Source organism: Arachis hypogaea, chromosome 14, assembly GCF_003086295.3.
Source record: "Arachis hypogaea cultivar Tifrunner chromosome 14, arahy.Tifrunner.gnm2.J5K5, whole genome shotgun sequence".
NCBI classification, from domain to species: Eukaryota; Viridiplantae; Streptophyta; class Magnoliopsida; order Fabales; family Fabaceae; genus Arachis; species Arachis hypogaea.
The window spans coordinates 13,263,944-13,336,032 of NC_092049.1; the positions used below are offsets into that span (position 1 = coordinate 13,263,944).

General features: G+C 33.9%; 5 protein-coding genes across 5 annotated transcripts; 2 read left to right on the forward strand and 3 right to left on the reverse strand.

The window, feature by feature from the left end:
* Window positions 1–9,609: 9,609 nt before the first annotated feature.
* LOC112741586 (stilbene synthase 3-like) lies at window positions 9,610–11,420 on the reverse strand. The gene is made up of 2 exons (XM_025790600.2): window positions 11,145–11,420; window positions 9,610–10,820 (listed from the first exon to the last, which is right to left on the reverse strand). Exons 1-2 carry the CDS (start codon window positions 11,320–11,322, stop codon window positions 9,829–9,831), a joined length of 1,170 nt encoding a protein of 389 aa, XP_025646385.1. The 5' UTR covers window positions 11,323–11,420; the 3' UTR covers window positions 9,610–9,828.
* A 1,470-nt stretch (window positions 11,421–12,890) lies between these two features.
* On the forward strand, window positions 12,891–14,866 carry LOC112741590 (stilbene synthase 3-like). Its single transcript, XM_025790606.2, has 2 exons — window positions 12,891–13,168; window positions 13,656–14,866. The coding sequence occupies exons 1-2, from the start codon at window positions 12,988–12,990 to the stop codon at window positions 14,645–14,647; spliced, it is 1,173 nt and encodes a 390-aa protein (XP_025646391.1). The 5' UTR covers window positions 12,891–12,987; the 3' UTR covers window positions 14,648–14,866.
* A 14,069-nt stretch (window positions 14,867–28,935) lies between these two features.
* Window positions 28,936–30,749, reverse strand: LOC112741594 (stilbene synthase 3-like). Its single transcript, XM_025790609.3, has 2 exons — window positions 30,474–30,749; window positions 28,936–30,143 (listed from the first exon to the last, which is right to left on the reverse strand). Exons 1-2 carry the CDS (start codon window positions 30,649–30,651, stop codon window positions 29,152–29,154), a joined length of 1,170 nt encoding a protein of 389 aa, XP_025646394.1. The 5' UTR covers window positions 30,652–30,749; the 3' UTR covers window positions 28,936–29,151.
* A 4,782-nt stretch (window positions 30,750–35,531) lies between these two features.
* LOC140178483 (uncharacterized) lies at window positions 35,532–37,415 on the forward strand. Its single transcript, XM_072215577.1, has 2 exons — window positions 35,532–35,719; window positions 36,428–37,415. The coding sequence occupies exons 1-2, from the start codon at window positions 35,532–35,534 to the stop codon at window positions 37,413–37,415; spliced, it is 1,176 nt and encodes a 391-aa protein (XP_072071678.1).
* Window positions 37,416–60,935: 23,520 nt separating this feature from the next.
* LOC112741589 (stilbene synthase 3-like) lies at window positions 60,936–62,878 on the reverse strand. The gene is made up of 2 exons (XM_025790605.3): window positions 62,616–62,878; window positions 60,936–62,128 (listed from the first exon to the last, which is right to left on the reverse strand). The coding sequence occupies exons 1-2, from the start codon at window positions 62,794–62,796 to the stop codon at window positions 61,137–61,139; spliced, it is 1,173 nt and encodes a 390-aa protein (XP_025646390.1). The 5' UTR covers window positions 62,797–62,878; the 3' UTR covers window positions 60,936–61,136.
* Between the last annotated feature and the right edge of the window lie 9,211 nt (window positions 62,879–72,089).

Genomic DNA, 72,089 nt, shown 5'->3' on the forward strand with positions numbered 1-72,089 from the left:
AATGCTCCATATCCCAACTATCAAGAACCACCATCTCCATATTCATACCAAGAACCACCACCTCTCTATCCATATCAAGAACCATCATCTTTCTACCCATATCAAGAGCCACTATCTCCCTATCCATACCAAGAACCATCATCTCCTTCTTATTCATATCAAGAGCCACCATCTCCTTATTCATATCAAATACCATCAGATCTTGAGCTTCTCATGAAAGAATTCTTACATGATATAAAGACGAGTGTCAAAAATGTAGAGAAACATGTGCAGTCGATTATCAAGTCACAGGAAGAAGAGCAAGCAAACTCCTTCCCAAGAGATATAATACAAGATCCTATAGAAGTAAGTGAGGAAATCAATCAAAGGAGTTTACACTCCAATGAATTAGAGTACTTTCCACCCTCACACATGAAAGAAGAGGAAGATGCAAAAACAAAGGAGGAAGATGTGCCAACAAAGAAGGAAGATGCAGAAACAAAAGAGGTTGTAAGGGATGAAGACAGTTATGGGAATCTACACTCCAATAAAGTAGAAACTGGCATAGATAGTGAATTTATTGAACCACAAATTCAAGAAGTTTTTGATGAAGGGTACACTCTAACTATCACACAACACCCAGATTTTGAAATCAAAGAAGTGAAGGCAACCAAGAAAAGCAATGAAAAGTGGATTGTGACCAAGAAACAGAAGAAAATACCATGAAAAAGAAAAGGTCAGCAAAAAACAATCCAATCTCTACCCCCAACAAGAAAGGTGAATCAAGCTAATCACAATAAAAGAAAGATTGTTAGGAGGAATTTATATCAGGGGGAACTAATCTTCACCTCTCCCCCCTTGGAGACATTTCTTTTAACCAACTGGAAGAAGAGGAAGAAACTTCAATAATCAAGTGCCAAGCTAGTGACGTTAAAGAAACGCTTGTGGGGAGGCAGCCCGATGATTTCGTATCCTTAATCTATTTTTCGTAGTAGTAATTTTATTCTTTATTTGATTTTTTTTATTGAATTTTTACTGTTTTTCCTTTGTTTTACGTGTGTTTGATCATGCAGAATTTTTAAAACAGGAATCGGACACTTAAAAAAAAAAATTTTCGCCCACTCTAAAGAAGGGTGATTCTGCCAGCTCCACGCTGAATTTGGAATTTTCCAAGTTCAACGTGGAGTGTGCGTACAATTTTGATGAGAGGCTCTGCCAAGTCCACGCTGAACTTGGAAAATTTCAAGTTCAGCGTGACAAACGACGTAAACAGCGTGCACTATGGCCAGATCTCACGCTGAACTTGGTCCATCCCAAGTTCAGCGTGGATACATGCGTACGATGAGGGAGTTGCTTCAGAAAAATCCACGCTGAACTTGGCTCCTTTCAGGTTCAGCGTGGAGAATGAATAGCACAAACGAAACACACCCCCCACCCTTATATATATATACACACACACACGTTCCCCCCTATATTTATATATATACGTCCCCCCCCCCCCCTTTTATATACATAAATAAATCAATCAATCAATAAATAAATCATTCTATATATATAAATAAAATAAAAACAAAAAAAATAAACAAATTATATAAAATAAAATAAAATAAAATAAAATAAAATAAAATAAAAACTATATATATATATATATATATATATATTTTAATTATTTTAATCTCTCTTGTCTTTTTATCATTTGATTTTTTACACTAATATTTATTTTTACTCTTCCGTCTGTCTTTTTATGTCCCTTTCTATTTTCAGTTCTTCTTTGCTTGAGGACAAGCAAACTTTTAAGTTTGGTGTTGTCGCTTCGCTTGTGGATTTTCTGTTTATTTTAATGACATCAAAGGGAGGCAAATAATCTCCACGGAGGAGCACAGCTAGAAGAATGAGATGGCCACTAGGATAACTGAGGTGGTTAAGTTCCTTTCATTCTATATTTCCTCCCATTCTTATTATGTTATATTCCGATTTTCTGCTGTTTTGTTTTTGTTATTGCATGATCAATTGTTATTTCAATTTCTAAGTTCTAGTTTAATTTACTATTTATTTTGCTATTTGATTTTTATTCTGAAAGGGTGTCTCATGTATTACTCACTGAGCTTGAAATCAAGAAAAGAAAAGAAGTGATGTATTGCATGAGAAATTGAGTTTATATTAAAGAATAGTCTTATTTACTTAAATGTGGTGATATTATTTGTGATTATGAATGAATGACATGAATAGTGCATATTTGAATTTGAATCAAAGGATGTTTATGTATAAGGAATAAGAATTTAGAGAACTATTATGACTTCTCTGAAATTAGTGAAAGCTTAATCCTTAAAGCAAAAGAAACAGCAAAAGAAAAATAAAAGCAAGGTCCAAGGCTCTGAGCATCAATGACTAAGGAGGTCAGACATGATTAAAAGCTCAAAGAGTTTTTTCCTTAGTCATATGCTTGTGGTGTTCTTGTGTCAAGTAATCCTTGAGACAGAATATTTAGAGTTGAGACCAAATGCATTTGGCAGAGTATGCCCAAGGCTTTGAGCACCACTGTCTGGGAGTAACTGAAAGAAAAATCAAAACTTAAAGAGAGTTCCCCAGTTAAGTACTTGTGGTGTTTTTGTGTCAAGTGAAGCTTGAGACAAAACATTTAAAGTCACGGCTAGGCTCAAGGTGCAAAGCACCAAAGAAAAGAGAATTAAAATAAATTTGCTGTGTTCAAGGATTAAACTGAAGTAGAAAGATCAGAGAATTCATAATATAATCTGGATTCTAATTTCGAATGACAGTGATAGTCCTCTGATTCAAAGGAGAGTGAGATGCCAAAACTGTTCAGAATTGCAGGAGATAAACCCCACTTTAAGAATAGACTTGAGCATAATTGAACTCTCACTTCTCATGCAAATTCACATCTTAATCATGCACTTATTTTGGTTGCTTGAGGACAAGCAACAATTCAAGTTTGGTGTTGTGATGCGTGAGCATCTTATCTATCTTTTCCTTGTGAATTTGCACTTGAATTTCTAAGTTTAATCAAAATTTAAATATCTTTTAGCCACTATGGATTCTACTTTGAGTTGTGCACAGATTTCTTTATTTCAGGTAGCTTTTGGATGGATTTGACGGAGTTTTGTAGTAGAAAAGGGAGAAAGCGAATGATGCTGTCAATCCTGACCTCCTTGTACTCAAACATGAATAACTTGAGCTACAGAAATCCAATTGACACGATTCTAGTGGCATTGGAAAGCTAACTTCCAGGGCTTTCCAACGATATATAATAATGCATACTTCTTCTCCAGCAACCTCTGCCTCCTCCACGTTGAACTTGGCCCCTGCCAAGTTCAGCGTGGAACTTGAAAGCTCCCACGAACGCGTACTAACCATTCCACGCTGAACTTGAGAATTTCCAAGTTCAGCGTGGATCCAAAGCTCCAAAGGAAGAACTGCACCTCATCCACGCTGAACTTGAGGACTTCCAAGTTCAGCGTGGACCTGAACGAATCCAATGATCCCTCGTACAAGGCTTCGCAGAAAGTTTAATGAATTTTGATTTAATTTTATTTTATTTATAATTAGGAAAAGATATTATTTTAGTTTTAGAAAATATATTTTACATTAATTAGGATTAGATATAAAAGGGAAAAGAATCAGTCCTTCGGACTCCTCTCTTCTCTTCTACCTCATTCCAGATTTACAGTTTTTCAGAATCCTTATTTTCTCTTTGAACCATGAGCAACTAAACCTCCATTGTTAAGGTTAGGAGCTCTATCTATTGTATGGATTGATACTATTACTTTTCTATTTTAATTCATGTACTGATTTATTATTCAAGAATTGTTTTCGTTCTTTATTTTACGAATTTGGGTGGAACGGAAGTATGACCCTCTTTCTAATTGAGTTCTTGTATAACTTGGAAAAGCTCTTTACTTGAACAACAGCTTGAAAACATATTCTCCTAAATTTCTAATTATCTGGACTTAACGGGATATGTGACATATAATCCTCTTATATTTGGGTAATTAGGATTTCTGTGGCATATAAACTAGAATTGAACTTCACCCTCTAATTGGAATTAAGTGACCAAGAAATTGGCAGTTGATGAATTTTAGAGGAGACTAAAAAGGTCTAAGGAATTAGAGTTTAGTCACATATAGTTTTCCATGAATTAAATCTTACATGATTAAAATATTTAGTAAGAAAAGTCAATTCGAAAAATAGATATCTCTGAAACCTTAACTGTTTCTCTATATATTATTCATTACTTGTTTACTGCTTGCTTTTCTGATATTCTGAATTTACTGATTAATGCAATTGAACTCTCAAACATCATTTTCTGTTAGTCTAACTAAGTAAATCACATAACCATTGTTTCTTAGTCCATCAATCCTCGTGGGATCGACTCTCACTCACCTGAGGTATTACTTGGTACGACCCGGTGCACTTGCCGGTTAGTTTGTGGTTAGAAATTCCGCACTAATTACCTCAAGGAAATTACATTCAAAACCATTTCAAATCATAAACAGAAAAGTGATAAATTCCAGGCACACTTGACACTAACACTAGTTGCATGAAAAAATGCCAAAATGTTATATAATTCAATATATTGTACAGCTGAATCCTAATACCTGCGAATCCTTTGGTGTAATGACAAGATAATGACAATTTACAATCACAATGACAATCACTAAATTCTACAAAAATGAAAATCACAAGAGCAGTTCTTCTCATAATCACAAGAGAGGAAAGTTTGAGTGTACAACCTGCAACAAGATCTTCCATTCATACCAAGCTCTTGGGGGTCATAGAGCAAGTCACAAGAAGATCAAAGGTTGCTCTTTTGCTTCAAGGAATAATAATGATAAGAGCAGTGAAAACAGCATTAAGTTTGAAAATAACAAACAGCAGTTACAATGCCGATATATAATAGGGGAGATGTCTATACAACATTTTGGCTGAATAATATAGGCAAGATGCTGAAATTCTATGAGAGCAAAATAATGAATTAATGACCAATTTGATTGAGAATGAGGGAAGAGTAACCAATATTATTTTGTTGACTTTTAATTCCACTTTCTGCTTGGATCCTTGGCTCTCCACCACAACTCCTTGCACCCAAAGAGATGCACCAGTCGTAATCAAACCAAATTTAACCTAATAATAAGCTCCAGATCTTGAAAACAGACAGATAAAAAGCTACAAATTGCACTGATGAACTTAAAATACACCGGCTTTCATGATAGGCAAGAGTGATCACCGAATAGAGTTTCAGGAAAGAAGCATACTTGATCATAACCTTCTGCTCTCGAATCCATCACACATTGCATATTAGAAAGGCAGGAACCATCTTTAATCTGGATACAACAAACAATATTCTCAGTCAAATTAAAGGCATAGGGTTATTAACTTATTGGCCATAGACTGGGACAATAACCCTATAAAATAAAGGCGGAAAAATTCTACAATAGTTCCAATCAACCAAAATAGCAAAGACAAAAAGAGAAGCCGGTTTCACACATCTTACCAAACTTTATAGAAAACAACTAAAAGGCTTCACATTAAAGATAAAAGACCAGGATGAACTGCAACATGTCCACTCACACACCAACCCATTATAAAACCTTAAACACCAAGCAAAATCCAAGCCAAACACCACAAACAACATAAATCAAGCTCACCCAAAAAAATAGAATATTTTTTTCAAAATAATAATAATAATAATTTAAAGGGCCAGTTAATTACTTCAACTCAGTGTCATGGAATAATTGACAAACCCCAATTCCAAAATTAAAGCAAACAGCAGAAAATGCCACTCAGAAAACATAACAGCTCAGAGAATCACAAAGAAAGTTACAAACTTTGGTGAATTAACACACCTGAGATACTGAAAACAAAATAAAATAAAGAAGCAATGCTATGAATGCATCAGGAATTTCACTTGAAAAAGGGGAAATAAAAGAATAGGAAACATTACTGACATTTATGTAGAGATTGAGGATCAAAACTGAAAAGGGTCACAAGACATGGTTTGAGTGACTGTATGATGAAGAGCAAGCTTAGTGTTACAACGGTTTCATGGAGCAAAATTAAAGAGTGGTGACAGAAACAGTAGAGAGAAGAGTGTGTGTGAAAGTGAAGTGAGTGAGTGGAAACACAGAAACAGGGAAACAAAGATATTAACTACATAAGAAGATGAGTGAGAAGAAATTTCAGAAATATATTATTATTATTATTATTATTATTATTATTATTATTATTATTATTATTATTATTATTATTATTATTATTATTATTATTATTATTATTATTATTATTATGAAGTCATGAAATAAAAAATAAGTGAAACATAGACCGGGACAAGAACCTAGCCCTTAAAATTGGCCTAATCCCTGAAGCATATTTAGTACTATGATAGTCACTTTACTAGTATTTTAAGGCACAAAAAATAACATTAGTTCTATGCCATTGAAGAAATATTAAACCAAATATAAGATTGATAATGACAATCAACAAAGAATTAAATAGCAAGTATTTCCTTCTTTCATCGCTGTCTTAGTTCCTTAAAACTCTCTGGTTTGCTCATCAATTTTACAGTTATAAACTAAAAGTCATTAAGAGAGATGAAAATCTGTTTGGTCAAGAAGGTAAAAACAATACATATTTAAGCTATCAAAGTAAAAGGATCAAATTCTTTGTAACATTACATGCATATTTAAACCAAATGCCTATTTCTGCTATTGACTGCTAGGAAAGAGTTAAACAATAGTATTAATTTGGTTTCAACTTTCAATAGGCATGCAGGTTTTCAATTTTCTTCTGAGTTTTACAAAAATGATTTGTAGCATGCTCTATGGATTATAATTAGCCAAACTTCAAAGATTTAGAGTTGTATTACTAATTATGATATAAATGAAACACTCGTATATGAAGACAATAGCTCAATGCCACCAACACAGAAAAGTACAATCAGCACCCAAATGGAAGACAACACTAAATGCAGAAGACAACTCTCATTAAGGCTATCTTTCAGATTTTTATTAATGGCTATGAAAACGGGATAAGTAATGAAAAACTCATAGTAACAGTATAGCACCTCCTAATCATAATTTCATGTAAGAGATTCAAATTATTTTCTTACTAATAAATTGTAAGCATAAATACGCAAAAGACACTTACATAAGGACCTTGAAATTCCTACCACCACCTGCCCAGGGACCAACTCACAGTGAAGGAAGCATTGATGGCCGAAGCAGAGCTTGCGATAGAGCGCGACAGAGCAGCGACGGTGGCAGAGCGCGATGAACTTGAGTCTGAAACACCCGTAAGGAAAGCGATATACCGGAGAGATAGAGAGAGGTCGACGGCGAGACCAGCCGTGAGAGAGGTGAGACTCAGTGAGCTTGACGGTGAGAGTGGCAAGAAAAGAGCAAAGACTGACGACGGAGACATTGCGAGCGCCGGCAACTGACGAGGTTCTTCGCAGAGTGCTATTAGGGGCTCTTCGTCTCGGTTAGGGGTTCTTCGATTGGGGTTCTTCATCGTGGTTACGGGTTCTTCGTGAGGCAAATTGCAGCGACGGAAGGGAGCGGCGGCAATGAAGGACGATGAGTGTCGTCGTAGCGGTGAGGGCGAGGCGCAATGAAGGACGAGGAGTTAGGGCACAATGGAGAGTGGTCATTGCATTGGGGCTTTTGAAGGAGGAGTTAGGGCAGGGCACGAAGAAGAGAGGCTTTTTCTTATTTTCTCTAAGTCTTTAAACGAAGAAGGAACATTTTTAATTAATTTCAGCATCTTTTTTTTTTGGGAACCTTTTGGCCACGCTTTTGAAGCGTGCCAAAAGGCTTGTAGGAAATGGCTACGCTTGTGGAACGCCGCAATAATAAAACCCTATTGCTACGCTTTGAAAGCGTGCTGGTTTCTCTCTACGGCTACGCTTTTTAAACGTGGCAAATAAAAACGTGACCAAATCTCGCATCAATGGCCACTCTCATAAAAGTGTGGCCATTGACACTTTTCGCCACGCTTTTCAAGCGTAGCAAAAAAATGTGGCCAAATCTCTATTCTATCGCCACCCTCATAAAAGCGTGGCCATGGACCACTTTTGGCTACGCTTTTAAAGCGTAGCAAAAAAAAGCATGGCCGTAGGCCTTTTTTCTTGTAGTGACACATTGAATTTTAGAAAAAAAAATAGATTAACAAGTACATTAATGTAAATGCAACAACACATTATATAATTTTTTATGACTGAATGGTCAAAATAGCTTATCAAATTATACTTGTAAAAACCAACTTGGATTATTAGTCGAGTGTTTAGCTTATTCATCTGTCTAAATAAGTGTCAAAAGTTTGAATTTCGCCTTATACTTGTAATGATCTATTGACCAATAACAAACTTTTAAATGAAACTCCAATCTATAGTGAATTAGTCTTAATTAGTCAGTCGATTTAAAAAATATCGTAAAAAAAAAATTTACATGTAAATCAAATTGATCTCCCAAAATTTTATTGAGTCAAACTAGTACATCAAATTTGCTAACGTGACTTACACTAATTCCAACCCCAGATTTCGCCTGCATTTTGTTTGTAATACCTTGAAAAATGGAAGAAATTGGGGGGTGGTTGGCCGAAGAGAGAAAAATAAAATAATATTAATTGTAGAGTCTAAATAATAATAATAATAATAATAATAATAATAATAATAATAATGAAAGTTTGTTAATGGTGCAAAGAAGAAAGGTTGAATCTGTGAACTTCTTTTAGAATTTGTTTGCTTTTGCTTCTCACTGAATTAAAAATTTATTTGCTGTTGAGTCTGCCAAATTAAAAAATATTATGAGAGAAAAAAAATTCACATATAAATCAAATTAATCTCCCAAAATTTTATTGAATCAAATAAGTACATCAAATTTGCTAATGGAACTACATTAATTTCAACGCCAATTTTCGCCTGCAGTTTGTTTGCAATATACCTGGAAACATGGAAGACATTGGGGGTCGTTAAAAATAAATAGCTTTATTTTGCCTCTTGTTATTTTATAAAAAGAAGCTAGAGTAAATTAATTACTAATAGTCTTGTTAAGAGATACCTCCTATTAAGTACCACTTACGATCCAAATCGGATCATAATATCGTTAGTCTCTCTAAATTTGATTACTATTATATATACCAATTCATATTTCATAAAATCAAAAAAGTATACCATTTTTGTTTTTTATTTCTTTTCATACACTAGTTAGCAGTCTCATTGCTATCTTTGCCTCTATATCATTAGTAGTGTTGCTGCCGTGAATCCCACCATAGCCACTAGCAGCAACAACAACCAATAACAATAATGTCTTCCAAATTGAAGACAACATCATCCGATCTGCGAATTTGCAGCTTTGCAATAATTAGGGATGACAAAATGTAAAATGAGTTCGGTAGATGTAAGGGTAAGAAAAGATGGAGCAGAGGCAGGGGTTGGGGGTAATTATATGGGATATTACGGCACACAATAATATAAAAATTGCAAACATAATACTATCAAGCCTTATACTATCATAGCTAATATTTTTTTACTTTATTATAAATGGAACCTCATACGAAGGTGCTTATAATTGTTTTTAGATGAAAATGCAACCATAATATATATTGGTATGTGACATGTTGCTCAAAATAAAAGAATTTGATTTATACTTTACTAACCGTTACAAATTTTGATGTTGAATCTTCACATAAACAAATAACTATAGACAATTTTGCCTAAGTTTTCTCTCAATTAATAATATATGGGCCAATCTAGACCTTATTTTGGAGCAAAAAAAAAAAACTATTAAAAAATAACACAATCATATATTTGCAGAGATAGATATATAATTAAGTATATCAGATGGTCACACTGCGAAGAACAACAGTTTCAATGGTGAGACCAGGACCAAAGCCAAAAAGCACACCCCAATCAAGTCCTTCACCGGTGGTTTTAAGTCCTTCTTCAAGAGACTTCTTCCTCATCAAATCCATGATGAAGAACACACATGCACTTGACATATTACCATAATTGCTAAGCACATCTCTAGTAGCTTTCATTTTTTCTGGTTTCAAGTTCACCTTCTGTTCAACCTGGTCCAAAATTGCACGTCCACCAGGATGTGCAATCCAAAATATTGAGTTATAATCAGATATACCCAATGGATCAAAAGCTTTACTGAGTGCGTCATTAATATTTTGCGAAATAATATCAGGAACACTCTTGTTAAGATAGAATGTAAGTCCAACTTCACGAAGGAGACCACCGATAGCTCCATGGCTGCCAGGGACAAGTTTTTGATCGGTCGAAACAATCTCAAAGATAGGCTTCTCAACCTCTGGCACAGGATCAGAACCAATGATAATCGCAGCAGCTCCATCCGCAAACAATGCTTGTCCTACAAGACTATCCATGTCTGTCTCACTAGGACCACGGAATGTCACTGCCGTATTCTCAGAACAAACGATAAGAACACGAGCATCCTTGTTGTTTTCAGCCAAGTCCTTAGCCAAACGAAGAACAGTGCCGCCAGCGAAGCAGCCTTGGTGGTACATCATATACCTCTTGACGCATGGGTCGAGTCCTAAGAGTACGATGAGTTCATAATCAACGCCAGGCAACGCAACACCGCTGGTGGTGCAGAAGATCAAATGTGTGATTTTAGACATTGGCTGTCCCCATTCTTTGATGGCCTTGGTTGCAGCCTCTTTTCCAACTCTTGGTACCTCCCTGATCATCATATCTTCCCTTGCATCCAACGACGGTGCCTTGTATGCACACATGTTAGGATTCTCTTTCAGTATTTCTTCCGTTAAGTACATATGTCTGTTTTTTATCTGTGTTCTTTCACCTGAAATAATAAATTGTAATTTGCATCCATCATTACCTTTGATAAAGTCTAGAAAATGAAATATATAGCAATAATGTTATTCTTGAGTTATTTTCGTAGTGACTTAAATCTTTAAGTACCATTTGAATATATAGTTTATCCAAATTTGTAATTATAAAAATAATGTTATTATTAAGTAGTTATTACTATTAATATCAAACGGTGAATATGATATGTTGTATAATATTTTAATTTTTTATTTTAATTAATATAAAAGTAAAATAATAATTTTTTTAATAAATATTAAACAAAATAAAACTAAAAACACTTAATAAAAATACATACAAATACGCTGAAATTTCTTCTTGAGATCAGTCATGTGCTCGCTATTAGTTACTCTGAAATAGTAATCAGCATATGTACTCTGATCAACACAATTTGATGGATTTGCCGTGCCAATCGCCAATACAGTTGCAGGGCCTTCTGCCCTTTGAATGTTGCGGATCTCACTCACAGACACCATCTTTTCTTAGAAGTGTTTTTTGGATAGCAAAGCTTGGCTATGTTCTTTGGGATAGCAAAGCTTATTAGCTATGTGTTTGGTATTTTGGTGAAGAATTAGGCACGGAGAGGGGGGATATTTATATGCATCAGATTAGGGGCATAAGTGGAATTATAGTGGAGGAGTTATTGGAACATAATATATATAAAACGTGCTCAACAACTCAAAGTGTAGTAAACTCGTAATAATGTTCCTGGATTCAAACCGTCAGCAGATGTATTCTGACTTCTTCGTTGTTTTATTGTTTTATATGTGACGGCTACTTGAACAGATGCAGTAGGCAGTTGGGCATCACGTGCTTCGTTAGTACCATTTATCCATGTCATGCTGAAATCTTTTCGAAGCAAAATGTTTGTGTTTATTTATTAATTAACTAACTAGTACTTATTGTATATTCGTAAGTGATGTATGTTATCATTTTATATATAATTTTCATTATTCAAATATATATATATATAGTCTACAGTTTTACTGTTACAAGTTTATAAGTTGTGAATCGCAATAGTTATTTTATGAAAATATATTTTCCATTGATAAAATGATGAGAGAGTGACCAGTAATAAAAATTATATAGGTGATTTCTTCGATACCCAATTAGTTTGAGGGTATTATATACCCTTTTTACATATCCTAATTAACTGGTGACAAGTGTATTCATTAATTTTAATCAGCAAATGAATTTTTAATTTTTAAAAATAAAAAATAATGAATTTAATACATATATTAAATACTTTATATATAGTATGTAGTAGTATATAAAATAATATAATTAATTATATTATTGTTTAACTTATTCAAGCAAGACTAATTAATTAATACCAAACATATATATGGTGGTAAACTCCAGTGTCATCCACCATACTCTTCAGACACCCAGTCAAAGTATACATCGTTTTGAATGTTGAAATTCTTATTAAAATAATAACAGTACAATTAGATTTTCTTTAAAAATTGTTCTTTATTCAGTTTTTAAAAGAAAGAAAAAATAAAATCAAATAATTTTTTTAATTTTTTAAATAATTATTACTGTAAAAGTGGGTATAAAAAATTAAAATAATATATTATTAAATTCAAAGAAGGGACTAAAAACTAAAATTCAAAAAATAATTAGTATTTCTGAAATAATAAGATCACTTAACTATAAATATACAATAATTAATTAAGTACCACTAGTTAATAAGTAACACACAAACATTTTTAATTCGAGAGATTAAATTTCAACATGACATGCATATAATGGTAATGACAAGCACGAGTGCCCAGCTACCTACTGCATGCACCTAGCATATGCCCAAAACTACGATATTCCTAACAAACGGAATCAAAGTTGATTGCCATAAAAAAACAAATACGAGAAATAAAAATACTACTATATTCTACCAAACACAAAATAAAAATAAACCAAAGTCAAAGTAGAACAACTAAGAAGTCAGAGAACATCGTTTTCGAGCACTGCTGACCGTTTGAGCACGCTTTCTATTTAATTCCACATATGCCCCTACTCTCAAGCATATAAATATCCCCCCACCCCTGTCTAAGTGTTCATCAAATCAAAATACATTTGTTATTCCAAAGAACATATATATCTGAGCTTATTGCTATCCCAAAAAGCTTAGCTAAGAAAACATGGTGGCTGTGAATGACATCCGCAAGGTTCAACAAAGGGCAGAAGGCCCAGCAACCGTGTTGGCGATTGGCACAGCAAATCCAGCAAATTGTATTGATCAGAGTACATATGCAGATTATTATTTTAGAGTAACCAATAGCGAACACATGACCGACTTAAAGAAAAAATTTCAACGTATTTGTAAGTATTGATATCAAATATTTTAATGTTATTTAATTTAATATTTATCAACCTAAAATTTATTATTTTACTTTCATATTAATTATTGATACACAACAATTAACATATTATACCGTGTACCATAATATGATATATATCCAACTCATAGTAATAACAATAACTACTTAACAAGTTACTATTTTCCTATGTTTCTAAACATAAACAAATTTATTTTGGTCATATATACTTTCTTTATCTTTCACATACTCATTTATTTACTCATATATAATTAGATTTAATACATTATATCTATAATTAAATTTAGATAAACTATTAAAATCAAACCTGAAAGTTTAAATTAAATCACTACATGAATAACTTGAAAGGTTTGATATGCGAACTGAACGGAATTTAAAATGTCAAAACCCAATTTTTTCTTATATATAAGTGGATGATGTTTTAAATTTGAAAAAAAGTACTGATGGATGTGAATTACATATCATTTTAGGTGAGAGGACAATGATCAAGAACAGACATATGTACTTAACAGAAGAGATATTAAAAGAGAATCCCAACATGTGCGCATACAAGGCACCATCGTTGGATGCAAGGGAAGATATGATGATCAGGGAGGTACCAAGGGTTGGAAAAGAGGCTGCAACCAAGGCCATCAAGGAATGGGGCCAGCCAATGTCTAAGATCACGCATTTGATCTTTTGTACCACCAGCGGCGTTGCGTTACCTGGCGTTGATTACGAACTCATCGTACTCTTAGGACTCGACCCATGCGTCAAGAGGTACATGATGTACCACCAAGGTTGCTTCGCTGGCGGCACTGTCCTTCGCTTGGCTAAGGACTTGGCTGAAAACAACAAGGATGCTCGTGTGCTTATCGTTTGTTCTGAGAATACTGCAGTCACTTTCCGTGGTCCTAGTGAGACAGACATGGATAGTCTTGTAGGGCAAGCATTGTTTGCAGATGGAGCTGCTGCGATTATCATTGGTTCTGATCCTGTGCCAGAGGTTGAGAAGCCTATCTTTGAGCTTGTTTCGACTGATCAAAAACTTGTCCCTGGCAGCCATGGAGCCATCGGTGGTCTCCTTCGTGAAGTTGGGCTTACATTCTATCTTAACAAGAGTGTCCCTGATATTATTTCGCAAAATATCAACGAAGCACTCAGTAAAGCTTTTGATCCCTTGGGTATATCTGATTATAACTCAATATTTTGGATTGCACACCCTGGTGGACGTGCAATTTTGGACCAGGTTGAACAGAAGGTGAATTTGAAACCAGAGAAGATGAAAGCCACCAGAGATGTGCTTAGTAATTACGGTAACATGTCAAGTGCATGTGTGTTCTTCATTATGGATTTGATGAGGAAGAAGTCTCTTGAAAATGGACTTAAAACCACTGGAGAAGGACTTGATTGGGGTGTGCTTTTTGGATTTGGTCCTGGTCTTACTATTGAAACCGTTGTTCTCCGCAGCGTGGCCATATGATGCGCATAGTTATATGTCTTTGCATATATACAACTATGTTATTTTTTAATAATTTTCTTTTACTCCAAAATATGGTTCTGATTGGCCCATATAGAATATTATTAGATGAGTAAAAACTTAGACAAAGATGTCTAAAGTTAATTCTTGATGTGAAGATTCAATTTCAAAATTTGTAATTGTTGGTAAAAAATATATCAAATTCTTTTCAATTGAGGAACATGACACATACCAATATTTGGGTTGCATTTTAGTCTAAATACAGCTATAAGCACCTTCACGAGGTTCCATTTAAGAAAGAGCCAAAAAGTATATATTAGGTATGATAGTACAAGGCTTGGAGTATTATGTTTCTAGTTTTTTATATATGTTGTCGTGTGTTTGAAGTGTCTCATGTAATTAATGATATAATACTTAATGTTACTTTCTTGTATAATTTTTAATATGTTATTATACGCGGTACAATCTTGAATATAATAAAATTAACCTTATAGAAAAAACATGTCATCTTGCGTTGTAGCAAATACAGAATAAAATTCAATTTCATATATAATATTGTGTATTGTTCTACTCATAACTTATGTTACACATTAAAGTAGCATATATAGTAGTTCAAATATGTTCAGTACACTACAAGAAAAATACTCATTCAGCCACACTTTTTTTAAGAATAGGCTACATTTTTTTTTGTGTTGCCTTTTTATAAGAAAAAAAGGAAACACAATTGTGGTATCATTTAAAAAGTGTAACCTTAGGTATTATAGAAATCACTTATAAAGTGTAGCCGTATGTTGATATCTATGGGTACACATTTAAAAAAAAAAAAGATTATTAGAATATATATATATATATAGAAAATTTAAAAAAATGAGGGACCTAAGGCTACACTTATATAGAGTAGCTATGGTATACAATGTGGCTACGCTTTATAGGTGATGCAGTAGCGTTGAAAAGTGTAGCCTATTCTGGTAAAAATGGAAGCTGAAAAGCGTAGCCTCTGGTCCTGGACAGCATCACTTGAAAAGCGCACCCTATTCCCAAACGCCAAAAGCGCAGAAAAGCGTAGCCTTTGAGAATAGACAACGGCCGAATAGGCATCCCCACTAAAGCATCTCCGTAGCCCGAAAAGCGTAGACTTAGCCTAAGACATCATTTTTTTTTTCACTTTTGGCTACACTTTTCAAGTGTATGTACCTGAATGGGTGTTTTTCTTATAGTGGTATTAGGTTATTTGGTTATATATACCTCTACAAATAGAATATGTTTATAACGATTATGCTACATGTACACTAAAATTAACTTTTAAAATTAATCATCAGTACAATATACATATTAGAATATAAATACATATTAAAAATAAATTAAATCATATATGTATTTATATATAAATACATTAATAACTAATTTTAGTGATTGATTTTAGTGTACAAATAACATTTTTAATTTTAAAAAAAAAAACAACATTTCTTGAAACCGCCGGTATCTACTACTTTTGTAATGAAATTCAAATTTTTATTTTTTAATTCAATTAAACAACTTTAACTCTAAAAAAAGTACATTTTTAGTCTTTATATTGGGATAAATTAACAAAATCATATTTAAATTTTAATTTTATTGGCAAAAATAACCAAAAAATAACGCAAAACAAATAAGACTTCGAAAAAATAAAAAACGTGACAACAAAATATATGTGACGAAAACCAACGAACAAACATATCTTTTTTAATTTTAACAAGCAACAAAAACCGATTTTGTATTTAGCAAATAAAATACTTATATCCAAATTTTTGTCTAAATATTTAGATAAGTATTTAGAATTGCATGCAAATATCATAGCAAGCTTTGATCACAAGACTTCTTTTTCAGTTTTTCACAAAAAAAAAAAAGTTTATTTGGAATAAAATCACTAAATTTTAATAATGGAAATGTTTGATCATATATTTGTCATTTATAATTTTTAAAGTTTTTTGTTGAGCAATATAAACTTTTGTATACAATTTTTGTGGTTTATCATTAAAATTAATCCTAAATGGGGTGTTTTAGTCTTTCTAAAATGAAATTAATTAAAGAATATTAGTTTTAAAAGGCATTTAAGTCTCTTAAATTAATCTTGAATGGGGTATTTTAGTTTAATAAATTAACCAAACTTGTATTTTAAATTTTTTTATAATCAAACACAAATTTCTAATGTCTAGCTAGTACAATTAAACAACCTTCATTCTAAAAGAAAATTTTCATCTTTTCAAAATTAACTTACATGGTATATGTTAGTCTTTTTAATACTAAATTTAGATTTCTATTTTATAATACAAATTAATCAATCTTAATTATTCTAAAAGAATATTTTGTTCTTTATATAATTAATTTTAAAAAATATTTTCTCCTTTTATAATCAACACAAAAATAGTATTTTAATCTTTTATAATAAAATTTTATTTTTAAATACAGAACTTCGATCCTAAAAATAGCATTTTAGGCCTTTTAAACTTAATAAAAAGAATATATTTGTTTTTTTTTTCAATTATGTTTTTCTCAAAAAAAAAAAAACATAAATAAACCAAGTGAAGAATAAATTTACGTAGATCCCCAAATTAAAAAGCGTTACGTACATATTCTAATTTATATATCTATATAAATCGACACAGCTACCTTCGATTTAACATTTTAACTAGTAAATTGAATTAGTGTTAGTCGAATTACTATATAAATTGACACAGCTACGATTTAACATTTTAACTAGTAAATTGAATTAGTGTTAGTCGAATAACTAAGATTACATACAAATCGTATAGAACTGATTCAATTTATACTGCATGGTGACTTCCATAGTAAATCGGGGAATGAGATTAATTCAAATGAGATTATTCGATTTACATGCACGTGAATAAAATAGTAAATCGAAAAAGATTGTTTAAATTTATGTTTTTTCTCTCTTAGTAAATCTAATTGGTTAAATTTAATTTATAAGCAATGAACTAAAAGACATAAATCGAATCCAATAGGTTCGGTTTATCATGTATTGACCCAAGCCACTAGGACATTACAAATTTTTATAGTACTTCTAAGTCCTAACATCTTTTAAGTCAATTTATAATATTTATAATATTTATAATGAAAAGATTGTGTTCATTTTCTTTTCAGATAGGACAAGACCATTTTCTTTTATAATATTAATAAATTTTTCTAGGTGTTGAATATATTGGTTTATTCCTTTAGAATATACAAGAACATCATCTAGGTAGACCATGGTAAAATCTACATATGCATAAAAAAATATTATTCATAATTTCTTGAAATTCACTTGGTGCATTTTTTAATCCTTATGGCATTATATTCCATTCATAATGTCCAAAGGGTAATATATATAAAAGTTGTTTTATATCGGTCTTCTTCTTTCACTGAGATTTGGTAATATTCGGATTTTAAATCAAATTTAGAGAATATAGTAACCTTACTTAGTCTTTTAATTAAGTCATTTTTATTTGGTAAGGGATATCTTATCCATTTTAAGGCTTTATTTAAAGGCTTATAATTAATTACTAACCTTGGAGCTCCTCTTTCGATTTCTGAAGCTTTCATTATATAGAACCATGTGCAACTCCAAAGAGATTTTGATGGCCTGATTAGTCCTTTATCTAAGTATTCCTGGATTTCTTTTTTATGATATGTCAATAACTCTTTGTTCATTTGTATTGGTTTGGCTTTAGTGGGGATATCTTTTTCATTAAAGTCATCTTCATAGGATAAAGATATTTCATGTAACTTTCTATGATGAAAAGTTTTTGGGTTTAGGCTACACAAGTCCCTTTTTATCTTGTCTTCTATCCCTTTTATTAGAGTCTATGAATTTTTTGACTTTCTAATTGTTGTTCTATTTTTTTATATACAATTTCTTTGTTCAGGAACTAACTTGTTTCTTTTTTCTTTCTATTATATTGATTTGTGAAGTAGCCATTTGTTGTAGTAAATTTAGTTCTTTCCTTTTTGGTTTTTGTATAAATTCGAATAGAATAGGTTGGTTTGGTATACAATAGGTGGTTACACCATCTACATCTACCGTAAAAAGGGTATAATACTAGAGTAAAGGGGTTTCCTAATATAACTTGTTAAGATATTCTTTTTTGCTAAGAAAAAGGTAGTTGAAAAGCATACACTTCCTTTACAAATTTTTGCTTTAGAAGTCTTATAGTTTATAGTCATTTTGTCATTTTCTGCTTTGACAATAGTTTCAGTTATTTTTTCATAGTACTTAGTAGGTATTAATCCTTCTTGGATACAATTTATATCTGCTCCTGAGTCTATCATAGCTATAAACTCAAATTTCTCTGTTTCGATTATTATGACTATAGGGGTATACCATTTTTGGTTAATTAATAATGATAATTCATCATTAATATAATTACTGGGATTTATAATTTCTTCTTCTTCTTCTATTGATTCTAATTTTTCTTTTCCTTTTTGTAATCTTACTATGTTTTCGTCTAATTTTAGTATTCTATAATCAAGAGATATATTTTGTTGTTTCAATTTAGAAATTTTGGATTTTAACATTTTTATCTCTTTATGTAAATGTTTTAAAGAAGTTTCTTCTTTAGGTATTCTAAACCTATTATATATTTCCTTAATTTCTACTGGCCTTATTTCTTCTTTAGATTTTTCTTTTTTCCTAATCAGATCATTTAATTGAAATAAGAATTCATCTTTTTAAGGGAGAATCTCCTAATTTATCTATTATAGAAATTAGAGTGTTTGTTTGTTCCCTCGTTGTTCTCGTAATTACATTTAAGGATTTTACACAACTATCACAGTTACATATTCCTGGTCCTAGACACGAATCTTCCTCTATTTCAGAAGACTCAGAAGAAGATGGTATATCTAATTGCTGAATAAAATTTTCTGAATCATCAGAAGAATATTCTTTTTCCGTTTCGCTCTCTGATTCACTGTCAATTAATATAGCCGCTAAAGCTTTTCTTACTTCTTCATTACTGATTTTGTTTATTTTTTCTTCTGTTTTGCAGTTATTGGCATAATGACCTGGTTTTTTACACTTCCAACAAACTATTTATTTCTTATTACTTTTCTTTTGATTATTCCACTTTTGTTTTTTCCTGTAATTTTCTTTTGGCTTATTTCCTGTTGTATAAGATTCTTTCGATTGATACCTGTACCTATTCCCAAAAGTTTTTGTATTTCTTTTCTTAATGACTCTATTTTGATTGCTAGGTGTTTTTTCAGTTGTAATGCCATATTGTTGACAAAAGTTTCCTAATTCTCGTTTATTGCTCATATTCTCTCTTCGCATTTTCTCTTGTAATCTAGTGTCAGTGCATATTTCTACTCCGATTTGTACTCTATATTATGTATTTGGCCAAAAGTTAGGCCTTCATATGGTATTTGAGTACCAAATAAAGATTGTAGTTTTTGTAAAACCTTTTTTGAAAAGAGTTTGGGTAGGGTAGCTATGAATCTTTCTTTCCAAAAAGGGGCTGCTGCATCATCTCTCATCATAACTTTAGAAATAAAAATATCTTTATACCATCGATAGTCAGACATTGTAGGGCATCGTAAGTTCATTAGTTGGGTTCCTATTCTATCTTTAAAAATATTTGGGTCTCCTAGAAAGTTTTTTATAATTGTAAAAATTAAGGTTGATGTGGCATCTTGTGATTGGTCTTCTGGTTTTATACTACTTAGGATTAATTCTCTTTCTGGTATAGTTAAAAAGTTATCCCACCATCCTTTTAATTATCCCGTGAACCCTTGTGTGATCATGACTGCTGCTTCTCTATCAGTAGCTCATTTTGCCTTATAAGCAGTTGCTGCCATAGTCATACTACACATTAGATCTAAAATGGCTTGTTCACTTAACCCATCTAAATTTCATTCTACTAATTCGGATCCGGTAAAACTATTTTGTACTAGCTGTGTTCTTTCTTCAAGGCTTATGTCAGCCGGGGTTGGTCTTGGATAATAATTTCTTAGTTTTGGATAATACTGATTCTTGTGTGTCATTTTGTTGATTTCTACTGTATTAACAGCTGTTTTTTCTAAACTTATGGACTTAAGTTTTTCTTTTAACTCATCAATGTCTGCTTCCACATTTGTTCTAAATTTGATTATATCTGGACTTTGAAACTATATATATATATATATATATATATATATATATATATATATATATATATATATAGGTTTTTCAATGGGCTTAAGTTGTTCATGTTTATCACTACTACATTTTAAAGATTTAGTAACATTTTTCTTTTAACATTTGTTAAAATGTTAGTAATAGTCATAAAATTAAATATTAAGTAACATTTATTTATAAATGTTAGTAAATATATTTAATTTTTAAAAAACTTCCCAAAAGTGTTACCTATTGTCAATTAAAATTTAAAAGTCACTCCCAAATAAACAAATATGAAGGGTAAATAGAAAGAGTCTCGCTAGGGAGACAATAGACTATTTGTACAATGTGTACAATGGGCTATTGAGTTACAAAATGAACATCCCACATACTATCTAAAATAACCATCCGAGTACTAGGGATAATAAACATCTTCCCAAAAGCTTAAACTGATTTTTGGATTCACCAAGGATCGAACTTTTGACCTTTCGGATCTAGAGCTCTAATACCATGTCATGATACCACTCATCCCAAAAGTTTCAGCTGATGGGAAAAAGTAACACTAATGATTATATCTCTAATAGTCCCTAAACCTCCATTGTACACATTGTACAAATATTCCATTGGCTCCTCATACTTTCCCAAATAGAAATCACTTGCGATCGTTCTCACTCTTCCTCACGTTGTGAAACGCTGTAAACCCTATCTCGCTCCTCCTCAGACCTCAATCATTTCTTGCTCTGCCTTCAGATTCAAATTCTCGATTTCACTCTCCACTGCGGTAAGCATTTTCTCTCTCTTTAATTTTTTTCTATTCACGGAGTTCTTCAATTTCTCAACTGTTGCTGATTTCGATTCAGATCTGAATTATCGATGCTCGTTGTTGCTGCCTCTGCTTGCCGCGTTAGCTATCGTCATTGTCACCGTCGATGTGCAGGTAAGCCATCCGTTGTTCCTGGCTTTGTAGTCATCATAGAACCGCCTCCGATCTCGGTCACCGCCCTCATGCATCATCTCTGTCCCCCGCAAATGCGAACTTGCTGCTGATGACCCCGCGAGAAAAGCAGGTTTGCTGGACTCGTCGAAAGATGTTCTGATTTCTCTATTATTGTTGCAATTTGCTACTTTCTTCGTAATTGTTTCCGAGAGTAAATGATTTTCTGGATTTAGAGTTAAATTTGATTGCAGTTCTAAAATTGGATACGAAAATCCTGCTTGATCTGACATTGCTGTTGATTCGTGTTGTTGTTCTCGTTGGAATTCAAATTTGAAATCTGAAATCCCTTTCATAGATCATATCTGTGTTACCATGGCAGTAATGCAAGTCATTTTTAACTTTTTTGCATCAAATTAAGAATCAAGAAACCAACATCATAAACATATAAATGTATTAATTAACAGTTAATTAAGAGAGCACCAGTGCAGAGTTTTTTTTTATTTTCTAAAAATCTATTTTGATACTTATATCGTCATGCCTGTTCTTCTAAAAGCTTAATAGTGGATAGAGGCATTTTAATGATTTTATAACTAACATGCAGTTTCACAAAGAGTCTATTGGAGTTGAAGCTTAAGAATTGCATATGTTCAGTTTACCTTCTTTGAAGTTTAATTTATATTTAATCTTTTTCCAAGAATGGTAGGCAACAATAATTGAGTTCAAGATTAATTGGTCAAAGAGACTTTGATACTATGTTATGAGTTATCTCTCGAAAAGGTTTATTAGTTTAAGCTGTAAGCTAAAGTCTCAAGAATGAATTTAGTGTGTAATGAAGTTAGTATTGTTTGCATTCAGCCAGTAGACTATCTCTTATTGCATTTGGATTTTCTTTTTTTAGTTATCTCATGTCAGTTAAATTTTATATAAGTTATCTTCTTTTTCAAGTAGTCCACTTGATATAAGTGCTGCTGAAAGATCACTTGACTTTATGTATGGATGGTAAGTACTAATATTAATTTTAATACCCCTACTTTTAAATTTGAAAGCAGGTTTACGATGTTGTTTAGCCACGATGCTGATTCAATGCCTTATGTTTGGATGGGCAAAGAAGATATCCGTACCATCACGAAGACTGCTTGCTCTACTGTATGACATGACTATGAATACTATTTGTTGTTTGTTTGTGTTGCGTTTTGATTTCCGAACCAAATTTAACTTATTGCAGTCTTTGAAGTTACTATCTGTCATGGCTGTTATTCGTTTGGATGATGGTGATACTGATAATATTGAGAAAACATTAGCAGTTGCATAGATAGATTCATCAAGCAGTAATGTTACTGATAAAAGCATCACAACAGTTGATCTGCTAGCTTCTAGCACATGGGAAAAGGCAAGTTTTTATTGCCTACATACGTATATCTCAACATTGCTAAAGACTGACTTCATTAGTATGTATTTGAAATTCTAAATTGCTCTTTATATGTTTTTCTAGTAGTGCTGATTAGTTGCCTTGATTGAATTTTGCTGTTTAGGTACCATCCTCTAAGACATTGATTACACATGTCCAGTGCAAATCCTTGTGGAGGCAATTTAAGACAGAGACAGAATACAGTGTTTCTCAGGCCATTTCTGCACAGGCATGACATGTACCTTAACTTTTTGAGGGTTTCTTTATGCAAATGAAAATTAAGAAAAACTATTAGAACAAAATTAGACTTAATTTAAACCCTAATCTTTATTTTGAATGTTTTATATTTTAAGTTGTAGCTGGAACCAACTATTAAGTTGCACAAAAGAAATGAGGCAAGGCTATACTTATATCTTTCCAGTTTGTATGTTACCTGAAATATATAGTTCCTGAACTAGTCCAAAGAATTTTGCCTGTTTAGGTTCCATGTGTAAGCTACAGATAATGATTTGCAAACTAGCTTATATAATTAGTTTCATAAATATCATGGATGCATATTTAATCAAGGAATTTAAATTTTGTTCTTATTAGAAATCTATTTGTTAATTTCTTTTTGTAATATTATTTGGATTTTCAGGAGGCCAACAAGCGTAATAACAACTGGTTACCTCCTCCATGGGCAATACTTGCTTTGATTATTCTCGGATTTAATGAATTTATGACACTCTTAAGGTGCACATCAATTGAACTCATCTAATGTGTACTTTATTTCTTTCTTTTTCCATTTCGTTCAACAATAAATGCTATGTTTTTACTCACTCTTAACAACACACCTTTGCTTGCAACAGCTTCAGTGTAAAGTAGTAAAATTGTAGTTTTGAAATAAGAATGTATTTTATTGTACATAAATTATTGGATGGGAAGTTTAATAATAAAGAAACCACCTTGTTTCCATCCGACTGTTCTTTTTAATTGTTCTTACTCAATTTTGGTATTTCCCATGGCAGAAATCCATTGTATTTGCTTGTCATCTTTATTGGTTATCTTCTCAGTTCTCATCAAAGCCCTGTGGCTGCAACTGGACATTATGGGTGAATTTCGCCATGGAGCTGTGAGTATAATTCCTTGTTATCATATATTGTTCAATTCATTAATTATAATTATAATTATTTGGTCTATTCACCACCTTGGTTACTGAGTTTTGGATCACATACACACGTGACATGTCAGTAGCATCAAGCTGGGGATTCCATAAATAGTCCTTTGGTTGAGCTACTGCCTACCACCTCTTATTAAATGTTCATTAGGTATTTAACCATCTATATAAAAGCCTTATTTTTTACTTGTTTACTTTCAGCTGTCGGGACTCTTATCCTTGTCTACCAAATTCATTCCAACTGTCATGAACCTTATGAAAAAACTAGCAGACGAGGGTGCAGATAATAATACTCACAGAAATCCATGAAAAGGCGACTGAGTTAATATGTTCAATTGCATAAGAAGGCAGTGATGGGGTTTTTGCAGGTTCCTGGTCTCTGCGTGCTACAGGAAGTTGGGGAGACTGAGTTAGTGCTTCAGATTGTCAATTACTCATATTTTATGTACTGTGTATCACTTTTTCTTTTCTTTTTATATAGAATATTTATAGAGTTTAAGTACTATAAGTATTTTTTTCTCATTTTATTTGCATCACCAAGCAAACTTGTACAATGATTATTGATTAATGAAAGAGTCTATAAAAATTTCATTTTGTGAATTTGTGAATTTAATGAAATATTTATGTTGTAATAATTAATTTTAGTATATTTATATTGTGTATAATATAAAATAAAAAATAGTATAATATAACTAAAAAAATATTACTGAAGATCTTTTGTAACATTTTTTAAGTGTTACAAAAAATATCTACAGTAACATTTTTCTAAGTGTTACAAAAAATATCTATGGTAACATTTTTCTAAATGTTACATAAAATATCTATTGTAATATTTTGTAAGTGTTACACAAAATATCTATGGTAACATTTTTTTAAGTGTTACAAAAAATATCTATTGTAACATTTCTCAAAATATTACTATAGAATATCTTTTGTAACATTTTTACTAAATATTATTAAATCTTTAAAAAAATGTTAGTAAAACTCTTTAGTAACATAGGATATATTTAACATTTGTTAAAATATTACTAATATACATAGGTAACATTTTAATATGATTTGGTAACATTTTTTAAATGTTAGTAAAAGTCAATTATGTAATAGTGTATGTTCAATTCTTTCTAACTGATTTTTCATAATATCTAGGACTGTATTGGTGTAGTTAAGTTGTTGATGTACCTTTATAATGTCTCTTTTGTCTACACTTCCTTCTATTCCACTATCTTTATAGGGGATGGCTTCTAATTCTAAATTGTGTGCTACCTGTAGTTTTATGGTTTCTTTTGGTGGATATTGGGACTCTACGGTTTGCCCTGTACTTATTTTCCAAGTAGTGGTTGTCTTAGTTAAAGGAAAAAATTCTTTTTTGAAATCATGAAAATAGTTTTTTAACTAGTAGAAGAAGTATAAATTGATTTTATTTTTTATTAAATAATCATAAAATTTTTTTCTTATTTCTATAGTTTTTTTTCCAGAATATCTAGTAAAATACCAGTTTCTTAATCCTGTATTATATTCTGCATAAAAATCTTTACTAATCCAATTTTTATCAATCTCAAAAGGTTCTTCTTTCATTATAATTCCTAGGATTTGAAAGGTAGTTGACGAATAATTATTCTCTGTTCCATATAAAGGAGTTGCTATATGTGATCTATTGTTATTTATTCTTATAACTCCATCGTTTATGAAGGAGTTATCTATAGAATGTCTTGGTGAAATTTCTTCTTTATTCTGATAATTTGGTATTCTAACTGAATGAGACCTATTCATTCTTAGTCTAATATGTAGACTTTCTCTAATAACGTCCCTAATTTCTGTATTTTCTAATTTTTTTCTTCTTCTATTATATCTTCTAAAATCCATTCTTCAGGGATATTCCCCATTAGTTTTTCATGTTGAAGTTTTTTAGGTGTTTGAACAAAAGACCTTCGTAAATTAGCATGAATAATAATAGTTTCATCTTTTGATGATTCTCTTTTAGCCCTAAAATTATAATTTACCCTAGTAATTTTATAATATATCCTATAAATTACTTCAAAAGGGTCATATTTTTCATCAATGATGTCTTTAGGTGTTTTAATATATAATTTGAGAGCTTCAGAGGTGTATTCATTTTTAAGGCTCATGGAAAAATTTGGATAACAATTAAAAAATACCAGACCATCATGACAATTACTTTTTAATATAGCTATTAGTGAGTCTCTAAATTTTTTAAACCTTGTGTCTCGTAATACCATTAAGATAGGTATGTTAATTCCTAGTCTAAAGTTAGGTTTGGCTGCTACTTGGATAAGTCCTATATGAATAAAATTATAACCTTTTTATTGATGCTCTTTTAGTTTTTGTTCCTCTAGTATGTTTATAATGTGATTATTACTAGCTCCTGGATAACTGTATTCTAGTATGTGTATTTCATTATCTTTTTGTTCCCAGAATGTTTGTCTTATATATATATATATATATATATATATATATATATATATATATATATATATATATATATATATATTTCATAAAATTAGAAAAATATACCACTTTTGTTTTTTATTTCTTTTCATACACTAGCTAGCAGTCGTCTCATTGCCCATATTTTCCTCAATATCATTAGTAGTGTCGTTGTCACCAACCCCGCCATAGCCACTAGATAGCAGCAACAACAACAAACAATAACAGTAATGTCCTCCTAATTGATTACAACATATCATTCGATTTGCGACTTTGCAATAACTAGAGATGACAAAATGCAAGATGAGTTTGGTGTATCATGTATGTAAGGGTAAGAGAAGATGGAGTAGAGGCAGGGGCTTGGGGGTGAAAAATGAAAAGTGGTCGGGTTATGAGAAAGTGGAAGAAGTGGTAACGCCGGCATTGCAAATTAATATGACATGAACTTAAAATACTATTTATTATATATAATTTATAAACAAATATTTTTTTATTTCTAAAACTTGAATTTAAAACATTTTAATTAAATTATAGATAACTTGTCATACTAATTAATTTATTTTTATTTATTTTTATATATATTTAGTAATAAAAAATTGAATTAATTAGTACGTTAACACCTATTGATACATTAGTATTTATAATTTGAAACTAAAGGTATTTTTAGAAATAAGTATTATCAAAGTTTCAATCTCTATTTTTATGAATTTCAATTTCATCTGTTTTCACTTTCTAGAGAGTATTAAAGGAACTCAAATTTTATCTTAGGACTGAAATTTCATTTCCAGTTTTTAACAATTAAACATAATATTAAGTCCTAATCTCCTAATTTTAATTCTAATATCTAAAAACAAATACTACCTAAAATATCATTTCAAATAAACTACTATTTGTATCCATGAATATTTAAAACGTTAATAAATCTACTAAAAAAACAAAACTAACATTTTACTTAAGAAAAAATAAATTCTAATAGACAAAATTATTTATATCTTAAAAAATTATCCAAAATTTTTAAATTATCCTTTTTATCTAACTTAACCTAATCCTAAACTCTAATCGTATCCCATCCTCATTCATATCCCAAATCCTTACCATAACCACCCCCACGCACCCATCTGCGGCCAAAAAAGAGGGAATAGCGTGGTAGACTTGAAGAGCAAGCTAACAATGACGGCGATAAACGCAACCTTTGCATTCTCGAAACACACGTTCAACACTACAAGCAAGAGTAAGCTACTCTTCCAATAGCGTGGTAGCAGCCATTTCTTCAGAGCACAGTATTCCTTCCTTATCTCCCTTATAGAAAATCTCTTCGACGAGGGTGGTTTAGACACAAGGATTGCATGGCTTCAGCATCTGAAGGTGATCGGAATGGAAGTTTCAAACTCTGCCTGTGGGATTTCAAGCATATTTTTGGCTAATTCCCAAGTGTCATTCAAGTTAATCATTGTCTATAAATATCTATTTAATTGTTATCAGATTTGTTATTTTGGAAGTATTAAATGATACTATTTCGTTACATGTTTTAAATGGTTTGAGACGTTCTAACTAAAAAATTATAGCTAATGGTGTCGAGGTTTGGCCATAGATGCTTCTCACTCAAATTTTAACTACTAGAGATAGTACTAGTTTAATGTATAGGTCACCCGTTAAATTTGCTAATTCGATTTGGCAAAAAAAAAAAAAAAGACTACCCATTAAAGTGAAGCCACTTTGCTTATAATGTTCAATTTTAGACTACTAAGAACTTTCTTACTAATTTACATCGTTATTCTTTTTAAATTTGATTCATATTTCATAAAATTAAAAAATATACCACTTGTTTTTTATCATTAGCAGTGTCGTTGCCATCAACCCCACCATAGCCACTGGCAGCAACAACAACAAACAATAAAAATAATGTCCTCCTTATTGAAGACCACATCGTCCGATATGCGAATTTGTAACTTTGCAATAATTAGGGAAGATAAAATGCAAGATGAGTTCGGTGTATGTAAGGGTAAGAGAAGATGGAGTAGAGGCAGGGAGTTGGAGGGTAATTATATGGGATATTACGACACACAATAATATAAAAATTACAAACATAATACTATCAAGCCTTATACTATCATAGCTAATACTTTTTTACTTTATTATAAGTGGAACCTCATACGAAGGTGCTTATATTTGTTTTTAGATGAAAATGCAACCCAAATATATCTTGGTATGTGACATGTTGCTCAAAAAAAAAAAAAGAATTTAATTTATACTTTACTAACAGTTACAAACTTTGATGTTGAATTTCGCATAAACAAATAACTATAGACAACTTTGTCTAAGTTTTCTTTCAACTAATAACATATGGGCCAAATCAAGACCTTATTTTAGAGCAAAAAAAATCTATAAAAAAATAACACAATCACATATATGCAGAGATATATAATTAAGCGTATCAGATGGTTACACTGCGGAGAACAACTGTTTCAATAGTGAGACCAGGACCAAATCCAAAAAGTACACCCCAATCAAGTCCTTCACCGGTGGTTTTAAGACCTTCTTCAAGAGATTTTTTCCTCATCAAATCCATAATGAAAAATACACATGCACTTGACATATTACCATAATTGCTAAGCACATCTCTAGTAGCTTTCATTTTCTCTGGTTTCAAGTTCACCTTCTGTTCAACCTGGTCCAAAATTGCACGTCCACCAGGGTGTGCAATCCAAAATATTGAGTTATAATCAGATATACCCAATGGATCAAAAGCTTTACTGAGCGCGTCGTTGATATTTTGCGAAATAATATCAGGAACACTCTTGTTAAGATAGAATGTAAGCCCAACTTCACGAAGAAGACCACCGATAGCTCCATGGCTGCCAGGGACGAGTTTTTGATCGGTCGAAACAATCTCAAAAATAGGCTTCTCCACCTCTGGCACAGGATCAGAACCAATGATAATCGCAGCAGCTCCATCCGCAAACAATGCTTGTCCTACAAGACTATCAATGTCTGTCTCACTAGGACCACGGAAAGTGACTGCGGTATTCTCAGAACAAACGATAAGAACACGAGCATCCTTGTTGTTTTCAGCCAAGTCCTTAGCCAAACGAAGAACAGTGCCGCCAGCGAAGCAGCCTTGGTGGTACATCATGTACCTCTTGACGCATGGATCGAGCCCTAAAAGTACGATGAGTTCGTAATCAACACCAGGCAACGCAACACCGCTGGTGGTGCAGAAGATCAAATGTGTGATTTTAGACATTGGTTGTCCCCATTCTTTGATGGCCTTGGTTGCAGCCTCTTTTCCAACCCTTGGTACCTCCCTGATCATCATATCTTCCCTTGCATCCAACGACGGTGCCTTGTATGCACAGATATTAGGATTCTCTTTCAGTATCTCTTCTGTTAAGTACATATATCTGTTCTTAATCTGTGTTCTTTCACCTGAAATAATCATGTGTAATTTGCATTCATCATTATCTTTGATAAAGTCTAGAAAATGAAATATATAGCAATAATGTTATTTTTGAGTTATTTTCGTAGTGACTTAATTAAATCTTTAAATACTATTTGAATATATAGTTTATCCAAATTTGTAATTATAAAAGTAATGTTAATAATTAAGTAGTTATTACTATTAATATCAAACGGTGAATCTGATATATTGTATAATATGTTAATTTTGCATTTTAATTAATATAAAAGTAAAATGATAATTTTTTCTTAATAAATATTAAATAAAATAAAGCTAAAACACCTAATAAAAATACATACAAATGCGCTGAAATTTCTTCTTGAGATCAGTCATGTGCTCGCTATTGGTTACTCTAAAATAGTAATCAGCATATGTACTCTGATCAACACAGTTTGATGGATTTGCCGTGCCAATTGCCAATACAGTTGCAGGGCCTTCTGCTCTTTGAACGTTGCGGATCTCACTCGCAGACACCATCTTTTCTTAGATGTGTTTTTTGGATAGCAAAGCTTCGCTATGTTCTTTGGGATAGCAAAGCTTATTAGCTATGTGTTTGGTATTTTGGTGAAGAATCAGACACGGAGAGGGGGAATATTTATATGCATCAGATTAGGGGCATAAGTGGAATTAAATGGAGGAATTATTGGAACATATATATAAAACGTGCTCAACAACTCAAAGTGTAGTAAACTCGTAATAATGTTCCTGGATTCAAACCGTCAGCAGATGTATTCTGACTTCTTCGTTGTTTTATTGTTTTACTTTGACTATGATTGATTGTCCATGTATTAACATATATATTTGTGTACTTTTAGTATAATTCATGATATTGTCATTATTGTATGTTAATGGCGGCTCAGATTGTTGGCATCGTATATTTTATCTGGTGATTTATGTATCTATTTTTTTTTTCTTTGTCAGAATATAATATTTTTCATGATATTATTTTTTTTAAAATTTAAATTGATAAAAAAAATCTAATATAAATCTAACATTTGTTATTGCAGTAATATTAGAAAAATAATGTTTAAAATTATTTTATATAACATTATATATATATATATATATATAAAACATCCGTAATTATATATTTATTACATCTAAAATTATATAATTTTTAGTAATAATTAATAAATATTAAATATAGATAACTTTAGATTGTTTGAATTGTTTTTTTTTCGTAGTCTTCTAAATATTATTGTTCTTATTTAATGTATGTTTTATTTTTTATTTATTTGTGAAAATTTTCCTTTAATTTCCTTTAATTTTTTTTATTGTATCATACTGTAGCAATTTTTAATAAGCTATCTCAGAATTGTTAATAGGGGAACATAAGATTTTATATCTGTAACGGCGCCTATTTGAACAAATGCAGTAGGCAGTTGGGCATCACGTGCTTCGTTTGTACCATTTATCCATGTCATGCTGAAATCTCTTCGAAGCAAAAATGTTTGTTATATATCAATTAGCTAGTACTTATTGTATATTTATAAGTGATGTTATCATTTTTTATATAAATTTCATTATTGAAATTGAACATGTTAGTTTGACTCTGTGTGTGAGGAGTTTGGTGGATGACAATGGAGTAGTAGTCTACCACCAAATATGAGTCTGGTATTAATTAATTAATTAGTCTTGCTTGACTAAATTAAACAATAACATAATTGATAAAATATAAAATATAACCAGAGACAAGGTAGTGAATTCGTAGTTTTTACTTCTACTCGAAAAGTTAGTTCAAAATCGTAGTCGTTGAATTGTAAGACAGAACGTAAATGTGACTCGTAAAATATAAAATTAAAAATTATAAAAAATCTGATAACACAAATTCATAAGTTAAAAGTTACAATTCATAACAAAGTTCAATCACAAATCAAAACACAAATTCACAACTCACATATTTATACGACATAAAATAAAGTTAAGTAATAAATAAAGTAATTAAATTACTGCAATAAATAACTAATTACGACATAAAAAATCGGGTAAAAAACGTAAACAAGCCAAAGGGAGAACAATTTGACACAAATAAGCCAAAGCAAAATCTTATTCATCAATCAACCAAAGCACATTTCTATGTAGTTCGAACCATTCTTTCCAAGTAATTCGAACCAAATAGGTTCGAATTACACATATAACCCATAGCCACTAGGGGTGTTCGCGGTGCGGTTTGGTTCGGTTTTTGAGAGAAAAGTCATCCAATCCAATCATTTAATTAAAGTGCGGTTCGGTTTGGTTCGGTTTTTTTTCAAAGCCATCCGAACCAAACCAAACCAATTAAATTCGGTTTGGTTTGGTTCGGTTTGTTCGGTTTTTTCAATAATTCAAAAAAAATATTACCATACTATTTTACAAAGTCATAACATTGAAATCGACAAACACAAATACACAATAATAATAATAATAATAATAATAATAATAATAATAATAATAATAATAATAATAATAATAATAATAATAATATAGCACTAGTAGAAAATCATTCTAATCTAATTATACATTCTAATAGTTATACATTCTAATAATAAAGAGACATTGAATTTGAGATGAATGGATTAATAGCAGGATAACAATGTATCAGAATTGAATATATAGACATTGAGATGAATGGATTAATATGCTGCTGACTTTCCTGCATCCACAGAACTTTAGTACTGATTTCTCATTGTCTTATAAGTTTCATTTCTTCAACTTTAGACAATCTTACAGTCTCTGTAATGATGTCAACTCTCCAAGACTTTCTGGGATTGCTCCTTCCAAAAAGTTATAGGATAGATCACTGCATCATTGATTATTATGCCATTTAGAAACTGCATTACTATGATAATCAAACTTCTATTCAATAACATAGATTATAAATTAACCGTTTATGTTTCTATCAGAATTCATCATAAATCACATAATACTTCACATCAGAATAATATATTAACTCTCAAGTCTCAACAGATTTAAAAATTATAACACATGAAAGTAATTAATTCAGTAATTTAGTAATTCAACAGAACAGCAATAATACCAGAACAACAATTCAGTAATTCACTTCAAAAGTAATTCAATCAATCACAGAAACAAGCAGCTGAAGTTTAGATCATTAAGCAGCAATAAACAAGCACAGAACCAGCAATAAACAAGCACTTTTACCACCAATAAACAAGCACAGAACCAGCAATAAATCAAGCACAGAACCAGCAATAAACAAGCACTTTTACCAGCATTAAACAAGCACAAAACCAGCAAAAAAACAAGCACTTTTACCAGCATTAAACAAGCACAAAACCAGCAATAAACAAGTACTTTTACCAGCAATAAATCAAGCAGAGAACCAGCAATAAACAAGCAATAAATTGAACAAAACCAAATAATCTTAACAATAAATCAATCACAGAAACAAGCAGCTGAAGTTTAGATCATTAAGCAGCAATAAACAAGCACAGAACCAGCAATAAACAAGCACTTTTACCAGCAATAAACAAGCACAGAACCAGCAATAAATCAAGCACAGAACCAGCAAAAAACAAGCACTTTTACCAGCATTAAACAAGCACAAAACCAATAAAAAACAAGCACTTTTACCAGTATTAAACAAGCACAAAACCAGCAATAAACAAGCACAGAACCAGCAATAAACAAGCAGCTGAAGTTTAAATCATTAAGCACAGAACCAGCACTGAATAACTGATAAACTGATAAACTGATAAATCAATAAGCAATAAACAATAAATCAGCAATAAACAATAAATCAATAAACTGATAAGTTATAACCCTAGGCCTAAACTGAACAACAAATCAGCAAAGTTTACCTGAATAGATGGCTCGGACTCCATATGCACTTGAATCGGACAATCGGTGGCTGGGTGGGTGGGCTCCAGAAACGCTGCTGGGTGGACTGGAGGCGGTGAGGTCGGAGGTGGCGAGGTCGGAGGTGGCTCCAGAAACGCTGCTGGGTAGACTGGAGGCGGCGAGCTCGCAGGTGGCGTGGTCAGAGGTGGCTCCAGAAACGCTGCTGGGTGGAGGCTGGGTCGTGCACCGGCGGTGGGGGTTCTCCTCTGTTCGGCGGTGGGATTTGGAGGAATTGAGGAAGGCTTCGATCTAGGATTTGGAGAGGGAAGCTGTCGCGCATGTGGGGAAGGAGAAGTGGGGGTGTGGCCGTCTCACTCTCACGAGTCACGTCTGGGTCTGGGTCTGGGGGGTGGGGTAGTTTTAATTTTAGGGTTTTGTTAAGAACCGGTTCGGTTCGGTTCGGTTAGGGTTTTGGTGGCAAGAACCGAAAACCGAACCGAACCGTAAAAAAACCACAAAACATCATTTTTTTCGGTTTTTTCGGTTTTCGGTTAATTCGGTTTTCGGTTTTTTCGGTTCGATCCATCGGTTTAGTTCGGTCCGGATCGGTTTTGAACACCCCTAATAGCCACATAATTCGAACCAATTTGGTTCGAACTCTAACTTTATAATTCGAACCAAATAGGTTCGAATTACACTCCTCAAGTAATTCGAACCAGCTTGGTTCGAATTACACAGACCATATTTCGTTCTAGGCTGGTTCGAATTAGTGAGGACCAGAGCTGTATATATATGGTGTGAACATGAGTTGCTATCATTAGAGAGGAGTAACATGGCTAGTGAGGAGAGTTTCGCAGTGTTGGTTCACCACAGAGGATCCATTAAGAGGAAAACTCGTTCCGGTGTGAAGTTCACTGATAAGGATCTTCTCTGTATTATCGTCAGGCCTACGACGAGGTATGAGGACCTTGTTAGCTCTGTACTGCTGAAACTTGGTCTGGAAGGTGTGAAACGGGTTAAGAAGTTTTTTTTATCGATTTCCAATCACGGTGCTCCAGGAAACCGTAAAGTACGATTGTTTCATGATCGGGAGTGATGAGGACTTGCAGGTCATGTTTCATTGTCACCGGCAGTTTCCAGAGGTGAGGACACCAGAACTATTGGCAAAGTTGGTTGACGCAGTGTCCAGCTCGGGGGGTTCGAACCGGAATACCACCACTTTAGCCACGGTAGCCGGTTCTAGCTCCAGACCTGCTGTTGCATCTTCCTCCGTCCCTGCGTACGAGCCACCCGTCCAACCTGTCGCCTCCCCTTCGTTCGCTGTTGATCTCAACGGCAGTGTAGGCGACGAGGTCGGAGAAGGGGAATATCTGCGGACTGCTTTACAGTGTGCTGCATCGGCTGGGGTTGGAGATGGATTCTTGGATGATCCAGAGGACGATGATGTCGAGCCGGATATGATTGCTGATGATAGTGGCGATGATGTTGGAGCAAGTTAGCCTACTGGGGCGGGCGGTGGTTCTAGCTCTGGCATGCAGCAGTACCCTCCACATTTTTCCTCTTTGGACTTGGATGCCATGAGGCAGGAGGGGATTCCTGGGCAGCCGGCTGGATTTGGCGCTAGAGATGCTGAAGGGTCTGCAGGTCTGACAGAGTTTCAGGTTGGTCAGCAATTTCCGGATAAAGAAGAGGCCCTGTTAAGTGTTAAGACTTACAGCATCCGACGAGGGGTAAAGTACAAGGTCGTGGAGTCTGACTATCGCCGGTATGTGGGCAAGTGTTCTGAGTTCGGCAATGGGTGCACATGGTTGATTCGGCTTAGTCTCCGACAGCGCAAGGGCATTTGGGAGGTCAAAAGTTACAACGGACCGCATACTTGTCTCACCACCTCCATTTCCAGCGACCACAAAAGTTTGGATTACCATGTGATATCGGCATTCATTATGCCAATGGTTAGGGCTGATGCATCCGTCAGCATCAAGGTGCTCCTAAATGCCACCGCCGCACACTTTGGGTTTAGGCCGACTTACAGGAGGGTCTGGTTGGCGAAGCAGAAGGCTGTTGCCCTCATCTATGGTGACTGGGATGAGTCGTACAACGAGCTCCCAAGGTGGGTGTTAGGAGTCCAGTTGACGATGCCTGGTACTGTTGCAGTGCTAAGGACGAGCCCTGTTCGTGTCGGTGGACAGTTGGACGAGTCTCGAGCTTATTTTCACAGACTATTCTGGACGTTTCCACCATGTATCGAGGCATTCCATCATTGCAAGCCCCTAGTTAGTATTGACGGCACCCATCTGTATGGCAAGTATGGGAGAACGTTGCTTGTCGCGATTGCACAGGACGGGAACTCCAACATACTCCCTGTTGCATTCGCATTAGTTGAGGGTGAGAATGCTGAGTCGTGGTCCTTCTTTCTCTCCCACCTGCGTGAGCATGTGACACCGCAGCCGGGTCTGCTAGTTATCTCGGACAGGCATAACGGCATCAAGGCCGCGCTTGAGGCTCCTGACGGAGGCTGGTTACCTCCGTCTGCATACCGGGCATTCTGCATTCGACATGTTGCGGCAAATTTTGCCCTCACCTTCAACGGCAAAGACGCAAGGAGTCTACTTGTGAATGCGGCATACGCTAAGACCGAGGTCGAGTTCCATTACTGGTTTGATATTCTTAGGTCCGAAGACCCGGCGATGTGTGACTGGGCGAACCTGATTGAGTATTCGTTGTGGACACAGCATTGTGATGAGGGGCGTAGATTCGGACACATGACGACGAATATATCTAAGTGTGTGAACTCGATCCTCAAGGGTGTCAGAAACCTTCCTATGTGCTCGCTGGTGAAGGCAACATACGGAAGGTTGGCTGAATTATTTGTTCGCAAAGGGAGAGAGGCTGAGGCGCAGATGGGAACCGGACAACAATTTAGTCAGCACTTGGTGAAGTGTATAGAGGCCAACTTGAAGACGGCTAGGTGCTTCACGGTTACTGTGTACGACAGGGATAACTCCGAGTTCACCATCGCAGAGACAACTCCGACTGGTTCTTTCTCACTGGGTAGCTACAGAGTCTCGCTTGCATCTCACACATGTGACTGTGGATACTTCCAGGCACTTCATTTCCCGTGTCCCCACGCACTGGCATGCTGTGCCTACTCACGGCTTACATGGGAGCCTTACGTCCACCAGGTGTATCATCTTAGTTCGGTCTTTAGTGTGTATCAGATGGGTTTCACACTTCCCATTCCGGAGGGTTTCTGGCCACCATATGACGGGCCGACTGTCATCCCTGACCCCAATAAGAGGCGTGCGAGAGAGGGTCATCCCAGGTCCACTCGGATACGGACCAATATGGACGAGGCAGATCCGAACCGGCCAAAGAGATGTAGGCTTTGTCGGCAGCCTGGCCACACACATCGGAGTTGCCCACAGCTCGGAGGAGTAGAGCACACACGGGGACATGATTAGGTGTATTGGTGGCTTTGGTACTTTTGTTATTTCAATTTCGCGTTTAGATTCCACTATTATCGGTTTTCTTACTTGTAGTTGGTGACTGATAGAATTTGTTAACGTTAGTGCGATGTACTTTGAATGGGATTTTAGTTAATGAATATGTTCTGTCTCCACAGTTTTAAACGAAATGTATGTCTAATGCACACCGGAATAAATAACTGTACGAGTTTTATTAAGACATGATGTGGAAACTATGTTCGTAACTTAAATTGCTGTGTGGAACGAATTCTGAGTAATTCGAACCATGTTAGTTCGAATTACTTGGTGACTATTTCTTCAGTGTAATTCGAACCTATTTGGTTCGAATTATGAAGTTAGAGTTCGAACCAAATTGGTTCGAATTATGTGGCTATAGGTTATAATGTGTAATTTGAACTTGTTTGGTTCGAATTACTTGGAAAGTGAGTTCGAACCACATTAGTTCGAACTACATAAAAATGTGCTTTGGTTGATTGATGAATCAGATTTTGCTTTGGCTTATTCGTGTCAAATTGTTCTCCCTTTGGCTTGTTTACGTTTTTTACCCTAAAAAACCTGCTACCTTTGTTTGTGCATTACACCATATTTCAGTCATCCTTCACAGAGAATCTGTTCACTTTGTAGCATAAGTATTTGATTTTTGAAAAACTATGTCCAACGCCATAATAATAAATTAACAATTCAAGTTTTCAGCTAAATAAAATTCAACAAAAAAATTCAACCTACAAAGAAGTGAAGAATAGTTTTATTGTGATTTGTGAACACAAACCACTAAAGTGAACAATCACTGAATAGAGGAGGCAAACCAGATTTAAGACTTACCTAAAATCACTAAACAGAGTAGACAAAAAGCACAGTAGGCGGCAACAACAAACCATGAACACTGGTAGTCAATGACACAGAGCATCAGCAACACTAAATCAGCAACATTCCAATGCAGTCACAGTTGCAGTTAGAGAGAGCCAGAAAGATAGAGATACACTCACAGGTGGCATCACGACAAGCCTTACGGTCACGGTAACACAACTTTTCTTCTCCGATTTGGTGATTTCATAATTCAGAGGGAGTTCAGAGTTTAGAGCGAGGGAAAGTGATAGATTGAATGAGGTGAAAACTGAAAAGACAGTCATAGATTGAGGAAAAATTGCTAGGATAAACGGTTCAAGAAGAATTTGTAGGGACATTTACCTTCTTCACTTCAGATTGGGCTTTAAGGTTTGAATTGGTTGCAATTTGGGCCAAGAAAGCCGCTTCTGGAGCTTTCTTGAAACTGGAATGCAACCTCGCCAGAAACTCGCGATTCCAGCGTTTGAGCATGTTTCCTCGGTGATTTAGCATGGAGCTGCTTCCTAGAAGACGAGAAGCATAAACAAGACGGGAGGAAAAAACAAAATCGCAGAATCGTGCGATTCTACGAGTAGACTCGCGATTTTAACTACCTTGACCAGAGAGTTTGATAGATCTTTTATAATAAAATATTTATTATTAGATAGATATTTTATAATAAAATATAAATTAATAAAAAAGCACAAAAGGTGAGTTTGTTGTAGTTTAAAATAGGGAGTAAAAATCTGATAGCTAGTGTTCCGGATTCGGTTTCTAGGTCCTCCTCGAATCAGCTACAATCTGGATATCCGGGTCCAGGTCATAACTGCGGCTCGAACCGGTCCAACAAGTTTGACTACCTAACTGATATTCAAATTCAAATATTTCCTTTATCTTAGTTAACAAGATAAGATAATATAATGACCACAAATTATATAAAGAGAGCCAAGGGCTCCCTCAGGTATGACACTCATTCCTAACCCTCCCATACACCTCTCAGATCTATTCTGACTTGAGCGTTGGAGGGTCTTTGCAGGTACCACCCCCGTCGCTCCAGAAGTCCTCGTCACCATCAAGACTAGCCAGTTCTCGATCCTTTTCACAACCCGTATGAGAAGCATCTGGTACATTGGCGCTGTCTTTGGGGACCATCCAAGCCTTGACGGCATGACGGAGGAATTCGAAAAGCGATCCTTGAGTCATCACCATGAACCCAACCCGCCAAATCCGACGCATAAAACACAAAACGATACCCCACCAATCCATGGGAAAGTAATAAGTGCAGTGCACCGCCAATCAATCTCTGAGGGTCAGTAAGCACGGGAAGACAGGACTCCCAAAATACCGATGGCCTAGGAGAAAAGGTCATCTAAATAATTCATGAACTATTCGAAAGGGTATAAACCGTGGAAGGCCAGATTGCTTCCAAAGAGCGATACCAGCCAGCACACATGAGTCAAGCAACTTCCCGTAGCTGATCACGGCGAGAAATCCGAAACAAAAAATCACACGACAGACGTCATAGAAAACACCAAAATCACTGTGTCTCCCGCAAACTAGAACGCCGACGACATGTTGAGGACGCGAGGCACTGCTGAGATCCCAAACGGACAAGGAGCAAATACGTCATAATAGGAGCCACCCCGTTCACCGAGAAGATCCTAAAGGCCAAACTACGAAAAAGTCTTTGACAAGCCAAACGACATGAAATATGACGGTACGAAAGACCCCCAAGAACACCTGATGGCCTTCGAAGCCAGGATGAACCTGGAAAGAGCCACCAATGTGGTCTGATGCAGGGAATTTCTAGTAACCCTGGCCAACCCAACAATCAATTAGTTTAACGCCCTTCTGAACGGCTCAATCACGATTTTTGATGATATCTCCAGGAAGTTCATGGTACAATTCACCACTGGATCGCCAAAGAAAAACACCCAATCAGCCTACTGGGAGTCACCCAACGACAAGACGAACCAACGATGAAATACCTTGACAGGTTCAACAACCAGTGCCTAATGGTCGATGGGCTCACGGATTTTGTGGCCAGCCTCTGTCTAACCAACGGACTCATGATTGAAGACTTTCAGAAGCAACTAACAACCAAACCGGTGTGGACAATGCATGAGATCCAAAACGTGGCAAGGAAATACATAAACGACGAAGAGGTGAGCCAAGTCCTGGCTGCCAATAAACGGCACCATGCCAAGACGGCACGACGAAGTAACCCCCCACACAAAGAAACCCCAAAGGAGCACTTCAAGCCCGCCCTCACCATCCGGTGACCTAGGGTGGGAAAATTCACAAACTACACGCCTCTGCCATCCCCAATCATGGAGATTTATCACCAGATAGCAGAGTGAGGTATCCTCCCAAAGGCACGACAACTGAAGGAATAGACAGGCAGCAACAAGAGTCTATATTGTGATTACCACTGAGGATACGAACACAAGACCCAAGATTTCTTCGATCTGAAGGACGCTCTCGAACAAGCCATCTGAGACGGAAAACTCTCCAAGTTCGCTAAAATCATCCGAGATCCCAGGAAAACTGAAAGAGAAAGATCGCCAGAATGGGAAGTACGCAACCCCAGGATAATACGACAGCCACCCCAAGAAAGTCCGAAAGCCAACCCACCACAATAGTAAACATAATCACGGGAAAAGATGTGCCCAAAAAGTCAAGAGGAGCACTAAAAAAGGATCTAAAAGTCCCAGATATAAAAAGCCAAGCATTAATCTCTCCCTTTCTAGCAGAAATTATATTCTCCCCCGATGACTGCTAGCATGGCACCTCAGCAGAAGACGCTCCCTTCGCCATCTCAGCAAAGGTCGGGACCGGACTAGTTAAAAGAATATTGATCGACACTGGGGCTGACTCTAACATCCTTTTTAGAGGAGCCTTCGATAAGCTAGACCTCCAAAATGGAAATATGCAAAGCGATCACAACGGGGTGATCGAACTCAGGGATAACTTCTTCAAACCAGACGATTCTATAGTGTTACCAATAACCATCAGAACCAGAAGCCAGAGGAAAACCATACTCTCCGAATTCATAGTCCTCAAAGATTCTACTGCCTACAACATCATCCTAGGGAGGAAGACGATCAACGACCTGTCCGCCGTCATATTCACCAAGTTCCTCATCATCATAAGTTCCAAGCCAACAACGGCACCATCTGCACCATACACGGTGACCGTGAAGTCATGGTAGCATGCGACAACACCAATTTAGCTCTCCGAAAACAATCCCAAGATGCGGCAGGGATCTTCCTAGCAGACCTCGATGCATGACAAGACGACCAGTTAAGTCCAATGATTTAAATTGAATTATTCCCAGAATAAACATATAATTGATCGCAGGAGATATTGCGGGGATGGTGGTTTCATCCCGCCCGCGGTGAGGACGGAGGTTTCATCCTACTCGCATGTTAATGAACTTGATAAATTGATAATGAAGTGGGATTATCAGGTTTGATAACTTATGAAATTACTAAAAGACATTGATATTGACTAATTGTGCCCTAAATGGCTGGATTGGCAAGATTTGGGTGGTATTCGACTTCCACGAAGCGGCTCCACACTAGCTCATCAACATAGTAACGGCAAATTAGGCCTTCGGAACCTGGGGAATCGACCTCGTAGGATCGTTCCCCACGGCTCCCGGGCAACTCCGACATCTTATAGACGCCATCGACTATTACACAAAATGGATCGAAGCCGAGGCACTGGCCACCATTACGGTCGTTAAATGCCGGAAGTTCTTCTGGAGGCAAGTCATAACCTGCTTTAGAATTCCCGAGATTGTAATCTCAGACAACAGAACCCAGTTCATGGACAAACGATTCAAGGAGTTCCTGGAAGGACTCGGCATCTCCCAGTGGTTCAGCTCGGAAGAACACCTGCAAACCAACGGCCAAGTAGAATCGGCCAACAAGATCATCGTGAAAGGTGTCAAGTAACGACTAGAGGAGGCCAAAGGCCTATGGGCCGACAAACTTGGATCCGTCCTCTGGTCATACCAAATGTTCCCTCAAACCTCAACCGGAGAAACCGCCTTTCGGTTAATGTACGACCTTAAAGCTGTCATTTCGGTAGAGGTCGGGAATCTTAGCCCAGGGAGGACCGTGGGAGGACACGACGAGAGTGCTGAGAGGGACCTCGTAGACGAAGTTTGGAGCATAGCACACCTGTGGGAACTTGCCCTAAAACAAAGGGTAAGCCTAAGGTACAATTGCGGGGTGGTGAAATGAGACCAGACCAGGAGACATTGTCTTACGACATAACGACATCGGCTCCCTCGCCCAGGGGGAAGGAAAGCTCACACCTAACTGGGAGGGGCCATACCGAGTAAAGACCATAATAGGAAAAGGAGCTTATAAGCTGGAACGGCTAAATGGGACTGAGTTACTGAGATCATGGAATGCTACGAACATACGATGATACTACACATAAGCTGAGTCGGTACCTTTAGTAGATTAAGCTCATTCTCTGATTTTGTTTCTCTTTTTTTTCTTTTCCATTACCTTTTTCCTTTCGTTTATCGCTGTGCTTTCCTTGTCGGGCACTCTTTCCTACCCCCAACGGGAGGTTTCAATGAGGCCCAACTCTAAATAAAATCATTTTTACATTTTTCCTTTAAAACCATTTTTTCCACGTTCTCGCCGAACCGACGGCACGAATAGCACAAGTAAACGACTTCCCCCAGAGCCCGATCACCCCTGAGGCTAGCACACGAATATCCAAAAAATAAGAAAATAAACATCAGTATCGAAAACGGCTCACCAAAAAGGCCTACTATTTATAGGGGTGTCAAAAATCCCCAGGAGGTGGAGATCCCTGCGGGGGCTGCCCTAAATGGGGCCCTAGTGGTGGGGAATTTTTCCCGTGAGGATGGGATGGGGAGTGAAATTCCCCCGAGACAGGCGTGGGGACCCGAGCGGGGATCCCCGCCCCATCCCCGATAATTCCCCGAATTTTTTAACTTACTTAATAACCCTTACTTTATTTCTAATATAGGGGTTCTTTTAGTAATTTCACTCATTCAAAAACCCTAACCCTATTGTTCAAGATTTTATTTTATGGACTATGATTTGCTATGTTATATTTCTGGACTTATAATCTTGGATAAGATATGTTTGTGTATTTGTAATAATATTTTGTAGTTTGTTTTTTTGTTTTTTTGATATTTTTTATTATAATTTCTATATAAATGTTAAACATAGGAGATGGGGAATGGGTCCCTGCGGGAAATGCGGGGAACGCAGGGAACGGGACAAGGACGGGGATTAATTCTGGGGGCGGGGACGGGGAGCAGGGAGGCATCCCCCGCCCCCGCCCCGTCCCGCCCCGCCCCATTGACATCCTTAACTATTTACCCATAAGTAAACTAAGTCCACCAAGAGGCCATCCAAAACATTATTCAACAAGTCGAGGAAACGGCTTACAAATATGGAAAATTTAAATTGTTCCAAAAAAGAGTATAACAATGAACACACAACTAACCCCCAAACTTGTCAAATAAAATATATAATCAGACACAAGCTAGTCCAAATCTACAATCTCGCCATCCTTCACAGTCTAGAAAGCTCCCATCATGGACACTTCTAAGCCCGGGGCCAGAACCTGGACTTGCGCCTTCAATGCATCCTCGGTAGCCTTGACGGTCGCCCGAGCATCAGCCAGAAGGCTGGCATTCCGCTTTTTCAAAGTCTCCACCTCGGCCTTCGCCTCCTCCTCCTCCATACGAGCAACTGCAGTTGCGGCCTCAGCATTGGCAGCCAGCTTCTGGGCCCCAGCGACCTATATCAACAACTAAGTCTCTCGCTCTAACAACCTCAGAATCTCGGCACCAGTATCCTCGGCATCCTTGGCCGTTTTCTCTCTGGCAGCCTTAGCCTCCTCTAACTTCCCCTTTATAACACCAAAATCCACCTGATCCTTCATCAGCTTCCCATCAAGATGGAACATGTTCACAAGAGCAGGCTCGACCTTCCATATGATTACCTCAGATCAGAGGAGCGCATGGCAAACTGACTTGGCCTGACCCGAGGTGTCACCATTATTGTAAACTTCCTCAATACCAGGTAGCAATTGACGGTCAATAAAATCGGGAGCATCAAACAACCGGTCCATCACACAAGGAATAACCACCCCCGTGGCAACCCCTTCAGCACCTTCTGCTCTCTTTCGCTTCCTAGGAGGTACGGATTGCCAAGATCCAACAACGCTGTTAAAAGGGATGTTAAAGCCGCGACTTCCGAGATTCTCAAAGTAACCAACATTCCAACAGTACAGCTCTTGACAGAGGATTTTGAAGTTGCCACATCTGAAGATGATGAACCCCTGGTGATCACTGCTAGGTTGGGTAATGGCATCGTGAAGAGAACCCTTATTGACACAGGTGCAGACTCTAACTTTCTCTTCAGGAACGTATTTGATGCCCTGGTTTTAAAGGATCAACATTTGAAGCTCCATCTCCCAGAGGATTACTGGGCTTGGAGATCATTATATCAAACCTGATGGGTCGTTGACCTTCTCTTCACCATGGGAGAAGGTGTCAATATAAGGGGTGTACAGGCTGAGTTTGTCGTCTTTTAAGATTCTGCAGCTTATAATGTAATCCTAGGAAGGAAGACGCTCAATGATCTATGCGCATTCATATCAACAAAATTTTTTGTCATGAAATTCTTGACAGCGGAAGGTCGGGTTGCAACCATCCGAGGAGATTGGGTATCTGTGGTTACATGCAACAAGGCTAGCCTCAAAACGTCTTCTGAAGTGAAAGCTTAAATTCTGGGTTAATATTTAGCTGACGATATATGAATGTTGGATCAATCACAAGCATGTCGGCAGATTCTTAAGCAAATAGATTCACATTACCTCTCAAAAAATCCTGAAGTCCTGACTTCAAAGGATAAGGTAGTTCCTTGTTGATCATAGTGTACTTTTCTGGCACATCCCAATTTTGGAATCTCTCTAACTGTCTATTGGGCTCTGGTTTCAGTTTCTCATGTAATTGGGAATCTAAATCAACAAGGAACACCCCTGTGGATTCTTTAGCTTTATCCTAGAGGAGGTTTTAAAAGAGAAAGAGGAAGAGGCAGTCACTATGGATGAGGCAGAGGTAATGGCTTCAATGGAGAAAGAGTACAGTGTCAATTTTGTGGTAAATATGGCCACATTGCTCTCAATTGTTGGCATAGGTTTGATCAAAGCTTTAGAGAAAGAGAAAAAGGCTTTCTCCATAGTAATATATATGTAGCATAGGCCAGTGCAAACTTGAGCAATGTTCTTGCAACACCTGCAACCATTGATGATCCAAGCTGGTATCCTAATAGTGGAGCCACACATCACATGACATCCAACAATCAAAATCTTATTGAGCATAAAGAATATGAAGGCTCAGAGAAAGTTGTGGTTGGTAATCGTGCAGGTTTGCAAATTTGTCATGTAGGAAAGCTATTCTTGAAATATGATGTTAGTTCTAAAATCTTCTTGCTTGATAAGCTATTGTATGTGCTAACATAACTAAGAATGTTTTGAGTGTCTATCAATTTTGCTGTGATAATGGCATCTTTTTTTAGTTTTATACTAATGGATGCTATGTAAAATCACTGGACATCAGTGAGTTGCTTGTTCAAGGGAAAGTGGAAAATGGCCTCTATAAATTTTCAAATATCTCAACTGCTGATATGAACTCTGAAGCTTTATTTCTACTATGAATGAGGATAAATTCTTGTTATGGCATGCACGATTAGGACATGCAAATAGCAATGTAGTAGCCACTCTGATGCTTGTTGCATTGAAAAATCACATCAAATTCTGTTCACTACTTCTTCTACAGTTTACCATGAGCCTTTAGAGCTAGTCTATTCTGATATATGGGGTCCCTCTCCCATTCCTAACACTAATGAAAATAGATACTTTGTGAATTTTGCTGATGCTTATACTAAGTTTACTTGATTGTATCTAATTTGAGCAAGAAGTCAACTCAAGACAATTTTTCATCACTTTTTTACTATGACTGAATTGCACTTTAATAAAAAAAACTAAATACTTTTCAAATTGATAATGTTGCAGAGTCGTACTTAAACTTGTCTAAAGATCTCCAAGAAAAAGGAATCAAGCATAGATTCAACTGTCCACATGTGCACGAGCAAAATGACAATGCAAAAAAAAGCATAGACATATAGTAGAGACATGTTTAACTCTTTTGGCAGTAGTTGATGTGCCTATTAAGTACTGGAGGGAAGCGTTTACCTTAGCAGTCAGAATCATCAATACACTTCCAAATCCTACCTTGTAGAATGTGTCACCCTATGAGAAAGCTTTTGGCTCTCAGCCTCAATATCAACAATTCAAAGTCTTTGGATGTCTCTGCTTCCCTCATCTAAGGCCTTACAATAGGCATAAGCTCAATTTTCGATCCTCCCCTTGTGTGTTTATTCGTTACAGTCCAAAGCACAAAGGATAAAAATGTCTCACATCTTTTGGCAAGATAATTGTTATAAGATATGTGGTGTTCTTTGAATCTATTTTTCCGTTCAAGAATGATAAGTATCCCCTTTTCAAGGCCCTCTCTTTCTTCTGTGCAATTTGAAGCTGCACCAGCCATGCCTACTATCCCAATTGTCACCAAAGTCAATACACAGTCTTTAGTTCACCAAGGAATCTCATCCACTCAACAAGCATCTCAGTCCTCTTCAACCACTTCTTACATCCAAGCCACCTCTGCAACTCCAATTCCAATTCCTATTTCTAATTTTGAAATTATCCTTCCAGCTATTTCTGATTCTTTTCCTCCATAGGTTCAGAATACACATCTCATGATGACAAGAGTTAAAGCTGGCATCAAAAAACCAAAATCACTACTAGCCAAACTTGAACCTAGAACAGGAAAGGAAGCTCTAAATCATCCAAAGTGAAAAGTAGTTATGGATGATGAATATGTAGCTTTGATGAGGAATAACACTTGGAAGTTGGTTGCTCTTCCACAAGGCAGGGAAGCAATTGGGAGTAGATGGGTATTCCTAATGAAGTACAACTTGGATGGTTCTTTGCAGAAGTTCAAGGTCAGGCTCGTAGATCAGGGCTTTGCACAGTGACTTGGTTTTTATTTTAATGAAAGTTATAGTCATGCAGTCAAGCCAACTTCTATTTGATTGATACTTTCTTTAGCTTTGGCCAATTCTTGGAGCATACGAAAACTTGATGTAAATAATGTATTTTTTCATGGTGAGTTCGGTGAAGATGTCTATATGCAACAACCTCAGGGCTATGTGTAGGGTGAAAGTACTTTAGTGTGCAAATTAACCAAGGCACTGTATGGACTAAAGCAGGCTCCTCATGCCTGGTATTACAAACTTACTGGAGGCTTAAGAGAAATTAGCTTTCTTCCTACAAAATCTGATGTGTCTGTGTTTACCAGATTTGCAAATGGTTTGAAGACCTTTATTTGGTGTACGTTGATGACATTATTGTGACTGGTGAATTTCAATCCTTTGTTGCTAAAGTTATTCAGAAACTAAACCTAAAGTTTGCATTGAAAGACTTGGAAGATCTGTAATACTTTATTGGAATTCAAGTTACTCGAATTGCTTCGGGAGGAATGCTTCTCTCACATCAAAAGTACAATGGTTATTTGCTTCATAAAGCTGGTATGACATGGTGCAAGCCTTGTCACACACCTCTTCCATCTACAATTAAGCTCTCTGCAGCTGCTGGTGGTTCTAACTTTGCTGATCCTAAGTTTTATAGGTCAGTGGTTGGGAATTTGTAATATCTCACCATCACCTCATCCTGAAATTGCGTATAATGTGGGTAAATTTTCTCATAATATGTAGTGTCCTTTATATGCTCACTGGTTAATTGTCAAGCGAGTGCTGCGTTACTTGGCTAACACTGCTTCGTTTGGTCTAATGCTACATTCTGATGCTTCGTTGAAGGTAATAACTTATTGTGACTCAGATTGGGGAGGTGATGCTGATGATAGAAAGTCCTAAGGAGGTTACTGTGTTTTTCTTGGAAGTAATCTGATCTCTTGGTCCTCCAAGAAGCAGTCTGCAATGGCTAAGTCCAATACTAAGGCTGAGTATCGAAGCATGGCAGATTTGGTCGCGGAATCGGTATGGATAAAAAATTTGCTTGGTGAACTACATGTCTCTTTACCTGATCCTCCCTTGATTCATTGTGATAATTTGAGTGGTGTGCTCTTGCCTACTAATCCCATTTTTCATTATAAATCAAAGCATTTTGAAGTTGATTTGCATTTTGTTCGAGATTTGGTAACTGCTAAGGTTGTTAATGTAAGTCATATTCTTGGAAAAGTTCAAGTTGCAGATATTTTAACCAAACCTATCCCTTCAGAAGCATTTCTATTTTTCAGGGACAAACTCAAAGTGCAAACTCTTTCTACCTTGAGTTTGAGGGAGAATGTAAGTAGGATAATGAGAAAAAGGCAAGTGAGGGTGTTATGGCTGATAAGAACTCTCTAGAAGCTTCAGGAAAGGCTGAGTCATCTCAAGTTAATTAGTTACGATGAGTCAGCAAGGTTGTTGGAGTTTTGTTAAGTGATTAGCCTTCCTTTATACAGTGTACTCTTCATGTACTCTCATCCCATTCACATTGCTAAGCTTCCAATAACGCAATTCACAATTTCTCTCCTCTACTTATGCTCTCATTTTCTCTCAATCTCAGTGTTCTAGTTCTGTTCCCTTGAACTTGGATCTGACACCTTTATTGAGATACTTACTTTGTGGAGGATTTATGTTGATTCTATCAGTTTTAATGATGTATTATATTGATTGTTGAAATTCCTTAGTGTTACTAGAAAGACTGATTGTGTACCAATTATTTTGATAATAAAAAATTTTACTGCACTAGGTCCTGTAGGTTTTTTGTTCCTCTTTTAGGAAATTTTCTACAACAAAAATTTAGGTCTTTGATATTTTAATTTCTGTCATTGTATTTGCCGCTTAGAGTATTTTTTGTGTTGCCTATTTAATTGCACAAGTTGTAAAAAAATTATTTTGGTACTTCCACTGATAGATAAGTTCTTGTCTGAATCTTAGCTTTTTCCCAACAATTATATAGCTATTTCAATTCAAAAAAAAAAAAGGTAGTTGGGCGTTACGTCACTACTAGAAAAATCACTTTTAGCGGTTATTTATTTTGCTTTTAGCGGCAATAAAAGTGGCCGCTAATACATTACCAACAATTAGACATTGGCCATCTTATACTTTGTCGCTAAAAGACTTTAGCGGCAATTGTTATAAATTGCAGGTAAAGACCTTTTTAATGGCCGCAAAAAGTATATAACTTTTAGCGGCCATTTTCTTGGCAATTTATATAGCCACTAAAAGTAATTCTAAGATTGCAATGTTATTCACTTTTAGTGGCCATTACTATTGCCGCCAAAATCCATTTTATCAGCAATTTATATGGCTACTAAAAATAATTCTAAAATTGTAATGTTATTCATTTTTAGCTACCATTACTATTGCCGCTAAAATTTTTAGACCATTTTTAATTATATTCACTCTTTTAAAAATACCAACCTATTCTTTTTCTAAAATTTCAAAAATTATTTTTATCAACAATTATTATTGTACATAATATAGATATACTAAAATTAATTACTACAAAATAAAATATTTTATTAATTTCAAAATATTTATACACAATTTTTTTTAAAAAAAGTAATAAAGCATAATACAAATGTATACAACACAAATACTACAAGTCTATGTTACATCAATGATTAACACATAGCTAATGATAAAAAAATAAATGAGTATTTCATATTATGAACATGATTAGTACTAAAAATGCAGATCTTAGTGACATTACAAATACCACTACTGCCCCTGCATTGTAGAAAACAAACATATACATAATCATTAGAATAATACTAATTCATTCTCATTGTTATTTAATTGAAAGAGAGAATGTGACAGAATTAATAACCAAGATGAGGACCTGTAATTAATCATGAGTAAAAATAAAATAGAACACGGTAAACCTTATTAATTTACAATTGCTAGTTGCTAATATATAATAATAGAACCAAGAGTAAAAACTAGAAAGTCCTTACCTAGAATTAGAATTTTTTACCATCTTTGAATTACTAAATGCTTCAACAATTGAGTTTCACTACATCATTACAATTTAAAAATATTAGTGGAACTCAAACTACACATCACTTAAAAGAGAAATTTAAGTATCAAAAGAGAAGTGACAACCAGAACTAATTGAAAAAAAAATGCTACACATGAACAACAGCATAATAAGTACATTGCAAAAGCAGGAGTTAGAGGCATTAAGGCATTCTCTTTTATTCACAAACTTGGAATTAGAAGCAATGATTGAATTAGCCAAACACAAAATTGCAGCAAGAGAATATGAATTTGAAAGAATGAATATTATTAGTACATGACAATATAATTTATCAGATTTTTGGCAGGAGAGACTAAATATTCAAACTAAATAATTAATTGAGCAAAAAGAAAATTCAACAATTACAAACAAAATACAGTTAATTGCAATTATTACATTAAGCAATAAATTATGAATTAGTTACAAATACCAGTACAAATAAAAAAAAGAGGCCGAGAGAGAGAAGTAATGCTCGTTACCTACTTCAAAGTTCAAATGGTAGCGACGGAGAGCAAGCTGAGCAACGACTTTGGCCATAAGAGAGAAACAGAGGAGCAACAACAACCGTTCACGGAGAGGAAGCGAATGTAGCGACGACATCGTTCGGAGGAAACGTGTTGACAGAAAATACACTTTCTCTCAATCTCAAAGGCTTGAGCGTTGCTACTTGATCTGGACTGCAGTGATAGAGGAGGTGCCTTCACTTGATCCCAGAACACTAGTAGAAAACTAGTTACTATAGACAGATATTTCTGACAAATTTTATCCCACGGAAATACAGACAGATTTTTCGAGGAATTTTTTGTCGAAAACAAAGGAAAATGAATTAGCATAAATTACAGACGAAAAAAAATCCGTCGATAATTCTGTCAAAAAAATTAATTTTTTTTGTGAAAAATAGTTACCGACAGAAAATTCGTCTATAATTAAATGAATAAAAAACGCTGCATTTTATTAAATTATTACGGACAAAAAATCTGTCGGTAATTTAAAATATTCCGTCGGAAATATTAAATTAAACCAAATCCACTCCCACCCTCTCGAGCTCCATTCACAATCATATCCAAACGAGCTTCTTCCTCCTCAGCGCCTTCATCCACCGCATTCTTCCCCCAATCTTCATCCGAATCATCACTGCCACAATTACCATCGTCAACACTTTTGAGACTTCCATCACTCTCATCGTCATCAATCACCATCTTCCTAACAATGGCATTATCGAACGATTTGACAATACATTCGTCATCGTCGAGCTGCTTCTTCTCTCCGTCGCACGAGCTTCTTCTCTCTTGCCGTTCGCTGTTTCCCATGCCCTCCCTTCTCTTCACCTCTTTTATGAGTACAAATCCTAATCTTCCTTCCAGTGATTTTTTCTTCTCTTCAAATCTAACGTCGATGGTGAGTATTTGAATTTTCTACTATATTTTTCCCTGCAATTTCTTTGTTTTTCTTAGCGTTTGTTATGCTGAAGTTGTTGCAATTGTTTGTTCTTCGTACTCTATTTTGCTACAATTTATCATAATGATTATATCCTCATATTCATATTTGCGATTTTTACTTTGGAATCTCTTATTTCTTTTTAATTTTACTAGCACTCAACATGTTCGATAAAATACTTCAATTAGATTTCTTTGAATGCTCTGTTTCTTATTCTTCTCTTAATTTCTTTGATGTTTTTGTGCCTTGATGACATCATGAACTGGTATTATATTATTTACCATTGCTTTGGATTCTCATGCAATCCATTGTGTAGTGAATATACTGTGTGCACTATGAATATACTTTAAGAAAATATTAGTAATTTAGCAGTGGGAAAAGGTACGTTTTGACAATGGGAAAAGATACGTGTTGACACATTATTATGTAATAAGAATATTAGTAATTTAGATTATTATGAAAAAGATTATTACGAAAAATATTAGTAATTTAGAAATAATGTACAATAACAATACTTCATTAGCTATTTAAATATTTAATGCATTTGTGAATAATGATCTTTCTCCTCAGATGGTAGAAGACCTATCAACCCCAAGGCACTAAAGTTCTACAACAATCTCATCAATAAGCTCATCAGCAATGGTTTGATATGAATTTTAAATTTGAAAAACAAAACCTTATTTTGGAAAATTTACTTCCAATATGTTATGTTTCTTCAACTGATTTAGTCCCTTGTTGTGCCATGACCAGGAATCCAACCACATGTGACTCTACACAACTTTGATTTTCCACAGGCTCTCAAAGATGAATAAGGAGGATGGATTAGCGATAAAATCATGTACTCTCTTGATCTCCTGCACCATAATGTTGTTGACATTAGTTTATGAAACTTATTTTGCATTAACATCTATTTTCACTCAGAATATTCATTTTGGAGAGCTGTGTACTAAGAACTAAATTCTAGTTATGTACCTTGGTATTAGTACTATCCTTTCAATCCTCTAGTCCCCTTTAATTTCTTATTGCTATTTTCATCTTGCTTAGCTTCTTCATATGGATTACTATCAATGAGCCAAATGTGTTTTCCCTAGGCGGTTATGATCAGGGAAACAGTCCACCGCATCATTGTTCTCTTCCATTTTGTATTAACAAAAGCAAATGTGGCAACTTAACAACTGAACCCTACTTGGCACTTCACCATATTTTGTTAGCACATTCTTCAACTGTAAGATTGTATAGGACAAATTATAAGGTATCATGCCTAACGTTTTTTTCATAGTTTGCATTTTCAATTCTGCATTTTGTTCATTTTGTTTATATATACACAATTTCATATGGTCATTTCTATTTCTCTGTTTTTTAGTATCAAGAGCTTCAACTTATTGAGACATCTGATCCTTATATTTGCTCTTGACCTGTTAATGTTTATATCGAATTTTAATCTTCTTGCTCAACAGCAATAATGAGAAATGGAAAAATATAAGGAGGCAGAGAAGCCTGAGGCAGGATCAAGTCATGACCCCACTATTTAAATCAATGGACACAATAATGATGAATGGTTTCTGTACAAATAAAGTTCCAATTTTAGAACCTGATTAAGCAACCTTATTGTATATTGACTTAATTAGAGGACAATAGTTGATGTATTAATACATTTTGTTGATGTATGGTTGTTACTTATTATTATAGTTGATGTATTAATACACTTTGTTTATGTTTTGAATTATATTGACTTGCTTGTTTATAGTACTTTTCTTTTAGTTTGATAATACGATGAATTTGTTTATTTTTTGAAATTTTATAAATATTCGAATACAAATTAGATAAAAAATTGTGTTTATTAAATTTATATTTTGTATAAAAATAGGTTTATTTTGCAATGGAAAAATGTAAAAAAAAAATTCTATTTTACCTTTCTGACGGATTTACAGACAGATTTTCTGTCTGTATTCAGAGTTTAGAATGGTTTTCCAAGGCTCCAATTACCGACGAAAAATCTGTCGGAAAATTTGTTGCTAATTACTGACAGAAAATCCGTCGAAAAATCTGTCTCTAATTACCGATGAAAATTCCGTCAAAAAATCTATCTCTAATTACCGGCAGAAAATCCGTCAGAAAATCTGTCTCTAATTACTGACGGAAAATCCGTCGAAAAGTTTGACATTCCAGGGAAATGGAGGGGAGAATTTACCGAGGAAAAATCTGTCGGTAACTAGTAAAAATCTGTCGGTAAATTACCGACGAAAAAATCTGTCGGTAAATAATTTTCGACGAGGCTTTTACAGAGGGACGAAATCCGTCAGTAATTTCGTCTGTAATAAAGACCAAATCTATCTGTAAATCTGTCTGTATTAAATAATTTTCTAGTTGTGGAAGTTTTATGACAACAGCAAAAAGGAGATGACCTAAGGCGGTGACGACGACGACATCGAGCTTAGGGTTTCAGCGATGAACTCTCCCGTCCATCTGAATCTCTGTTTCTCGCACTCACTCTCTCTATCTCATTTCCCCTCTATTTTTTGGTGACTTTTCATGTTTTTTGGTGACATTTTTCCTCTATTTTTCAATTTATCAATTCTTATAAAAAAAGTTATCTTAATAAAAATATTACTAATCAAAATATTATGGCCATTAAAATTTTTTTTACTAAAAATAGTATTTTTTATATTTTTATTGGTAATAATAATAATTATTATTATAATATATACTATTAATGATAAATATATAATGACCACAAAACATAACTTAAATTAAAAAAATAATGACTATTATATTATTACCGTTAAAAGTTTGTTGCTAAAACTAATTATTCTTATTGTGCGTCATGATCTCGCTAGTATCATCATATCTTCGAACCAAAATGTTAGTGTGTTATTATAATTTTAAAGTAGTATATATCTTCGAACCAAAATGATACTTATTGAATATTTATAAGTGATGTTATCACTTTTATATAATTTCATTATTAAAATTAAACATGATGTAGTTGGACTGGGTGTGTGAGGAGTTTGGTGAATGAGAGTGGAGTCTACCACCATATATGAGTCTGCTGGTCTTATTTAATTGACTATATTAGATGAGTTTAGTAGATGAATTTACTAAGATGGCGGCAACCATATTTGATTAAGATACATAACGTTAGTTAAAACATATTTGATTAAGATATTCCACTATTTATGTCCACATCAGCATGCAATAATACATCCCCTCTAGTAGTCTAGTGTATCTGTGTATGTGTAGTAAGAGGCATATGTCAGTTAACATATTCTTCATTGGCAACTATATAAATATTATGTCGGTTTTTTCTTAATATATATAATATACTTTCTTGTTAAGATTTACAGGTAAACGAGAAAAACATAATTGAATAAAAAAACTAATATATCCTTTTTATTAAGTTTAAAAGGACTAAAATGCTATTTTTAGGATCAAAGTTCTGTATCCAAAAATAAAATTTTATTATAAAATACTAAAATACTATTTTTTTATTATAAAAGGACAAAATACCTTTTAAAGATTAATTATATAAGGAATAAAATATCTTTTTAAAATTAAGATCGTTTAATTTGTATTATAAAATAGAAATCTAAATTTAGTTTTAAAAAGACTAACATATATCATGTAAGTTAATTTTGAAAGATGAAAATTTTCTTTTAGAATTAGGGTTGTTTAATTGTATTAGACATTAGAAATTTGTGTTTGATTATAAAACGTTTAAATATAAGTTTGGTTAATGTATTATTACACTAAAATACCCCATTGAAGATTAATTTAAGAGACTTAAATGTCCTTATAAAATTAATATTCTTTAAATTAATTAAAAAGTAGAAAGTTGAATTTCATTTTAAAAATACTAAAATACTCCGTTTAGGATTAATTTTAATGATAATCCACATAAATAGTATGCAAAAGTTTATATTGCTCAACAAAAATGTCTTAAAAGATATGAATGATAAATTTATAGTCAAATATTTTTATTCTTAAAATTTAGTGATTTTACTCTAAATAAACTTTTTTGTGAAAAACTAAAAAAGAAGTCTTGTGATCAAATATTGCTATGATATTTGCATGCAATTCTATCTAGTAAATACTTATCTAAATATTTGTTCGGGCAAAATTTTGAATCAAATATATAAGTATTTTGTTAAATATAAAATTGGTTTGTTGCTTGTTAAAAAATGATATTTTTTTTGTTTTCGTCACATATATTTTGTTTTCACATTTTTTGTTTTTTATTTTTTTTTTTTGAAGTCTTATTTGTTTTCTATTATTTTTTTGGTTATTTTTGTTAATAAAATTAAATTTTAGATACGATTTTGTTAATTTATCCCAATATAAATAGTAGTACGTTCTTTTAGAATTAAAGTTGTTTAATTGAAGACACCAAAAAAAATATAGACACCAAAAATTTTTTTTAATTGATTAAAAAAATAAAAATTTGAATTTCATTTCAAAAATAGTAGATACCGGTGGTTCCAAGAAATGCTGCTGTTTTCTAAACGTATTCTGCTTGTAGAGGTATACAACTAGATAACCTGACACTGAATATATTTGAACTACTATGTATGCTACTTTAACGCGTGTAACACAAGTTTCGAGTAGAACAATACACAACAGTATATATGAGAGTTAAATCTCAATTTGACCCTGAAATTTAGTTTAATACTCAGAATAATTTTCACAATTTTTTTTTGTCTCAATTAAAACTTCTAAATTTATAATTGTGGTTCCGACTTCCCTTACGATCATCTTCGTCATCGGAATGTTAATCTGACGCAATTGCATGACATGGTGAACACTACTTAAACGACGGTGCATTGGTTCTAATTGGGACCAACGAAATTATGGAGATCATTTTAAACATCGAACTAAATTTTAAGGGCCAAATTAAGATTTAACTCGTATATATAAAATTGAATTTTATTACGTATTTGCTATAATGCCACTACAATATTTTTTATTTAAGATAACTCTATCTTACTCGAAGAAACATTTAATAAAAATTGTCTTAGATAAATAAAAACTATTTTTGGTCAGTTGTCTTTAAACAGGATAAAGATAAGAATTTTTTTTTTGCAACCCATAAAAATATTGTTTTCAAATATCTAAAACTGTAATTACAAAATGTTGCAATATAAAAATTTTAAGATAATATTTTTAAATAAAAATAAAATATTTTATAAAAAGTGTAAAAAAATTTAATAAATAACGTTTATAAAAAGTTATCTAAAATTATTCATAGTTAAAAATTTTAGAAAAAAAATTTTAATCATATTCCCATCTATTTTATTTTATTTTTTTCCTCCAAATAACTTGGAAAAAGAACAAAAAAATAAATAAAAACTTGTAAAAGTGTTTCGGTCATCAGTTCACTAACCAAAACTATCCATTGAAATCCCTATCCTATACCTTTGAACTCTAGAAAGGCTGAAACACTCGAACCTAACGGTGACAGTTGATGACTCTTTTCCACTGCGTGGTGTGCTCCTCCATGGTGCAGTGTGTTTCTCCCCTGTGTGGTGTGCTCCTTGTTCTGTGCGGAACCACAACCGCGAACCACCTATATATTTTCTCTTCCATCGTCGCCAAACCACCACCGGCGAGCAACCATTCTCTCCTTTCTTTCCTCTTTCTTCTTCTTCTTCTCTTTTCTCGCTTCCTCCTCTTCGTGAACCAGAGACCACCGAAGCCATTTTCCTTGTATCGCTTCTTCTCCCTCCCCTTTCCTTCTATCTCTCACCCAACCTCTCTCTCTCTAGCTCGCCCTCTCTCATACTGCAGAATCGTAGCAACCCCTGTTCCTCTGGCCAACTCTAACGCATTTCGACGACCACCCCTTCGTCGTTCTATTGCTCTGACGACACTATAGCGCAGCTGCAACTTCTTCTCGATCTCCTACATTCTTATTTCTCTGTTCTTCAGTTTTTAGGTTTATGCAAAATCTCATTTTGATCTTCTCTTTTTAATTCATTACAGTTTAGTTAGATTTTAATTCTTACTTAGTAATTTTATTTAGTGAAACTAGTTTTTGCTGATTAGGTTAATTTAGATTAAAATTAGGATTCTCTTATAAGTATTTATCTTAGTTCATAGGTATTTAGGTATGCTATTATGATTCTTGGGTCTAAAATTTCAATTTGTCTAACTGGCTTGATTGATTTTCTGTTGAATTTCAGGTTCTCCACGGCTTCTCCATTGAGGTGCGTTTCTCGACGTTGGTTGTTACTGATTCAGCAATTTTTGGTTTTTCGCTGATTCTTGTATTTTTCTCCTTTGATTTCTTCATTTTCAATGTAAATTACAAAATGATTAATTTTTGTAATTCATTTAGTTAACTAGTTCATAGAGAATCGATTATTTTTTTTATTTGTTTGTTCTATTGGCTACTTTAATTGAGTTAAATAGTTCATAGAGAATAATGTAAACTTTATTCTTTACTCCATTATAGAGAGAGTTTGCTTCAAAGGAGTTTGAGGAACATTGGTGAACACTTTAGGACTTGAAGATTGTAATTTGTTAAGTCATGATCCTGTAAGTTTTTTATCTTGTTTATACGTGTTTGCTTTCATAAGTATATTATGTATCTTTGTGTAGTTTTTTTTATATTGATGGTATTTTGATATCTAGTCTACTTTTGTATAACTAATATAATTCTTTCTTAATTTTAATAATAAAATTATTGTATATCATTTGATGAATTTATATACTGAATATGCATGAATAGTATTATTTACATGCTTAGTTAAATAGTAGTAACAATATATGAATAATTAGGTTTTTCCAAAATTTAGAGAAAGATTGGATGAGTTTACCTAGAGATAAAGCTAAGTTTAATAATAGTGTCTACGACTTCTTAGACTTTGTTTCTTACTCTATCGGAAATTCACAAGGAGAGGAAATCTTATGCCGTTGTGCAAGTGTTGCAATTTCTTGTGGCACTAAAGGCAAACAATTTTTATCCATTTGATTACCTCAGTATTTCTTAATGGTTCTACAATATGGATTCTTTATGAAAAAAGCGTAGTCAGCATAGATGTTGATAGCGATAGTGATAGTGATAGTGATAGTGATAGTGAGACTAACTCATATGACGACACGAATGCCTTGTTGAACGATAGATTTAGGGATGTGGCACAAGCGAAAAGAATAAAAGAATGTATGAATAAAGATGCAAAAAATTTCTATAACTTGGTTGAAGAGGCTAGCAAAGAACTATATCTCGGTTGCAAGGGGTTATTGTTTGTTATGGTTCACTACTCTCTTGTAACCTTTTCTCTTATTAGATGTGTATGCAATTGTGTTTGATGGTATTTAATGTTTTTATACAGTAACTTGATGGAAAATGGAGCAACTTCAAAGAGGAAAAGGCTAATAAATTAAAGAAGTATCAAGTAAATGCAAAAGTTAAAGAAATTGAAATGAAGGAAGTATGCAAAAGTTAAAGAAATTGAAATGAAGGAAGTATCTTCTGTTGCGAAACTAGTCCAAAATTTTATGTCCAAAGGTGATAAAGGAAGTAATCAGGCCAAAAAGCACAACATTCTAAGAGAAAAATTTCAAAAATTGGAGACAAATAAAGTAGAGAGAATTCCATGAAAGGAAGAAATAAGACACTTGTGGACAAAGTAGAGAGAATTCTATGGAAGATATTGTGAAACTTATGTTGCAACAAACTTCTCCTAGTATGAATATTGATAAAGTAATTTCTCTCTTGCAATATCTAAACAATCGTATGTAAATAGTGCACAATATCCAAATTTGAATAATCGACATTCTTCTCCATCAACTCATCCTCCAAATGATGATTAGGTATATATATGTGTGTTAAATTATTGTAACACTTGAATATGTTTATGTATACACATGTTATTGTTAAGACTCTTTTTGATAATGTGTTTTTTTTTTTTGTCTATTTAGATTTGATTGCAACTTGTTTATGGTTGGATGAAGTTTTATGAGATAAAGGCGATTTTTGGCACAATGATAAAATACAAATTCCTTGATTTCATATATATATATATATACACACTTTTTTTTTTGTTAAATCCTATGAGAAAAACATGTATTTTGTTTACTTATGTTTATTATTTACTTGACTTGGTAACTTAGCAAGTATGTGCATCTGAAAGTTATTTAGTTGGCATTTGAAACATCTTTCTATATGTATATATGCAATATATTAGCTTATTCTCCCTATATATCAATTAAATTTATTTTAAATATTTAAATATTATCAGTATGTGCTATATATCCTTCAAATGTCAAATAAATTAAGAAAAGCAAAAAAAATTATTTTTGATATAAAAAAAGACAACCTAAAAAAATTCAATAAGGTGTTGTTTTACATATTAGAAAAAGACAACTCCAAATAAACTTAGACTAGTGTTATTTTAGGTACATGAAAAACAACCAGAAAAATTTATACAATATACAAATGTTGCTTTAGGTATATGAAAAGGCAACTTAGAAAAACTTAGACAAGTGATGTTGCTTTATGTATTAGAAAATACAACTCGTAAAAAGTGTTGTAATAAAGTCCTTATAAATGCGGTGTTTGGGTCCTCACATAAAGTTGCTTTTTTTAGTAGAAAATACAACGTTTTTTTTTTAAGTTACTACAAAAAGGGTTCCCTTTGATGTAAAAAACATTGTCTTAGACCAAAGGTAACGACCATATAGTCAACAACCAAAAAACATTGTGTTTTGTCAAAAAATATTGTCTTTAATCAAAGGCATCGTTATTTTTATTAGAGGCAACGTTTTTAAAGGATTACCTCAATCCAAATTTATTTGTAGTGAACACAAGATGACATGAATTTTCTATAAGGTTAATTTTATTATATTAAGCTTGTATAATGCCATATTAAAAATTATACAAGAAAGTAACATTATACTATTATATCATTACGAGATACTTCAAACACACGATAATATACAAACTACAAACATAACACTCCCAAGCCTTGTACTATCATACCTAATATATACTTTTTGATTTTTTCTTAAATAGAACCTCGTGAAGGTATAGCTGTATTTAGATGAAAATGCAACCCAATTATTGGTATGTGTCATGTTCCTCAATTGAAAACAATGATATATTTTTTACCAAAAGTTACAAATTTTGATATTGAATCTTCGCATAAAGAATTAACTTTAGATATTTTTGTCTAAGTTTTCACTCATCTAATATTCTATATGGGCCAATCAAGACCATATTTGGAGTAAAAGAAAATTATTAAAAAATAACAGTCATATATATGCAGAGACATATAACTAGACGCATCATATGGCCACACTGCGAAGAACAACGGTTTCAATAGTAAGACCAGGGCCAAACCCAAAAAGCACACCCCAATCAAGTCCTTCTCCGGTGGTTTTAAGCCCTCTTTCAAGGGACTTCTTCCTCATCAAATCCATAATGAAGAACACACATGCACTTGACATGTTACCGTAATTGCTAAGCACATCTCTAGTGGCTTTCATCTTCTCTGGCTTCAAATTCACTTTTTGTTCAACCTGGTCCAGAATTGCACGTCCACCAGGGTGTGCAATCCAAAATATTGAGTTATAATCAGATATACCCAACGGATCAAAAGCTTTACTGAGTGCTTCGTTGATGTTCTGCGAAATAATATCAGGGACACTCTTGTTAAGATAGAATGTAAGCCCAACTTCACGAAGGAGACCACCGATGGCTCCATGGCTGCCAGGGACAAGTTTTTGATCAGTCGAAACAAGCTCAAAGATAGGCTTCTCAACCTTTGGCACAGGATCAGAACCAATGATAATTGCAGCAGCTCCATCTGCAAACAATGCTTGCCCTACAAGACTATCCATATCTGTCTCACTAGGACCACGGAAAGTGACTGCAGTATTCTCAGAACAAACGATAAGCACACGAGCATCCTTGTTGTTTTCAGCCAAGTCCTTAGCCAAGCGAAGGACAGTGCCGCCAGCGAAGCAACCTTGGTGGTACATCATGTACCTCTTGACGCATGGGTCGAGCCCTAAGAGTACGATGAGTTCGTAATCAACGCCAGGCAACGCAACGCCGCTGGTGGTACAAAAGATCAAATGCGTGATCTTAGACATTGGCTGGCCCCATTCCTTGATGGCCTTGGTTGCAGCCTCTTTTCCAACCCTTGGTACCTCCCTGATCATCATGTCTTCCCTTGCATCCAACGACGGTGCCTTGTATGCACACATGTTGGGGTTCTCTTTTAATATTTCTTCTGTTAAGTACATATGTCGGTTCTTGATCATTGTCCTCTCACCTAAAATGATATATAATTCACATCCATCAATACTCTTTTTCAAGTTTAAAACATCATTCACTTATATATAAAAAAAAATGGGTTTTTACATTTTAAATTCCGATCATTTCGCGTATCAAACCTTTCAAGTTATTCATGTAGTGATTTAATTTAAACTTTCAGGTTTGATTTAAATAGTTTATCCAAATTTAATTATAGATATAATGTATTAAATCTAATTATATATGAGTAAATAAATAAGTATGTGAAAGATCAAGAAAGTATATATGACCAAAATAAATTTGTGTATGTTTAGGAACGTAGGGAAATAGTAACTTGTTAAGTAGTTATTGTTGTTACTATGAGTTGGATATATATCATATTATGGTACACGGTATAATATGTTAATTGTTGTGTATCAATAATTAATATCAAAGTAAAAATGATGAATTTTAGGTTGATAAATAGTAAATTAAACAACATCAAAATATTTGATAACAATACTTACAAATACGTTGGAATTTTTTCTTTAGATCGGTCATGTGTTCGCTATTGGTTACTCTGAAATAATAATCTGCATATGTACTCTGATCAACACAATTTGGTGGATTTGCTGTGCCAATTGCCAACACAGTTGCTGGGCCTTCTGCCCTTTGTTGAACCTTGCGGATGTCATTCACAGCCACCATGTTTTCTTAGCTAAGATCTTTGGGATAGCAAAGCTCAGATATGTTCTTTGGAATAACAAATGTATTTTGATTTGATGAAGACTCAGACAGGGGTGGGGGGATATTTATATGCTTGAGAGTAGGGGCATATGTGGAATTAAATGGACATAGAAAACGTGCTCAACTCAAAAGTGTCGTGATAGTGACAACGATTATTATTTATATATTTAGTTAACTTCAAAAATGATGTTCTGAAAGAAAGTATAGTAAACTCGTGATAATGTCCCATGTCAATACTATTCGAAAACGATGTTCTCTGACTTTGAAAGGATAAACCCGCTGCAATTCTGGACCAATAATTTGGAGGCTCGGGGAGGAAATTTCTATTAAGGGACATCACTCTCTTATTTAGTGATTTATTGGAGAATTTTTTTGTTGCCTTCTATTTTTCATTTTTCAATTTTATTATACATTATGTATGCTTTCAATTATCTATTATTTGTATTTATTATTTGTTATTTATTTTTTATTATATATAATATAAATGTAAACAGATTTAGCGTATAATCTTTTATTCTTAAAATATCTTTTATTATATAAATTTATTAAAAGAAATTTGTACTTTCTAAATTTTATTTATCTCTTATTATATATAATGTATATAAAACAATATTTTGTTAATTCTAAAACTAAAATCTAAGACCTCTTAAGATTTAGTGTGTAAAATACTTAATTACCATCTAGACTAATATATATCATATTTGTTGTTATTCTCTACATATTTAATGAATAAAAGGTAAATTAATAACACATTAATACATACACTAATTATATCATATATATTATATTAATATTTAGGCATTTTCTTGAATTTTTTATCAATTATTTACGAAACGAAAATATATAAACACATTTTTTCCCATGTTTACAATGTCAATACTTATACGGGTTTATTTATAGTACCTATTTAAAAAACAGTTATGCTACACGTACAAGTCTTTTTGGCTTACAAGTTTTACAAGTTGGGCCAAATCCAACAGAAGCTACGCTCACCCACAAAGTGTTAACACGCGAATCACGTTTCCAAAGCGCTCCCTCACCATTATAAACGACTCTTCTTCTTCTTCTTCCTCGATGAAAACCATAACTGTCATTTTCTCTTCACGTTTCTCCTCATCCTCCTCTTCTTCCTTCTTCTTCTCCTTTTTCCTTGAATTTCTCCTCCTTTTTCTTCGCGTGTTTCATCTTCATCGTCGTATTTCTCCTCATTCTTCTTTTGATTTTGCAACATTATGTATTTTCTTCTTCTTTATTTGTTTGATTTTTTCCTCCCAAAAAGAATTATGAGAATATGAAATAAGAAGATGAAGAAGAAAAAGAAATAACAGAAGATGAGGAGGAGGAAGATGAAGAGTTCTGAATTATGCAGAACTTATCAGAATAAAAATGCACCAAATATCTTCGTTCTACACCCAAATTTGCTGCAAATATAGAAATGAGTTATGCTACGTGTACACTAAAATCAACCACCAAAATCAGCCACCAGTATAAAATACATACTGGAATACAAATAATACATTGAAAATAAATTAAAGCACACATGTATTTATGCACAAATACATTGGTGGCTGATTTTAGTGTACAAATAACATTTTTGTACAGAAAAATGTTTCCTCTAATGCTGCATTTTTTTTCTTCTTCTTCTTTTCCTTATTTCTTTCTTTCTTTTAGTTAAATGAATGTAAGTTCATCCACTTCCAAGTAATTTTACAGCATTATATGTTTTTTCTTCTTCTTTGTTTGATTTTTTGGTTTTTATTCTTGTTAAGAGAGTAAAACAAGAAGAAACTTGAGAAAGTAAAACAAAAAGGAAAAAATGAATAAAAGAAAAAAGAAGAAGAAGATAGTGATGATGAAAAAAAAAGAAGCAGAAGATGAGGAGGAGGAAGAGAAAGAGTTTTAAATTATGTAGTACTTATCAGAATAAAAATACACCCAAATATCTTCATCTTACACCCAAATATCTTCGTGTTACACCCAAATTTGCTGCAAATACAGAAAAATGTTTCCTCTAATGCTACATTTTTTCTTCTGAGTTGAACCACACCTCAACCACTTGATTGGATTCAAAACAATAAAAAAATTTTCGATTTCCCTACTTCAAATCTAGCTGAGGGATTTGTCTTCTCAGTCGGAGATATTTTCAATTTCCATTTTTCCTCTCTGCTACATGTAATCAATTGATTCTTAATTTTGTTTCCATTTTTATTTGTGCTCCAAACTCTTGTAGAAAAGCCTGCAGCCTTCGCATAATTCTTGTAGAATTTTGCAGCATCTTCAAGGGTGTTAAAAGTCATCCCAACCTTAGATACAAACTGCTCATCAACACCACAGATTTGCTACAAAATACACCCAAAATAATACACCATATTAAAACAAGTATAAACTATAGAATACAAATACAACTATAAAACCATCATAAAAAATAACAAAAATCAGATTCATGAATCATCAATAAACAGAAACTAAAACAATTCAACTAAAACAATAAGACAATTCACCCTTAGTGAGATGAAAAGTTATAAACTGTAAATACATCCAAACTTTCATGAAATACACCCAAATATTCTTGATTTACATCCCTGATATAAAATGAAAAAAATTCATCAGAACTAGTACATTAGATTCAATTCAAACAAGGAACAATGAACAGCAAATTTCACAGACAAGGTTCACACATTATTCAGCTACACAATCATAAACTACTAACTGGATTCAAATTCAGATTCAATTGTTAACTGGAATTAAACCACACCTTAGGAACTTCATTGGATTCAAATTCAAAATCTACTTCGCTCTGATTCAGCTAATAATTTGAAGTTGAATCATCCATTATCTTCAAAACAATTTCAGAGCTTAATTTCAGAAATAATGGAAAATGAGAAAAACAAAGAAAGAGAATAGAGAGAGAAACTTACGTAAACGGCGAAAGAGAAGGGAGAGAGAAACCCACGAAAGAGATCGAAGAGAGAAGGCAAGAAAACGCAGAAGGAATTCAAAAAAAGAAACGAAATCCTTTCGAAAAAGGAAGTTATATATTCGCGCATTGATTGATTGGAAAATCTATTAATGAGGCGCGTGAAACATACGTGCCATAAGAGGCGCGTTTTAGGGATTAGGGATTTTCAGAACTTATATGACTTGTATAGTGAAAAGGCTTGTATGCGGAAATTAATTCTTCAAAAAAATGAGTTTTTTTTTTCCCAATCCAAATTATTTATTTATAGTAAATATCCAAGTTAGAGGATATCATGCAGAATTGTTAGTAGGGCTATCATATGAGTAGGCAAGTCGAGTTTCTCACGAGGATCGAGTTAAAATAAAATAAAAACAAAACAGATAATTCAAATTTTAAGGAAATCAAGAAAATATCAATTTTTTGTGTGTCTAAACATGGAAAAAAATAAAGTAAATTCTATCCTATATTCGAGTGGATGATTTACTAAAGATCAACACAAGGCTCAGACCAAATAACATTATTAGAGTTACTCTTGGTACCATATCTAGCCATCCAATCTGCAGCTCTATTTGCTTCCCAGGACACCCACTCAATGTGAACAAGCCAAGGACGAGATAAAATCTCCTGAATCTTGTAAACCAAATCTGTTACTTCATATGAATACCCACTTATAAGATTATGCATGATGAGCAGAATGTCAAAGCAATCCATTTCACATATAATATCCCTTAAACCGCAATCCCAAGCTAAAACCAGCCCTTTCCAAGTAGCAAATAATTCACATCTGGTGATAGATCAGGGGGAATACTTCCAGAGCAACCCGAGATCCAATCTCCCTTAGATTCTATAATAATACACCCAAATCCTGCTAAATTTGAATCCAGATATAAGCTTGCATCACAATTAACTTTAACACTGTTGCCTACCGATGGTTCCCAACACAGACAATTTTGTAGAGACCTAAAGGCATTGTTTCGATTCCTGTAAACCTGTAAGTCCTTGTCGGTAATTCTGGCCAAGGCAACAACCTTGTGGTCTGTCCAAGGGTTGTCAGTATTGAATATGTCATTGCACCTATGTCTCCTTACCCACCAAAGCCCTGCACCAAAAGACGCCTCATTGTTAGCCAAAGCCTTCCAAAACCACTCTTCAAGAGCAGTACTAGCTGTCGAGTCCAGGATACTAGGATCCAACATATGCCAAATTGCATTTGATCGTTCACAATCTCTAAGGCAATGCTCTATAGTTTTCTGCACCTTGTTACATCTCTTACACATATCTGAAGAAGCTAAATGCCGCTTGAATCGAAAGGTCTCAGTTGGTAGAGCATCATGTAAGCCAAGCCATATAGTAAATTTGAACTTCTCTGGAATGTTTGTATTCCACAACCAGTTCCAGTTACTATTGGCATTCCAATTTAAGGTTTTCTCTAATAACCATCTATAACCCTCCCTTGCACTGTACTTTTTTGTTGCTGCAGGCCACCACCTCCACTATGGCTCCAACTCAGTCGAACTAGAATATCTCAGACCACAAATAAACTGCTTAATCTCATGCGGAATAGGTGTGGTAAGACTATCAACCTCCCAAGTCACTCCTTTCCACAAGTCAGCCACTATGAAATCTGATTCAGAAATATGTACATAAGGAACAAGGTTGCAAAGCTTACCAAAAGGAGTCCATTCATCATACCAAACTGATTTGTGGACATTCTCAATATTCCAATGAAGCCCTTCCTTGAGATGCTCATAGACACTAACAATTTTCTTCCAGGTAGCCGATGAAGAATTTCTACTGTTTCTGCTCATACCAGACTGATTTCTGAGATATTTATGCTTCAGAACCTGCACCCACAACTTAATTCGATTTTTTTGGACTAATGAGTTAAACAGATTAATTGTTTGACTTTTTTTCTTTTAAAAATATTATTACATCTTTTTAACATTTTTTTACTTGATGTCTATACAAATAAAAAAAATATTTTATATACATTCATATATTTTCTTAATAAATTATGTTCTTGTATGGATACCTGGAGGGAGAGCTCGGTCTCTGGGAATCGACATCGAGTTGTTATCTTCGGTGCCGACCTTTGAGCTTTGTGGTAATCCAAGTTTTACTCTAAGAGGATGTCCAATCGCGTAGAGCTTTGAGCAAGAAACAGGGGGGAGTGTACCTGCAAAGGCACTCCGAAGCTTAAGTCAGTATTGAGAATTCAATGGATCCTTTGAAGATAAAATATCATACCTTTATAGGTGAGATAAAATAGGTCGGTTACGTTTCTATTGATCATCTGAATTGAAGAGCAATTAATAGGTTTTAATAAGTGATAATATCTGGTCGGACGTTTTTATTCCAGAAAGTAGTCCGTTGAGTCTGATTGTAACGTATAACGCTGAGTTATAACGTAAAGTGCCGAGTTATAGTGCATAATGCCGAGTTATTGTATCTAATGCCAAATTATGACATCGGATTTGTAATGGCCGTATTATAGCCCCCAAGCTTAGCCTGACTATATTTTGATAAAGTAGGTTGAGCTTTTTTAGTTATAACTCAGTGATATGAGTTATAGGTATGGAGCCCCCAGATCAACTTACTTTATTAAAATAATGAATAAATTGAATTTCAGACGTGATTTGAAGTTAACGTGTATTGGAAACTGGAAAGTGTAGTAGTCTTGTCATTGATTGTGCCTTTGATTTTTCCAATGTAATTTTGAACGTTGATTTAATAGATGCAACGGTTAGGTTTTTTCATGGAACTGAATAGTTAATTTGAATAGTTGCTGAGACGATTTTGATAAAAGTAAATTGGTTGGACGAGAATATTGAGTTAGTTCACCGTTGTTTGGTGATTTGATTGAGTTTGATCGCGCATGTGTAAACGATGCGACTTTGAATTGAAGAGTTGTCGCGAATGGATCAGTGTTTGTACTTGTATGATATGTGATTGAGTTTGTTGACTTGTTGATAGTAATAGTTCAGAATTAAAGATTGCTTTTGATTGCGCATGTGTAAACGATGCGACTATGAATTGAAGAATTATCGCGAATGGATAATTGATTAAAGATTGTGTTTGATTACGCATGTGTAAACGATGCGACTTTGAATTGAAGAATTATCGCGAATGGATAATTGATTGAAGATCGTTGATATAGATCTAATGATAGTTGATATAGATTTGACAATGACTGATAATGATTGATATAGCTCGGATAATGATTGATATAAATCTGAAACTGAGATAATAGATATAGATTTGAAAATAGAAAAACAAATATAGGTCGGCAAATAGAGATAACAGATATAGGTCGGCAAATAAAGATGACAGATATAGATCGGCAAATAGAGATAACATGTAGATTGACAAATAGAGATAACAGATATAAATCTGCAAATAGAGATTACAGATATAGATCAGCAAATAGATATAACAGATGTAGATCAGAAAATCAGATATAGATTGGCAAATAGAGATAACTGATAAAGATCGACAAATAGAGATAACTGATAAAGATCGGCAAATAGAGATAACTGATATAAATCGAAAAACAGAGATGATAGATATAGATCGGCAAATAGATATAACAGATGTAGACTGGAAAATCAGATATAGATCGGCAAATAGAGATATCAGATATAAATTGGCAAATAGAGATATCAGATATAAATTGGCAACTAGAGATAACTGATAAAGATCGGCAAATAGAGATAACATGTAAATCAGAAAGTAGAGATGACAGATATAGATCAGAAAATCAGATAACATATATAGGTCGGCAAATAGGGATAACATATAAATAAAAAAATAGAGATGACATATAGATCAGAAAAATAGAGATAATAGATATAGATCGGCAAATAGATATATCAGATATAAATTTAAAAATAGAGATGACAGATATAGATCGGAAAAATAGAGATAACAGATATAAGTTGAAAAATAGATATGACAGATATAGATCAGAAAAACAGCTATAGATCAGCAAATAGATATAACATATAGATTGGCAAATAGGGATAATAGATATAAATCAGAATATAGAGATGATTGATATAAATCGGAAAATAGATATGACTGATATAAATCGGATAATAGAGATGACTGTTATAGATCGGCGAATAGAGATTTTTTATATAAATCGGTAGTTAGAGATGATTGATATAAATCGGACAATAGATAGATATAAATTGGTAAATAGAGATAATAGATATAAATCGGAATATAAAGATGATTGATATAAATCAGAAAATAGAGATGACTGGTATAAATTGGATAATAGAGATGACTGTTATAGATAGGCGAATAGATATTTTTTATATAAATCGGCAGTTAGAGATGATTGATATAAATCGGACAATAGATATAACATATATAAATTGGCAAATAGGGATAACAGATATAAATCAAAATATAGAGATGATTGATATAAATCAGAAAATAGAGATGACTGGTATAAATCGAATAATAGAGATAACTGTTATAGATCGGCAAATAATTATACCAGAGATGATTTGAAAAATAGAGATGACAGATATTTGATCGGAAAAACAGATATAGATCGGCAAACAGATATACTAGAGTTGAATTGAAAAATAGAGATGACAGATATTGATCAGAAAAGCAGATATAGATCGGCAAATAAATATACCAGATGAATAGAGATGATAGATATTGATCAGAAAAGCAGATATAGATCGGCAAATAAATATACCAGATGAATTGAAAAATACATAAATGACAGATAATGATTGGAAAAATAGATATAGATCGGCAAATAGATATACCAGAGCTGAATTGAAAGATAGAGATGACAGATATTGATCGGAAAAATAGATATAGATCGGCAAATAATTATACCAGAGATGATTTGAAAAATACAGAGATGAGAGATAATGATTGGAAAAACAGATATAGATCGGCAAATAGATATATCAGAGTTGAATTGAAAAATAGAGATGACAGATATTGATCAGAAAAATAGATATAGATCGGCAAATAATTATACTAGAGATGATTTGAAAAATAGAGATGACAGATTTTTTTATCGGAAAAACAGATATAGATTGGCAAATAAATATAACAGATATAAATTGAAAAATCGAGATGACAGATATAGATGAGAAAAACAGATATAGATTGACAAATAGATATAACATATAAATTAGAAAATCGAGATGACAGATATAGATCGGCAAATAGATATACTAGAGTTAAATTGAAAAATAGAGATGACATATATTGATCGGAAAAACAGATATAGATCGGCAAATAATTATACCAGAGATGATTTGAAAAATAGAGATGATAGATATTTGATCGGAAAAACAGATATAGATCGGCAAATAGATATACTAGAGTTGAATTGAAAAATAGAGATGACAGATATTGATCAGAAAAACAGATATAGATCGGCAAATAATTATACTAGAGATGATTTGAAAAATAGAGATGACAGATATTTGATCGAAAAAACAGATATAGATCGGCAAATAGATATACCAGAGTTGAATTGAAAAATAGAGATGACAGATGTTGATCGGAAAAGCATGTATAGATCGGCAAATAAATATACCTGATGAATTGAAAAATAGAGATGACAGATATTAATCAAAAAAGCATATATAGATCGGCAAATAAATATACCAGAGATGATTTGAAAAATACAGAGATGACAGATAATGATCGGAAAAACAGATATAGATCGGCAAATAGATATACCATAGATGAATTGAAAAATAAAGATGACAGATATTGATTGGAAAAGCAAATATAGATCGACAAATAAATATACCAGATGAATTGATCAGAAAAGCAGATAAATATTGATCAGATAAAGCAGAAAAGCAGATATTGATCAGAAAAGTAGATATAGATCGGCAAATAAATATACCAGAGATGATTTGAAAAATACAGAGATGACAGATATTGATCAGAAAAGCAGATATAGATCGGCAAATAAATATACCAGAGATGATTTGAAAAATACAGAGATGACAGATAATGATTGGAAAAACAGATATAGATCGGCAAATAGATATACCAGATGATTTGAAAAATACAGAGATGACAGATATTGATCGGAAAAGCAGATATAGATCGGCAAATAAATATACCAGATGAATTGAAAAATAGAGATGACAGATATTGATCGGAAAAATAGATATAGATCGGCAAATAATTATACTAGAGATGATTTGAAAAATAGAGAGATGACAGATAATGATCGGAAAAACAGATATAGATCGCAAATAAATATAAACAGATATAGATCGGCCTTTTTCGGGCCTTAATG

Bases quoted from the DNA above. Each gene is read 5' to 3' on its own strand.
- LOC112741589 (XM_025790605.3), bottom strand. From the start codon at position 62,796: ATGGTGGCTGTGAATGACATCCGCAAGGTTCAACAAAGGGCAGAAGGC. The intron at 62,129-62,615 runs GTAAGTATTGTT...ATATCATTTTAG, and splicing joins GAAAAAATTCCAACGTATTT to GTGAGAGGACAATGATCAAG.
- LOC112741594 (XM_025790609.3), bottom strand. From the start codon at position 30,651: ATGGTGTCTGCGAGTGAGATCCGCAACGTTCAAAGAGCAGAAGGCCCT. The intron at 30,144-30,473 runs GTATGTATTTTT...TGATTATTTCAG, and splicing joins GAAGAAATTTCAGCGCATTT to GTGAAAGAACACAGATTAAG.
- LOC140178483 (XM_072215577.1), top strand. From the start codon at position 35,532: ATGAGGCAGGAGGGGATTCCTGGGCAGCCGGCTGGATTTGGCGCTAGA. The intron at 35,720-36,427 runs GTATGTGGGCAA...TATCTCGGACAG, and splicing joins GTGGAGTCTGACTATCGCCG to GCATAACGGCATCAAGGCCG.
- LOC112741586 (XM_025790600.2), bottom strand. From the start codon at position 11,322: ATGGTGTCTGTGAGTGAGATCCGCAACATTCAAAGGGCAGAAGGCCCT. The intron at 10,821-11,144 runs GTATGTATTTTT...TTATTATTTCAG, and splicing joins GAAGAAATTTCAGCGTATTT to GTGAAAGAACACAGATAAAA.
- LOC112741590 (XM_025790606.2), top strand. From the start codon at position 12,988: ATGGTGGCTGTGAATGACATCCGCAAGGTTCAACAAAGGGCAGAAGGC. The intron at 13,169-13,655 runs GTAAGTATTGAT...ATATCATTTTAG, and splicing joins GAAAAAATTTCAACGTATTT to GTGAGAGGACAATGATCAAG.